Source organism: Peromyscus eremicus, chromosome 13 (assembly GCF_949786415.1).
Source record: "Peromyscus eremicus chromosome 13, PerEre_H2_v1, whole genome shotgun sequence".
In the NCBI taxonomy this organism is placed as follows: domain Eukaryota; kingdom Metazoa; phylum Chordata; class Mammalia; order Rodentia; family Cricetidae; genus Peromyscus; species Peromyscus eremicus.
The window spans coordinates 49474122-49546210 of record NC_081429.1 but is presented as its reverse complement, the minus strand read 5'-3'; the positions used below and the strand labels follow the sequence as shown (position 1 = coordinate 49546210).

The 72089-nt window shown below is 42.2% G+C and overlaps 1 long non-coding RNA gene across 1 annotated transcript; it reads right to left on the bottom strand.

The window, feature by feature from the left end:
• Window positions 1–21965: 21965 nt before the first annotated feature.
• LOC131923587 (uncharacterized) lies at window positions 21966–43788 on the bottom strand. Its single transcript, XR_009382649.1, has 2 exons — window positions 43522–43788; window positions 21966–22203 (listed from the first exon to the last, which is right to left on the bottom strand). It is a non-coding gene; the product is annotated as an uncharacterized LOC131923587 (long non-coding RNA).
• Between the last annotated feature and the right edge of the window lie 28301 nt (window positions 43789–72089).

The window sequence follows — 72089 nt, the reverse complement described above, 5'->3', positions numbered from 1 at the left end:
TTCCCATGTGTCATTGCTCAGAGATACAAACAATTGCAATTGTGGCCCATATAGACTGTAATTATTTCACAAACAGTGTTTCAGGGAGGTCAGGCCAAAATTTGAAAGTTATTACAGAAAACCAGGTTGGGCTTGGGGTGTAGTGATAACTCATTGCCCTGCTAATGGAAAGCATTGGTATGGGGATGGAGGAAGTTGTCTTGGCCTGGATGAAGGGCAAGCTGGCATCATTAGTAGCTGGCATCATTAGTAAGCATTCATGAAGAATATGTGAGGATAGTGCTAGAGGACCCATGAGCCAAGAAGAGGCCCTGATGTCAGTTCCTGGCAATGCATGATCATGATTCCATGTCCTATCTGGGCTTGAAACAAAATTAAGCAAAACGGAAGTGTGAAAATCAACCAAAGTTTTTGATTCCTAGTAATCTAAAGAAATAGCTGGTTAGACATGTCCTTACTCAGGCATAAACCCTTAAATAACAAAGCTCTTCAGGAAAAGCCTCCAGTGTGGACTCAGGGACTCTGTGGCACCTGCATTCCTAGAATGGATGTGTGCAGAAGCCAGCTTATCACATGCTCAAAATCCTTTGTGAAGAACTTAAGACCTCCTGGAAGGGGACATGACCATCTATGCTTATGTAAAAGAACTTGCAACCCCCATTCCCTTTTATCTATCCAACCAACCAGCTCATGTTCTCAATCAGCCAACCAACCAACCAACCAACCAACCAACCAACCAACCAGAGAGATCTTTTTAGATCTAACCTCCTTGCAGACTATACAATTAAGCATTTCCCCTTGACAAGAGTCTGGCATTGGTTTCTATGCATGTTGACCAACAAGCCCTTGCTCCATCTCATAAGCATTTGCTCCTTTGCAAAGGAAGGTAAGGGTACCTCATACATAATTCTCTGAAGGATACAGAGAGATGAACTTTGAGTCATGCAACTCAATGAAACCATATGACCATACCCTGTCTGTATCCAGATGTATTTGAATTCTTTTTAAAATTCTCCTAGAACTCTGGTTGTATGCACCAAGTAGTGACATTCTACAGCAAAAAGAAACAGGATATGAGACACCAAGTCTCTATCCTATGACTCTTTCCCCTACCACACTGGCTAGAATAGTGTCCTGTGACCATACCTAATCCAATCACTGAAGAGAGGAGAGACTCCTATGGTAAGCTCAGAATAATCATAACCATCTTGGGAGGCTGAAGCTGGGAAGGTGGAAATGCTATTTGATAGAACATGGTCCATTCATGAATGAAGCTGTGTAAAGAGATTTCTGAGAGCTTGTGAGAAAACCCCAAGTAAACAAGGAGAGTCTTATAACCTCTGTTCCTCCATAACATGGGTTGTTCTTGGAATGTGGTTTTGGGTCTATCCCAGGATTAATAATTGGAGTGGATTTTGCTTTAGATTACCCATCATCTTACCCATTCTTATTCAGAATGATGTTTCCAAGCACAAGTTGTCCTCTTGACTGTATACAGCTTGAACTAATACGACCTTGCCCTCGTGACTAGATAAGCCTAAACTCATGTGACCTTGCCCTTGTTCACTTTAACTTCAGTGAACTTTGCTCACATGACCTTGCTTAACCCTCAGAATGCTCTCAGAATATAAATTGTCTGATACCCTGAATAAAATTGGATATTGCACGAGACTTTAGCCCACCTCATTTTTAGGCCCTGCTCACCCAGGTTCATGCCTCCAAACAGAGCGGTACCACTACTTTCTTGACAGACACTGTCAACTTGATTTGAATGCAAGCAGGTCTCTGAATTTTATCAACAAGAATACCAAAGGGAAATCGCAACCTGTTGAAAACATTGCCTCTTCCACCAAATTGAAGCACTATGACTTGGAAGAGAATGCTACGTTGGAGAGATTCTACTCTGGGTTGCTTTGTCAAATGGCTCACTCTGTGCTGTGTCCTTGGGCAGTTCTCAGTGGATACAGGCTTCTCTGTGCTTCTGTCAAAGGAGATGAGTGTTATTTACCACCTCCTAGTGTGTAAGATGGTATGTAAGATGATTAAAAGGAGCTTCATGTCAGGTCCATGGATTCCTTTGATTAAATTATAAAGGACCAATTTTTATTTCAATGACACAAACTGTCAAATTGCTGAGCATAAATTAGCTTCAGCCTCTCCAAGTGGCTTGGGATTCATAAGGATTAAGTGTGGACTCCTCTCTGATGTGAGTCCCTCCTTTGGCCAGCTTTTCGGATGGCCTTGGGTTCTGATGCCTGCGCCCAGTCTACCGCTTTCTCAAAAGCTTGGTGGATCTAGGTTTTGAACAATAGGTCAAGGTTAAGGGTGAGGATGTGATAAGAGAAAGGGGAGGAGAAGAACAAAGATCTATTTTAGTTCTTTTCTCCAAATCACAAGCCCCGTTCAAGCAGCATTTTAACAAACTTAATGGTTAAATGCTTATATGGTGCATGAGGTGATAGTTAAATGCTTTTATGATGCACATATGGATGAGAGCTTTCAATATACTTAAGGTTTTGAGTTAATGCGCCCTGGTTTTCCAAACCACCTCTTTTGCCGGAGAGTCGTGTTCTATCCACACAGGACTAACAGTGCCTGGGCGGCCTGTGTGATGGGTAGTTTTAACTGTCAACGTGACACAATGTAGAGTCATCTGGGAAGAGAGTCTTAAGGGGAAATTGTCTAGATCAGGGTTGCCTGTGGGCATGTTTGTGGGGACTGTCTTGATTATAGCAATTGAGATGAGAAGACACAGTCGAAAGATGGCCATCACCGTTATCTTCAATTGTGTAAGAGTGTAGAAAGTGAGCTGAGCACAGAACACATGCCATTCTTCTCTCCCTACTCAACTACAGGTGTGACTATCTGCTTCCGGTTTCGTCCTTGACTTTCTAGCATTGATGGACTGCATCTTGGAATTGCCAGCCAGATATGTCCCTTGTCCCCTAAGGTTGCTTTTGTAAGAGCATTTTTATCAACAGAAACTAAGCTGTAATAGTCTGGTTAGTCTCTCGTACACACTAGTTCGCCCTCGGTGTTTTGGACATTCCAGATAAAGATACGAGGCTGTGAAAACTCAAGCGCATCGCTGCTGTATTTATCTTTTCTTATGCCCTATAGCAGATGAATGGCGTGGCCTCCGTTTAGAGATCTAGAAAGCAGAAGTTAAAAATACTTTTTCAAGATTTTAGAAATAATTTCAAGCAATGGCATCAGATGTGAGGCAATATGAAATAGAATAAAACCATAGACCCAGAATAAAACTCCACAGCTTAAGATAAAATAAAAGCCGGGGGAATTACCTAGCTCTCCATAAATTAAAAAAAAAAAAAAAAAAGCAGCATCTTTTTCTTCTTTCTCACCCTCTGTTTCCCCAAATTTTTCTTTGTTTGGACTGGGAGTGAATTTAGGGTCTCACACATTCTAGGCATGCACTCTGCCATGGAGCTATATCCCAAGCCTCTTTTCCCTTTGTTTTAAGATGGGACTGGAAGGGGGGAGGGTCTCAATAAATGTCCCAGGCAAGCTTTGAGCCTTGTGACATTCCATCCTCTGCCTTCTGAGTAGCTGGGGTTACAGGCCTGTGTCACCAGACCTGACTACACAGATGAACTGTCATGACGATGTCTTCAGTGAATTAACTGCAGAGTGACGTTTCTAGAAGAGGCTAAGGCAAGAGAGAATCGGCCTGAAATTTATTTGGGGTTTGGTTTGCATTCCTCTTCGAAATGCTTGTTGTTCGTGTATGAACTTCCCAGTTCGCTTCTGGATTTCTCGATCGCTCACACCCAGCTCCCTTGCTTTCTTCATTTGTGAACAGTGCTCTTTGGCTTGGGCTGATTCGGGTAGGAAATCTCTTCAACCATGAGGTGACAATAATGAAAATAAGAGGTTCTGGATGCATGGGGCATGCATTCGAATTTCACTCCTGCCCCTCCTGGGCGAGTAACTGAATTTTTCTTTACCTTAATACTCCCATTGTGACGGACAGGTAATGTCACCTTTCGGATGCTTTGTGGCCTCCTCTCCTTCAGACACTGTACCAAGTCCTGTTGACCCACCCCTGTTCCCCCACAGCCAGGCATCTGTCCTTCCTGCATCTGCTGAATTCTCCATCTTCTCTTGTCTTTCACACAGCCTCCCAGCAGATCTCTCTTATCCATTCTCTACCTCTTGAGATCCATTCTGTATTATGTGGGCAAAGAGAGCTTGCTAACACACACACTGGATTGTGTTTCCGAGAGTGAACTAAACGTCCTTCAGGTTCAACCCCCTTCATGGGGTTGTGAAGCCCTCTCAACCCAGCCCTTCTCTCCTGGCCACTCACTATCCCAGCTCCATCTGTGGTCTTCTTGCCACAGTGAACTCTCCTATTCAGGGAAGCAGGTAGGCTGGGTCCAAGACAGACTTCCCCTGGAGTTCTTTGGGCTTAGAACATCCCTCCTCCCTGGTTCTGTGCAGAACACTCTAGTCTTGGGTCCCATCTGAATTGCCACCTCTGTAGAAGAAGACTTGATTCTCCCCCAACCTCCAAAGCCTATGAGAAAGTTTTCCTCCCTTTGACCTTTCGTCCTTTGCATTAGGATGAGGGTTTTTTATATTTCAGTTCTTCATTTGCCCCTAGCTTCAAGATGGAGCAATCACATTTCTTTTTAAATCCTCAAGGAGCCTCATAGAAGTTTTTGAAAAATGTAGAATGAGGGCTAGTGTGATAATTCAGTTGGTAGAGTGCTTGGCTTGCCAATATGAGGACCTGAACTTTATCCCTCAGAACCCACATACAAATTCTGGACTTGGTGACATTCTGTAATCATAGCGCTGAGGAGGCAAAGGCAGGTGGATTCGTGGGGCTCATTGGCCAGCCAGACTAGTCTACTCAGTCAGTGTCAGGCCAATGAGAGACCCTGTCTCAAAACAAGAGATGGATAGCATCTAAAGAATAGTACCTGAGGGCTCCATACTACATGGATACATGGATACCTGTATATGTATGACCCTACTATTTGTACACTTATGAACATACATGCATGCACATACATAAAACACACACACACACACACACACACACACACACACACACACACACACAGAAAAAAAAAGTAAGTTAGGCAGTGGAGGGCCATGCATTTAATCTCAGCTTCTTGGGAGGTTGAAGCAGGAGGATGTGAGTTCAAAGTCATCATGGGCAACATGGCATGATGCTGACCCCTCCCAAAATAAAATGAAAATGCAATAAAAATATAAATGAATGCATATCTCTTGAGGTTGTTGTGTGGATTAAAGAAGGTAAAAATAAGAAGGCAATAGAGGTGTCACATTTATTCCATAAACGATAATTCTTGTGGGTATTATTGTTGCTACGCCTGCTACTATCACTGTCCATCCTGCTCTATCGCATGGTGCTGGTCTTTGATACCAGTCTGTGTTCTGACTGGAGAAACCTGCAGGGAAATGTCTCCAGGGCTTTCAACGTGTTTAGCTCTATAACTATGATGAACACGGCAGTTTGGTCGGGTCTCATGAATAACACGTCCCTGCCCCCACCTCTTTCATTCGTTAGTTCGAGTACCTCTTGCAACCTTTTACAAATAAGTGGGTTGATTCATTCTAGCACGCACTCTCACCGTTTGGATCTTTTCTGTGTAACCCCTTGCGTCCCTATTCAACAGAGGCTAGTAATTACCATAGCAACCGCAGCATGTGATGCCTTGCGCGCTCTGAGAAACAAAGCACTTGCTTTGGAAAAAAAAAAAATCACACACACACATTAATTTGTTACATGAAATTCTATTTCATGGTGTTTATATGAAGGGAATCGTGCCTCCGACGAGACCCACTTACCTTCTTCACGAGACTCAGAGCTCACTGTTGCCCTGGTCTCTCTCTACCCCCATGGCACTCTAATCCATACACACATTGACTCATTTTAAAAATGAAATTTTTGTGCAATTGGGGGAAAGATGGGGAGGATTTCGTTTCAGCTGGGAGGTGGAAAGGTCAGCAAGAGGGTGCACAGACCTATATAACAGTTGTTCCCGTCTGAGTGATGACCGTACTACCAAGGGGATTCATTAAAATGGAGCCTATTGCTGTTACAATGAATGAGGCTCTCCATAAATTCTGCTGAGAGCCTGTCAGTGGTTAAGCCCATATGTAATACTTAAATGCTGCGCCTTCATCTGCGGGCTGGTGTCTGGATTGCACCCCGTAGGTGCCTCCCACATATGCATACTGACTCCAGACTAATTAAGAACCCAGGGCCTGGAATCCATGCACACCCAACAATTGAGCTTTCCCAGACTCTCTCTCTCTCTCTCTCTCTCTCTGTGTGTGTGTGTGTGTGTGTGTGTGTGTGTGTGTGTGTGTGTGCCCAACAGGACATTAGGCTTTGGTATGTGACAAGATCATCTATTCCATAGCCACTTGTACCGGGTTCCAACCGTACTGGGAGCTGAAGGGGAAAGAAGAGAGTTTGCTTAGTGTAATTTGAAGTCACGTGGTATGGTGACCTCCCAACTTTCTCCACTTACGAGTCAGAAAAGGTAATATGTATGTGCCAGGGGTGTTCGGAGCATCAACAGCTCTTAGTGTGCATAGTTATCATCTAAGGGCAAGCAGCAGAAGGTAAAGCCCTCTGTCCTGCCCCCTAAGTCACTGGCAAACCTGGGAAGCCTGGGCAGAAACTACTTCCGTGAAACAGTTAATCTGTTGTTTACCTAGCCAATTGGAAGTCACTTTATGAGTTCTTGAGTTGAAACTCTGATGTAAGGGAAAAAAAATGCTTTGGTCTGAGACAAAAATAATACATTCCAGTCGAAGTCTGCAGGTCCACAAAACAATCTGGGTCTTTCCCCTCTGGCTCTGCAGGAATTCGCCTAGCAGGCTGAATTGGGAATTAGGGGGGTGGTGGTGGTGGTGGTGGTGGTGGTGGTGCTGGTGGTGGTGCTGGTGGTGGTGCTGGTGGTGGTGCTGGTGGTGCTGGTGCTGGTGGTGGTGGTGGTGGTGGTGGTGCTGGTGGTGCTGGTGCTGGTGGTGGTGGTGGTGGTGGTGGTGCTGGTGGTGGTGCTGGTGGTGGTGCTGGTGGTGGTAGGGGCGTTCTCCCTTAGAAAATGGAGCTGAGAAGGAATGGAGAGCTCAAGGCGTGAGTGGATTGGTGGGTATGGGCGGAAATACCCACGTTAGCTTTTACCGAACGTCCTGCGTTCATCTACTCTTTGAATGAGAGAATTTCTGGTTGTTGACTGGGATCTCCCAGCTTCGGCTGTGGAGGTCCTAACATAGGCGCTTGTGAGAACTACTACTGAAATGAGAACTTAATAATCCTTTATGGACACCGAAACTCCACTATACTGCTGATCTGCATGGTCAATGTGTTTAACCAGGTGCCTCTTTGTTCAGGACGAGGTCGCGTCCACAGTCTGCTCGCCCCCTCCAGCCGCCTTGCGGGAACCAGCCACTAGGGAGCGCTGTTGGCCCAGAGATGGCTTTTCGCGTTACCCCCCCCCCCCCCCCCCCCAGCTTTGGAAGCAAACGCGTTAGCTGAGAAGCAGGGAAGTCGGTGGCGTGAGGAAATTATTATGCACAGTTCATTTCCTTGTAATTTAACTCTCAGAGTAACAAAAGCATAATGTATAGCCTAGTTTTCTGGTCTGATTTACAACAATTTGAACTAAAAGATGATTTCTGCCTCGCCCCACCCCCTTCTAATCATTTCCGCTGATATCAGCAGCTGAGAATTTTGTATTTCATCCTACCACTGCACCTCTTGGAGCCACAGATCCCAGAAGAGAAAAAAAAAAAAATGTAAAACGGGGTCCCACAAGTCCAACCGGGCACACATTTCACTCTGTTTCCTTACAGCTGCCTGCTGGTCTTAGTAACTTTGTGTCTTTGGTAGGGCTGCTTGGCCCAAGAAGTCCAAACCTGACACAGCACGCCTGTCCCCAAAACCGTCTGTGGTGTGCGTTTTCAAAATCAGAGGCAAAAGGATGCCCCATCTAACCACCCTGCAAGGGAAGGCCTCTCCTTCGAGTTAGCCCTTCCCAGTGGATTCCAGCCGACTTTGTTCTCAGCTTCATCGGACTCTTAGAGCACTCATTCACTGGGATCCAGCAGCTTAGCATTTCCTGTGCTTGTCTTGTCTTGCTCAGCAATTACTTTCTCTCTCTCTCTCTCTCTCTCTCTCTCTCTCTCTCTCTCTCTCTCTCTCTCTCTCTCTGTCTCTGTTACCTTTTGCCGCAGGAAAAGGGAAAAAAAGTTGGTTTTTGTTTGTTTGTTTGTTTGTTTTTAGTGCCTACCTTGACTAGAGCGCCTTGCTAGGAGTTTTCGATGCCATTTCCTTTAATGAGTTCAAAACCTTGGCCTTAGAAGCAATTGATTCATTTTACAGGGGAGGGCATGGAAACTAAGGCACCTACACAAGGTTACTCTGGAATTAGAGGCAGGCTTCAGAAACAGAGATTTCTCTCTGTTTTATCCTTCGGAAGCCCACCTTGACAGCCAGCCGAGGAGAGTGTTTCGCCTGTCCACAGGTTCAGCAGCAGTGACAGACACACGTGTGGCATGCACGTGACAGGTACTTGAGAAGCTGTCTTGAAAAATATCTATGCCATCATACGAAAGTTGGCACTGCCCCCGTTTTAAAAATCAAGTAACTTTCTGCATATTAGTTCCAAGCCATCTTGGACAGGGCTCTTCCACCACACACTTGGTAGGCGCTGAAAGGATATCACGAATTGTAGCGTCATTCCTTTTGGGTCTATGCTGGTGTTTCCATATGTGTTTTCATTCAGGAGAGGGGGCTGCTGTCCTGGAGACTATGACACAATATGAAGCCAGAGTCCCTTTCTGGAGGAGTCGGTGTGGGGAATGTGGGAGGGACATCTGTTGGAAATAAGTGGAATGATTGGACTGTGGTAACCTGGGTTTCTGACTCCTAAACTCCAGAAGTCTTCTCTATGACATTCGTTAACTTCTCTCCCCTTTAGACTGTTTCATTTAGGTGGGTGTCAAAGGAAGCTGGTCAGGAAGAAGGGAGCAGCTCAGGGACTGGAGGCTCAGTAGATCTCAGAGCCCTTTGGACCTGCCATATACTTAATCATTGTGAGAGCTGAAAGTTGTCCATGGAGACTGAAGCATCGTGTGGGTTGACATAAAAGGAAAGAGGAAGTCACTCAGAGAGGCTCTCTAAACCCTTCTGGTGTGTTGATGAGGATTGGCACATGAGCCATCAAGGGGCATCTGCACAGAGATGGCTTTCATAAATTATGAGTACCTTCCAGTCTCTCAGGGCACCGAACCCCCTGCTGCAAAATCAGTCAAGGAATTTAACAAGATGAAGCCGTTGAGAAAAGTTGGTGAGCAAATGGTCTCTGAGGACTCTGAGAAACTTCGCAAACCAGGATGCTAACAACATCCATCTCCGGTTGACTCGGAACTCTTGGAAGCCAGGGAAACTGGGGCACAGAGGAATGTTGATTCCCAACCCCTGAGACCACATTACTAAAACATATGGAACCGATAAGGAAATTAGCCATGGTCCCTAAAGGGTGGTTTGAAGAGCTCTGAATTTCACCACCTCTGGGGATTAAAGCCACAATAAAGGAAATATCTTGCATATCTTGGTGATTTTACCTTCATCGCATTATTTTATAATTTCCCAGACTTACTAAAGAATAGTTGACAAATAATAGTCACAAATATGCAAGATATACTTTAGACATAGATGTATGTATACATTGTAAGTTGATCACCACACTCAAGCTAGTTAGCACATCCCTCACCTCATAGTTATCTTTTCCTCCCTGGTGTTAATGTTCAGGATCTAGTTTTCATTAATTACAGCTATCACACTGTACAATGCATTTCCAGAACTTTCTTTTGCTGCCTAACTTTTGCCTTTGACCTTTGACACCATCTTTCTATCTCCCCCGCCTTAGTCCTGGCATCATGACTCCACTCTCTGCTTCTGCCAGGTTGCTCTTTCACATTCCGAGTGTAAACAGGATCGTATAATATTAGTCTTTCTGTGTTTGCCTTATTTCACTTTACATAGTGCTTTCTAGTTTTAGCTGTGTGGTGGAGAATGACACATTATTTCCTTTTTGCTTGTTGTGTGCGTTCTCTCTCTCTGTGTCTCTGTCTCTGTCTCTGTCTCTCTCTCTCTCTCTCTCTCTCTCTCTCTCTCTCTCTCTCTCTCTCTCGTGTGTGTGTGTGTGTGTGTGTGTGTGTGTGTGTGTGTGTGTGTGTATGACATTTTCTTTATCCTTCATTTATCAGTATATACTTAGGTTGCTTCTGTGAACATTTTGGCTCTCAACACTTTATCATATTGATGGTTGGCAAATATTTTCTCCTGTTGCATAGGTTACCTCCTCATTTTGTTGATTGTTTTCTTTGTCATTCGGAAGCTTTTTATTTAGATGAAATTTAAATTGACACAAAAGTCCAGGGGTGTTTCTAAACGGTAACAATGGAATATCTGAGAAAGAGAAAGGAAAAAAATTAGTACACCGGCATCTGAAATTTCTAGGGATAAATTTAAACACAGAGTAAAATATTTGCTTGTTGGAAACCAACAGCCACTGATAATGAGAGAAATTGAGGAACACACAAACAAAGGAAAACTATCCCATGACCATGGATGGTACAATTAATATTGTTAAAATGCTCAGACCATCTAACTCAATCTATAGATTCAATGCCATTCTAATCACAATTCTAAAGCATTTTTCACGTAAACAAACAAACAAAAAACCCAGCCAAAATTCATATGGAACCACAAAAGATGCCACATAGCCAGAGGAATTTTGAGGAAAGAGAATAAAGAATATTGCAAAGCTTTAGTCAAAAGACCAATGTAGGTTTTTTCTCTCTTGCACAATCTAGATTTTCAAAATGAAAAAACCAAGAAAGTGGAAGAAGGATATTTGGAGAGAGGAGGGGGCTGGCAGGAAGGGAGGGGCATGATAACAGGAGAGGGTATGATTAAAGTATATACAGGAGTGGGGAGGGTGAATATGATTACATTATATTATACATGTGTATGAAATGTTTTTAATAACAGAAAAAAACCAGCACCATGACAGTATAAAAATCAGCACATAGACAGAGCGATGGGGTAGAACGGAGAACCCAGAAAGGAGTTCACAAATGAGGCACCAAACACACAAGCAAAAGGAGACTGGACCTTATCCTGGACCACATAGAAACTGATTCCAAATGAACTGAGAGCTGAACCGCAGAAGTGTAACTGGAACTACCCTAAGAATGAGGTGGGGCGACGAATCGTTGGCCATGATGCCGGAAGGACAGGCAGTAGAGCAGAAGGGACAGAAGGGATGGTGTCACACACATCCCGGGGTGGCAGGCTAAGGTTACCACAAAGGGGACTGCAGCCCAACTGGAAGGTGCATTTCAAAGACAACGATCACAACACTCTGCCAGCTTGGATGTGAAACTCTGGCTCCTGGCGCCATCATTTTCATGTGTGAAGCTCAGGATGGAGAAGGAAAAGTGCTGGGCTTTGAGGACACACCATCAAACAGGGTTACTTCCTGTCTCTCCCTCTTAGCCACCCTGTGGACTTGGGCCTCCACTGAACTTGTTCGAATCAATTGTCTCACATATAAAATAGGACTAATGAATAATAAATAGCCTTGGAGTTATTGTGAGGATTGAGTCAAATAAAGAATGAGCCACATGGCTCCAGAAACCAGCTGGGGGGTGAGGGATGAGCAAGAATGACATGCAGAGAACCCCTTGACATGACCCCCTTCGACCCACCTCTCTGAGGGAGAACCACATCACATCTAAGACACCATTGGCTTTGAAATGTGACATAATGGGGTGTATCTCCCATATATAAATATGGGAGATATATTATATATATGTATACAATTTTATATTCCATCAATTATAAAAAGGACTCTGATACCAAAGACACAAAAGTGAGAAAAAGAACTAAAGAAAAGCTGATCTTAAGTGGATGTGGTACGCCACCCTCCCCACCTTATCTGGATGTTAAAGGACTGTAAGGGGAAGTAGTTAGAGCGGTTTCAGGACATCTCAGTCTGGTAGACTGGAGGAAGAGATGGGTTTGGAAAGTTAGGGGAGATCAAGTGTGAGGTAGGAATGGCGTTGGAGTGATCGTGCTAAGGGCCCTTACGGTAAATCTGACTTCAAAGGAAGAAGGATTTAGAATGTGTAGTGGACCTGAGTGCTGGAGAAGGAAGCCTGGTTCGGAACAGCAGCTTGGTGTTCTGTGAACCCTTCTGCTCCAGTGGCTCCTCCAGCATCCTCAGGGCTTGAAGAGGAGCAGGACCACCCACCCAGGCCTCTGGGGGCAGCCGCCACTCAGGGAGGAAAGCACTGAGGTCCCTCTCCGTTTGTGCTAGGCTGGACCATGTGGATTTGGAGCTGGGTAGTTGACAGTATTGCAACTCCCATCCTCCTCGGGTCCCCAGCAGAGGACAGTAGGAGCAGCAGATTGACCAACGACCTGCGGGGCAGAGGGTAGAGTACAGGGTTCAGCAAGAGAGGCAACCAGCTAGGGCACAGGCAGGAGCCGCTGGCTGCTGCAGAGAAGCCCTGGCCATTGATGCCTGAGTGCAGAGGGGACACCTTCTAAGCCCCTGCCTCAACAGACAGGACATACGGATGAGGAGACGCGGGAAGTGAGTTGGTAATTCTCCGTATAAGTTGCTGAGGCCAAGGTATCATAGAACCCAGAGCGCTCAGGTTAATGGGATCTGATTTGTATTCACAAGCTACTGTGGCTGAGGGCCTTCAAGTAACCTTTCAAACAACCGCTGCAGGATAAATACTGGGTTTTGTTGACTTCCTTTCTTTCCCTGCTCTGCTCTGGAAGGCTTCGATTTGGGGACCTCACGCTGTTCCCAGTGGAATATTAAGTAAGACCCAGTCTACCCATCATCACACTTTGTCTTCTTTACTGAGCAAAGAGAGAGGCGTAAGGGTTAAAAACAACCCCGCACGCAAGCTGTTGGGTCAGCAAAAGCGCCCTTCCCGATGCTTTCCTTCCTCTCTGCGATGATCCACCGGGAATTCGAGTCCACAAAGTTCCAGACAACTCTTGTCCTGAGCAATGACATCTGCTTTTCCGTCTTGGGAGGGATGTTCCCTAAGTTTGTTTATCTTTCTGTTTTTGGGTCTTCCCTTGAAGGTCACTTTCCCAGTAGAATCTACCTGGCTGCCTTAGTCAACCTTCCTGTCCCCTTCTGGTCCTTGGCCTGTCCTCTGCTCCACTGCCTGAGTGCATTCATCACTGCAGACATCTCTTTGCTCATATTCACTTACTCTTTGCCACCTATGCAGGGGCAGAGATGTTTCCCATCCTGTGCACTCCCAGAGGAATGCCTGGCGTGTAATAGGACCTCAAATTCTGGAAGAAAAGTTATTAAAATGTCACACCTTTCATTAATATTTCTGCCATTTGACATTGCTTACATAGAAAGCATTATTTCATTTTCATAACGTCTTCCCTAACATGTTTTAAGAATTCTTTCTTGTGCCATGCATACAAGAAAAACAGAGAGAGAGAGAGCTGCAAAAAGGAAGAAGAAAATGCCTGGTAGAAAAGCCAACAAACACACACAAAGCCCACATGGCATCAAAACCGAAGGAAGAGAATTCAGTCCTTGAAAGCGAAGGCTCCATGCCATGTGATAATCGAACAATGACAATAATAACAGTAATAGCGGTAGCTGTTAAAGTCTACCACCTGCAGGCGAGGGCTTCATTTTCCAGACATGTAATTACTATCATAAAATTGTTTTTTGGGAATTCCTGTGACCTTATTAGGGAAGGGGGTGGGGAGCCACGGGGAAACGGACGCGAAGATGCATAATAACAGGAAGTGGGAGTGGTAAAAGGAAGAGAAGGAGGAGGAGAAAGAGGAAGAAAGAAGGGACCAGGCCAAGGTCCCTGGCTGGCTGCCCCACGCTTCCCCCTCCCTGGCAACTCAACCTCCACGGATTCTTTTCCCTCGGAATATCAAGTGTTTAAGATCACCAGCCACATCTCCCCAGGAGAATTAGTTGTCGACATGAAGGCTTTAAAAACATGGAGAAAGACATTTCCTCCTGATATTAGAAAACTGTGAGGATCTCAGGTCAATGATAGTTAGCAAAGTTCAGAATACCACAACGTGAAGGAAGCTTCCAGAACCTTCTGTCCTGGGAGAAAGAACTGTATCAAAGTGTTTGAGAATTCAGCCTCACGCTGCTGGTGGGGACATGTGTGGCGAATTCAGGACAGGCTGAATTTGGGAACTCAGCCTGCGCGGTTTGTGGTACACATGAGCTCACAGCCTCTCCAGCTCCCCTTCTTCTGGTACATTGTCCAAAGCCAAAAACATCCAGTTGGAGAAAGAGATCCAGACACAGCAACAAAATGCCACCCTGTCCGTGTTCGATCCAAATGAAACTGTAGCCTGGATTTGGAAACAGCGCTCATGAGTCCAGGATCAGGGAAAGAAAGGCAAAACGCTCAACTCCTGTTTATGAAGATTTTGTCCCCTGGGGGAGCAGAGTGACATAGATTAGAACCACCTCTCCTTTCTGAGAAAAGGTGCCAGGAGGAAGAGTTACCATGACTTGCTTCATACTGCACAGGTGGAGGAGTTTTTGCTAATTACTGCCTGGCAGCAGCCGTGATTTTAATACCATGGCAACCATCAACTCCTGGTTTATTCTGAGTTGATCAAATTATCCAGGTCACAAAGACATTAAAAACAAAGCAAAACAAAAATACCGACTCCATGGCTTCAGGGAGTTGCCTCTCGGTCAATGGAGTCTGAGGGGGTCTTCTGCTAACCGATCAGTTTCTTGGACTACCCTCTGAGGTTCCCGATCACACTTTGAAGGTTTGGCCTGGGAATCTGTATTAACAAAGGCACTCGGCTGACCACACTCTGAGACCCCACAGCAGGCTATCGCTGTTCGCTAATGCCTCCAAAGCAGCGTCTGCAGCTCTCCACTGGCTAATACTGTGGAGACACCAGACACACGTAGCCACAGAGTGTGAGAAGCACAGACAGTCCGAACTGAGACATACAGACTGCTGTTTGTGTAAAATCTACATATACGTATTAAACAGTATGCACATGAAAGCATTACATACACTAAAAACAGTGTGGCATATCTCATAAAATTTCATATTGATTGTATATTGAAAGGATAATATTTTGTTGTGTTGTGTTCCATAAAATATATCACTAATGTCAATTTTACTGTTTTTTTTTCCTTTATATTTTAATGTGGTAGATAGGAGATTTGAGTTGTTCTAGACACAGGATTTGGCTCATAGGAACTTTTCAGATAGAGTACTTCTGGTTTTATTCTCCTCCATTTCACTAGTACCTTAAAAAGAAATAAAGTCGTTAAGGCAAAGCCTGTTTATATGGCAGACACTGAAAGCAGGTGGCCTCCGATTCAATCAAAGCCTTAGAGACACCGGCCGCACCCATAAAATGTTGGTCCATGCAGTGTGTTCCCAAACTGTCACCAATATTTTAAACAAAAACAAAAGTTTCAGGGTTTTTTTTTTTTTTCTCTCTCAGCATCTATTGACAAATACAAAGATTCAAGATACAATCTTGGGAAGAAACTTCAGGGTGAAGCAACTGCTCCTTCAGAAACCCCCTCAGTGCAACACACACACACACACACACACACACACACACACACACACACACACACACGGCTAAAAGGTTTAAATGGTGTCCTTTAGAATTCAGTAATCTGAGATCTCACGGCTTCAACTATCCTTCCACTCTGTTGTCATTATTTGTTTTCAGCAAAGTTTTGTCAAGGTAGGAGGGGAAGACATATGCTATCGTGTAATTTAGACACATGGTGTGAGGGTTTCCATTTTAGTTCTTTTACAGACCTGGTAAGACTCACAAGACGGTTTAGTGCTGAGTGCTTCGATCGAGAATGGAAAAAAAAATCAAAATTGCCGATTGTCTGGTCTGGGAGAAGGACTAGAAGATTGTTTCCCAAAGCCACATTTAACAATTGTTGATTGTAAAGATGGCGCCACCTTTAATCCCAGCACTCGGGAGGCAGAGGCAGGAGAATCTCTGTGAGGTCAAGGCCAGCTTGATCTATAGAGCGAGTTCCAGGACAGCCAGGACTGTTACACAGAGAAACCCTGAAACAAACAAACAAACAAACAAACAAAAACAGCAACAACAAAAAAGAATTGTAACCTTTCTTCTGAGAGGCTGCGTAGGAGGACTGTAAACTCCTGGCCAGCATCAACTACAGAAGGAGATTCTGTCTGAAAAACAAAGACCGAGAAGGTAATTTCAAACTTCCTTAGGCCCTTGGCTTTAGTCTCAGCCAGAAGACCTTTGGGTGGGGTTATCCTGACTGGTTTACTCAGGCACAGCTGACAGGTAAGGTCTACACCCTGGGAAAGATCCTCTGTGTCAGACCTCTCTAGTGAGGGTGTCACTGTCAATCCTAGGGACTCTGCCCACCACTCAAAGAAGTGAGTTGCTTGATTTTCACTAATGGTTTTATATTCCACATTCATAAACCAGGAGCTGTGGCCCTACAGCTTATGTCACTCCTGTTGATAAGCCATTGGACAAACCAAGTCATGTGTCTGTGAGACCAAACTCTAAAGTATCCGATGTCCTATGAGGGTCTTGGTGTTTGGATGAGTTTTGGGGTTCTGTCTCCCACTGCAAAAGGTTACAGAGGTGAGACCTCACCCCTGTCTGGCCCCATCAAATGTACAATGCAGAGGGAGGGACATTATCAAGGGGAAGCAGTGAGAGCTAGCCCCTGGGGGGCAGAGAAAGAGTCCGAAGGGCTGGTGATGATGTCACCTGGCTACTCCTGGGGAAGACTGGCTTTCTTCTCTTCAGCCTGATAAACATTGTAGGCCTTCCTGTTTTTTAAGTCCAGCTCTAGAACTTTCCAATTGATTCTGGGACTGACCCAGTGAATTTCTTCCTCTTTACCTCTGGGGTAATAATAAATGTCCTTTGTGCTGACAATTTGGTGATGGGTATGTTCTGTACCAATTATGAGGCCCTTTGACTGGGAATCTTTTCAGGTTTTCAGGCTGATGGACAATATATTCACGTAAGAAAAGTCATACATTCTTTAAAAAAATTAATTCTTTGATAATTTCATAGAATTTATTTTGATCATATTAGTCCAACTCTTCCCCTAACTCCTCCCAGATCTGCTATTTCCTAGCTATCCCTCCATATCTTGTCCTTTTTTTAAAATTTAATAGCACACTGACTCCAATCTAGGCTATCTGTATACACTGGAGCATGGTCAACCTACCAGGAGCCATACCCTTAAAGAAAATTGTCTCCTCACCCTCTTCAGAAGCCACCAGGTGTCCACATCTTCCAGGGATGGAGGTTCATGAGGCCCTTCCCACTTCCCACCAGAATGTTGACAGCCTTGATCTGGTGTGGGCAATAACAGCTGCTATGAGTTCATGGATGTGGTAATCATGTTATATCTGGAAGACACTGTTTTGCTCAGGTCCTCCTCAACCTCTGGCTGTTAAATCTTTCTGCTTCCTTTTTCAAGATGGTCTCCAAGTTTTAGGGAGAGGTGTTATAGGATGTCCAATTTGTAGTTGAACACTTCTCAGTCTCTTATTCTCTTCACTTTTACTGTGGGAGTCTGCTAGAGTCCAGCTCTGACCTGTTGAAGGGTTCTTGAGTGGAGGAGAAAGGAATGAGGAAATGATAGATAGAAGGACAGAAAGAAAGGATAAGAAAGACAGAGACACAAGATAAGCTTCGGGAGGGCCCTGGGTCAATACCCAGTCGCCCTGTCCTTTAGTCTCATGAGCTTTTTATAGAATGCCAAGGGGAGAGGCAAAAGACCTCCCCCTTTCAAGATCAAAGCACACTGTACAGCCAAGTGTAGACACTTCAAACATCTGGTAACCACGCCCATGGCCAAATCATCCCATTATGCAGCCCTGCTGGGTAAAGCAAGCTCAGATTCTTTGACCTTAAATAAGGTCTCCCTAGGAAGCCTTTGTGGTCACCACATTTTACTAGTTGTGAGTTCCTACATTAACTGCCATCTACTGCCTAGAGTAACTTTTCTGATGAAGTCTGAGAGGCGTAGTAAAGTGTGGGTAGAGAGAGAAATCTAGAGGACATTTTTAAACACTATTTCCATTTCCCTAATAGTAGTAGGTTCACTCCTGGGGCCTGTGGGCTCCCTGGTTTCTTGGCCAGAGTTGCCGTACCAGGCATGGTTTTCCTCCCATGGAGTGAGAGCACCTTAAATACAAGCAGAAAGTGATTGGTTACTCTATAACTCTGGTGCCATTGCACACATGGGCATACTTTGTCACCTACATCATTTTCACATTTCACACAGTTCACACTTGGATAGGCTGTTGATGACTTCCCCCTCGCTCGGCACCAGCACTTTCTTGTACTCTTAGACCTAACTAGCAGGGAGAAAGCTTCTAGGTGAGTACCAACTTGATCTCTTCATGTTCTATGACAAACATGTGTCGTGTCCCCAGCCACAGGGTCTTACCGTCAAGTTCCGTTGGGCAACCGAGAGCAATAGCAATAGCCTATACTGTTTTTGGAGTCTCTGGGACACTCTGATTAACAAGGGAAATGGAGACAGATGGGATGGTAGGGTAGAGGAGGGGTTTGTGGGAAGGATGAAGCTCTAAGAATGTTTGAAAAAAGCCTTAGGAAAACCTATTTCATACACATATATGTATGTGTGTGTTTATATAGATTATAAAAAAGTTTAATTGGAGTTACCATTGAACATGAAGCTGTCAGCTGCCAAACATTTTAAGGATATTTTGACAACCATGTATGGATAAGTGCAGGGTGGGAATAGAGTCTAATTAGAAATCCTTTGAATCTATCACTTTAGGGTGATGGATATTTGTGCTGGGGAAGAATTCTATTTGGTTTATCTTTGATAGCAGATGAAAGAAGGTTAAAATACTAAATCCAGAGTGTTAATATCAGTTACATTCAGGGATCTCAAACAATAATGGGGAGAAGAGACGAGCAGAGTAATAGCTCCCACGTGCAGTTTAAAATTCTTGATCACATGCTTGCAGTCCAAACAGAACGAAAGTAACATCACCATGTTGTGGAAGGGATAGCCCGCAGAAGAAACCCATTCATGGAATCCAGTGGACCCAGTAACTTTGTAGAAACAACAGAAAGAGTTGTGGTTACCTCTCCACTCGGAAAGGAACTGAAATTATAAGCTAGAACAGTTGCTTCTTTTTAATGTTTCTTTTTATTACACATCCAAGTGCCACGTGTTTCCTCATTTTAAAGAATACAATATGCCAGTTGTCCAAACATCGCCACTAATTCCGGATCACTTTTCAAATCGTCTTCCCCTGAAACCTCTTACCCACCAGCAGTCACCCCACCTCTCTTTTGCACCCTGCAGCCTCTTGCAGCCACGAGCCTACTTCCTGTTTGCATGGATTTTTCTTGTTCTGGACACTCACGCTAATGGCAATAATGAGTTAATGGTTTATCTATGTTGTATCATGTATCAATACTTTATTGCCTTTGTGTGGAGGAATAATATTTCTTTGTGTAGTTTTACCACATTTTATGTTCTGTTCACCAGTTGATGGCATTTGAGTTGTTCCTGTTGTTTTTTTTTTTTTTTTTACGCTATTATGAATAATAGTGCTATGAACATTTGTAGACAAGTTTTTGTATGAGTGTTCCCTTGGGTATATATGTAGAAGGGAAATTGCTGGGCCATCTGGTAACTCTATGTTTAACCATTTGAGGACAGAGATGCCATTTTACCTTCCCACCAGTAGTGAATGAAGGCTCCAGTCGGGACTCAATCTCGCCACACTTTTAAGATTTAATAGTCACCTTAGCAGGTATTTTAAAGGGTCCCTCCTTGTGTTTTTAAGTTACCTTTCTTTAATGACAATGATGCTGACCACCTGTTTATGTAGGTTTTGGCCACTTGTGTGTCTTTTTCATGTACATGTCTGTTCTGATGCATCGCACACAATAGTGAGATGATTTTTTTTCCCTTAGGACTTACTCCAAAGCCATCTCCACAAGATGCCATATTGATAGCTGTTTGGGGTATAATTCACACCATGTAAATCAGAAGCCTCTGAGGTTTCCAAGGTTTTAAGGAACCATGGTGATGTTGCTTTCATTCTCTTTGGACTGCAAGTGTGTGATTGAGAAATTTAAACTGCACGTGGGAGCTATTACTCTGCTCATCTCTTCTCCCCATTATTGTTTGAGATCCCTGAATGTAATTGATATTAACACTCTGGATTTAGTATTTTAACCTCCTTTCATCTGCTATCAAAGATAAACCAAATAGAGTTCTTCACAAAACTTAATTAATTTAACTTTATTTGAACTTATTCCCAAACGAAACTTGGTATTTCCAAATTAGTAATATATAAGCAAACTTCGTGTGATTTTTTTAAAAACATAGCTGTGAAACAAAGGGTTTGGGGTAAATTGTCTCAAGTCCCGTCCCCCCCCCCCCCCCCCCCCCCCCCCCCGTTCTGCTTTAGCACGCTGAAATTCTGACATAGCCAGCTGGGGCTGAACGGAGATGTGGACCCAGGAATGTTAACTTAAGCCCCCTTCCCTACTCAAGATGCCATTCTTCTCTGATGAAGCAACATTTGCAAAATGAGTCTTAAGGGGGTTCCTGGGAGGCTGAAAACTCTGGAAACATCAGACATAGGTCGTGGAAGGAAAGGTTCAGAAGCGAGAGCGTGTACTTAAGAGAGTGGTCACAGTAATTACTCTGTGAGTGAACTGTACTTACAGATAAAAGTCACGATCACCAAACACAAAACAGATGGTGCCCAGGCAATCGGGGGAATTAGTCCTTGGAAACCAATGGGATTTGCACCGAGACATTCTGAGCACTCCAAAATGTTAACGGAAACTTCAACATTAGATTAAAAAGAAGTATGTGGAAAATATTATCCATTTGTAATCTGTTTTCATCTGGTTATTAGAAAAGGATCGGGTAAATCCTGAAAATAGAACCAGGAGGAACTAGAAGTTAAGATAGTGCTGAGTTGGAGGCGAAATGGGTTTCAGAACCATGGAAAACTGTGTCAGCCTTAAAAGCACAATTGGCTTTTTTTTTTTTTTTTTTTTAAAAAAAAAAACACATTTCAGCCTGTCTGCTGGAGTTACTTGAGAGAAGGACTGGGTGAGAATGAGTAGCTTGAACTCAACATCTAGAGGGTGTGTTTTGTGCTTAGCACTTTCTTCGGACCCCTGGGTCATTTGAACCCTGAACTGGAGGAGCCTAAACTGTTACAGTTTGTGGGTTAGTGTTGAAATACAAATCATAAGAATCACATGTTAGAGGAAGTCATACTATACTCATCAGTCTGGGCCAGAAAAATCAAGCCAGGATATGATATTCTGGATATGGATTTAAAGGATAAGTGGAATTCACTCCAGGGAAGCAAACAGAAGACAGTTCCTGAGAAGGACTTGGGCAAGTGAAGATTTCATGTTGGCTAAGGGCGAGTGTGTTCGGAGAGCAGAACATGGTTGCCATGGTTAGTCTTGGGTGTCAAGTTGACTAGACCTGGCATCAAGAAGCAGACAGGTAGGCCATTGGGTATACTTGTAATGGATTTTCTTGATTAGTTTAGTGAAGCTAGAGGACCTACCTACTGTGGATGGCACCATTTCCTGGGCAAGGGATCCTGGATTATATAAGGCAGAGAAAGTGAGCTAGGCGCTAATGTGCATGCATTGATACATCACTCTCTGCTCTTGACTGTGGGTGTAATGTAACTTGCTTCTTTTGAGTTTCTGCCATTTTGACTTCCTTGCAACAATGGAATAATAACCTGCAACCGTGAGCCAAACAAACTCTCTCTCCCTTAAGTGGCTTTTGTTAGAGTATTTTTTTAAAATCACAGCTACAGAAACAAAATGAAGAAAATTGTGTTTTTTTGCCAGAGAAGACCACAGAGCTTATTGCCTCAAGTGGGGTAGGATCATACTGGACCCTGAATGTTAAATGTGAAAGCCATCTCTCCCCTTTCTCTTTTAAGACAGGGTCTCGGTCCATAAATCCAGGCTGGCCTCTCTCCGGTGGTCCCACAGCAGCCCCTGGAGTGTTGTAATTACAGATGTACACCATCTCACTCAGCTGCTCTTGCTATTAATGCCTGGAATAGAAATCACAAGGAACCGTTGGCTGAAAGCTCTCTCTAAAAACAGGAACACAAACTGTAGAAATGAAGGTGTTACTTGGGGAAAATCAAGCTTCCCAATATTTTTAAAATGTGATTTCAAACCTGTCCTTTGTCTGATCCTTTGGTATATTTATGTTATCACAATTGGTTTGGAAGAATTATAGAACCGAAAAACATAAGCAACTGAAGCAAAACTTAAAAGCCACCAATTCATTCATAACACCAGTTATGCCATAGGAAATGTCATAGGGGTCATGTCATAGTGGTCAAAGAAACACTAAGATCTCATAGCTGAGAAGGGCTGGAGCCCTTTCCTTTACACGAGCTTCCCCTACAACAACAACAACAACAACAACAAAAATACACTGCTTAAACTTCAATTCTTGTTTGTAAAAATCCTAATCTTATAATCTTTCAAACATTCAAACTAGGCCAGGATGTATTTTATTTCCTTCTAGAATATTTGTTGGTAAAATATTATTACATGTCAGGGAATCTAGGACCATGTAACTCAAAGTATGGTTCATCAATCATCTCTATCAAAGTGTTCCCGATCCCAGCTCAGAAATACCATATTAGATTTTCTGGGGTCAGGGCCAAAGAACCTGAGTATTAATGAGGAATCTGGGTGATGCTATATGCTACAGTTGGAGGTTTGCTGCTGTAAGGCAAAACAGGATTCATGTAGAACGTTTTCTTTTGTTTTTGAGTCTCAGGGAGATCATACAGAAAATGCAGCAAAAAACAGTTTAATTAACCACTAGCTCCTCATGTACGCAGACCAAAGAACAAGGTATCCTGTATTTTTACTGTTAATATGTGGTATTCATGAATCCAATTGAAATCCTATTGGGAAAACATACAAATGTGGATCATGTTTGACTCTCAAAGCTGCAAGCCAACAAGGACATATGTCTGAAGGGTGTGTGTGTGTGTGTGTGTGTGTGTGTGTGTGTGTGTGTGTGTGATGGCACAGAACATAGTGAAGAAACTGAGTTGCTAATCCATGATTCTGTCCCTTGCCTTAAGATTGAGACTCAGATGTTTTCACAGGCGAGAATTACTGAAGTTTCAAGACATACGTGTTGTTTCAGGAAGGTAATAAACAATTTAAATGATTTTGTAGATCTAATATAACTATCTAGATGTGAAAATTGGATAAGAACAGTACAAGAAAATAAAGTGACCAAGACAACTCCATGTACGAAATAGATACAAAACATCACGATAATTAATTAAATCCCCAAAATCCATTATAATCAAGAAACATTTATTCCAGAAATCAAAGGATAGTTTACCATCAGAAGCTGACCTCATTCTACCAGCACAATGGGGGGCACACCTTTAACTCCAGCACTCGGGAGGGAGGGCCAGGTGGATCTCAGTGAGTCTGAAGCCAGCTTGGTCTACACAGTGAGTTCTAGGACACCCAGGGATTTGTAGAAAGATCCCATCTTAAAAATAAATAAATAAATACAAATTTTAAAAAACTATAAAAGGTCACCTCATTGATGGACTGAGGAGAAAAAGCATTATCTGACTAGCATTGGAAAAACCAGCTGTGTAGAATTCAATAGAGTGATAAACAGCAGGTTACAGCATCAATTCAGGTCCGAGAAATAAATCTGTATTGTTCACATATTCATGTGTGTGTGTAAAATGTATGGATATAAAATGCATGAGTCAAATTTACAATATACTTTTTTAGTGAGCAAGAGCTAAACAAAAGCATCCTTAATTTAATAAAAGTCATGTGCCTAAAATTAATAAGTGTGTTAGCAAAAAAATTGGATTTTTTCTTAAATAGCATCAGATATAAAATAAAAATATTTATTATCATCTATACTGGTTAACCCATTGCTGGGTTTCTTGGCCAATTATATAAAACAAGAAAAAAGAAAGTTTTAGAAAAAAGTGAGATAAAATTCTGATGTTTTACTGATAGTATGATTGTCTCTATTGATAACTCAATCAACTTTGAATTCAACCTAACTGAATCAAATCATTAGACATTTCCAGAGTTCAATAATCTGATAGACAAAATTACCATGCAAAAGTAATATTGTTTTCTTTACCAGTAACAACAAAGTAGAAAATCCTACTAAAAATTAAATAGTGTTCACAATTCCATTCAAATTTTCAAAGTAAATTTTATCAGAATATAGCCATTAAGCAAATGAAAAAATGAAATTTAAAAACAAACATAAGAGATTAATTCACATAAATATAAAGAAGATGATTAAGCTGGGTACTGGTGGTGGTGGTGACTCATACTTTTTAGCCTAGCAGGGAAGCAGAGGCAGGCAGATCTTTGTGAGTTCGAGACCAGCCTGGTCTACAAAGTATGTTCAAGGACAGCCAAGGCTACACAGAGAAACCCTATCTCAAAACACCAAAAATAAATAAATAAAATAAAAAGATGATTAAATAATAGTTTATGACGATTAAATAATCAGAGAACTTTAAAAAAGTAAATAAGTAATGCTTTATAACAACCATAAAGATAGGAGTTGAATATGAGAAAATTGACATGAGAAGATCATTACTTGGGGAGCTAGGAGCTGGTGTAGGCACCCTGAACAGTAACTTGTAACAGTAACTATCCTACAGTCTAGTGATCCAAATCTAGCCTTAATCTTTTTAAAAGTAGGCTTAATTCACTCTATTTGTCTTTCATAAAATCCTGTCTGTAGCCATGGCTGGAGCCCGGGTCCTTTGTGTGTAGATTCTGATGTCAGTTTTTACAAGATTGTTGGTGAATTCTTGATAAGGCAACTTGGTGAATACCATCTCTTTGCAGAGGTCAGGGGTCAGGTAGTGGTAGGTCTTGGAGATAACATCAAAAGTAGCCTTGGAAAAGATGTTCACAGTGGCAATGCAGCCAGCCCCCTGGCAGAAGTGTGGCAGCCATCGGCAACAGTACTGGCCATTGGCAGCAGCTTCTTAGGCACAGGCACTGAGATAACGCCAGTGATTCTTGGCATGGCGATGAAGTACACCGGGACAGAGCCATGAAGCCTTCAAGGGGAGTGGTGGAGCCCGCCCATCTGGTCCCCTAGTTGCCTCTCCACACGGGAGCAATAAATGATCCATGATGGTGGCTCCTCAGGGAGTTGTGGTCTACTTGTTAGATCACTGAATAGCTAGACAAGTAGGACTATTATAGACCCGGGTAGAAAGAAAATGCTTTAAGCCTGGTTTACGGGGCAGTGTGACTCTGCTTCTACATTGGCATGAGCTTAGACATAGCATTCTTAAGGCATGACCCCTCCTCCCCATAGAAAAATCCATAATCCTAGGTTCCTTGATGGGAAGGAGAAAACAAAAGTGCCTCTGAGGAGTTGATCTTCATGTTTTGACCTGGCATCCCATCTTGGCATCATTCTGAGCTTTGTGTCCATGAGCCCAGTGGCCTCAAGACCACATCCAGACCATGACTTCCTTGGAAGCCACTGTTGAAGCTTCTGCAGAAACCTTAGTGTCTCCCAAGCTGGAGTCCCTGGTCTGCTCTCTCCTGCTACAAAAAGCATCAGCTTCCATTTAATGTTTTACTAGAGAAGACTAGGAGAATCTACTCTTAAAGACTCTTCACAAAGATACACAAAGCAACTGTGCAGGAATGTTCAGAGATGCAATCTGCTGTGAGACACTGGCGATCACTCAGGGGCCCTCAGTAGTACAGGACATAAATAAAATGTCAAAGCATGCTCTGGACACTTCAAAATGTAGAAACACACACACACACACACACACACACACACACACACACACACACACATACTTGTATCAATATGTATTGATACTCAAACACAGTCTTGAGTAAGAAATAACTTGGAATGGAATTAAACTTTATTTTATAAATAAGAACGCATTTACATAGAAGACAACATTGAAATTTTGCAAGAATAATTATATCCATAGGACATATATCAGATATATTTATAGACTGTCGGGGAAGGAAAGAAAATGCAGATGAGGAGGCAATAAAATAATAGAATAAAAGCTGATAAAGGGCCTTTGACCAACTATAATATTCTGAGAACAGAAGAGCAGAATAGTTCTGTGGCTCCCAAGCTTTAAAAAACATAACAAAACACAGTAAGAAACTTTTAGCCAAAATTTAAAACATTGGGATTAGCAGTTTTCATAAAATGCACTCTCGCTATTTAAATCCCTCATCCTGTGTGTCTGCATTTACAGAATTTCTCCCCTTTTGTGGATGTTTCTTAGCTCAGAAAGCTATATTTATGGGCGTTTGGAGGAATTGAAGGTTGAGAGGGTTTTGCTCTGCTATTGCTCAGAATGTAATATCCGACTAGGCTATCTGTGTGGCTATCAGCAACATTAGTCCTCCGGTGAATCAGAATTCTACAGGCTGTGGCTTAGCATTTAAATGTAATAGGATCGTATTGAATAGTGCTGAGGAGATGCCAAAGCTATTTATTTTTCAGGATACAGCTCAGACTGCTATCATATCAACCAAGCATTTCTTTTTTTATTCCCAATGGCTTAACACAGTGCCAGGCACACATTAAGGCTTTTTTTTTTTTTTAATACCTAGTTGAGAGAATGAACAAAAACCAACAGAAAACAAAGCAATTAGCTCCCTTACCCCAAACAAAATTTGTAAATGAGTAATATCTTGACAAAAGTTTCACTAATAAAAACATTCAATGATTATAAGTGGAAAATTTGAAAAGGTTGTCTAAGGCGGAAACTGTCTCTCAGATGAAGAGAATGGATTTGGTAAAAAGGTTTCTTGCTTAGCCCTTTACGGGGTCCATCTGTCCCCTTGTCTAATGGCTGGAGATGTGCCAGACAATGGCTTAGGTTTAAAGATTGGAATTGTCAGACTTACAGAGAGACCTAGCCCAAAGAGAAGATGGCTGGAGACCAAGGGAAGAATGGTAAAGAGACTGGACAAAAAGAATCTCTCTAAAGCTGTTAAGCAAGAGGGAAACATGAGCGAAGTTCGGGGCCGGCACAGGCAGTCTGCCTCTGCTGGGGGCTGCTGGAGCTGCTCCCCACACCAGAAGACCAGACGGAAGCCAGGCCAACACAACTGGAGGGTTTGGAGCAAATCTGTGAGTTACGGGTGTTTCTGATGTAATTCCTTTAATCCTCACAACCTTATGAGGTGCCCGAGGCAGCAACTCCAGTCTCTATTTCAGATGGGCTAGCTTAAGTCTCAGAGGGCATATATGTCTTGTGAAGTTCAGGTCAATGGTAGAAGTAAAAGATGAACCCACATTCTTTAACTCTAAAGCTTCAGCCGTTTCTGGAATATCAGGGTCTTTCCCTCAACCTGCACTGAGGTAAGGCCAGGCTAAGGGGAAAATGCACATTTTTAATCACCACCAGAGGAAGACAGGAATTCAAAAGGGCTGGCCTCAGGTTTCAGGAGCCTGGTAACGTTCAGAAGCAAATGATGTCATAGAAGTATTTATTTCTTGTATGGCATTGATACTGAGTCTATTCCATGTACCTAGAGCTAGCTATTGTTTATAATTAACTTGTGCATATCATCAACAACTATTTATAGTGCTGGTAATATAGAAGATTCTCTGGATTACCAGGTCAGGGGTAGGGCCAGGATTCAAAGAAAGACTGCTCTCCGAAGAAGTTAGAGAAGCAACTTAGAAGAACAAGTAGGTGATAGCGGGCAATACAAGAAATGAGGTAGAGAGAAAAGGGCCACGGGAACTCAGAGACGAGAGTGATAACTGCAGTGTGCGAATGAACACCCCACTGGAGACAGTGAGCTTTAAGAAAGAATGTGAGATGGAGGAAGGTTTAGATGGTTTGGAAAGTATGCTGAGAGTCCTGGATGTGGATCCAGAAAACGGTCAAGAGGTTTGGAAGGTCGAAACTGTCCTTACCAAGATTGTCCTGTTTTCTCTATTGACTTCTTTTTGTGGTGCAAAACCGTCTGTATTAATTGGAAAAACATTAGAATATTCTTCCTCCGCTTGATGACTTGATTACACATAGTGTCGGAAACAAACAAAAATAGAACCCCTTGTCTTCTCTTAAGTTAGGTAGCAAAGATATTTGTGGTGTGGGAAGATGGCCCAGTCAGTAAAGTGCTTGCCATGAAAGCATGAGGACCCAAGTTCAGTTCCCAGCACTTATGTTAAAAATTGAGCACAGCAGCATGTGGCTGTAAGCCAAATGCAGGGGTCTCAGAGACAGGAGGATCCCTGGTACTTTCTGGTCAGCCAATCTTGCTAAATTGTTATGCTCCAGGTTCGGTGGAAGACCCTGTCTCAAGAAATAAGGTACAGAAGGGTACAGAAGACACCCAACATTAACCTCTAGGCTCTGCATATACATGTGTGCACATGCACACATACACACACATACATTATATGTATATATATATGTGTGTGTATATATATATATATATATATATATATATATATATATGCTGTGGGATGTTCTCTATGGCAAATGTGTTGCTGATTGGTCAATAAATAAAACACTGATTGGCCATTGGCTAGGCAGGAAGTGTAGGCGGGACAAGGAGGAGAATAAAGCTGGGAAGTGGAAGGCTGAGTCAGAGAGACACTGACAGCCGCCATGATGACAAACAGCATGTGAAGATGCCGGTAAGCCACGAGCCATGTGGCAAGGTATAGATTAATGGAAATGGATTAATTTAAGCTGTAAGAACAGTTAGCAAGAAGCCTGCCATGGCCATACAGTTTGTAACCAATATAAGTCTCTGTGTTTACTTGGTCGGGTTTGAGCGGCTGTGGGACTGGCAGGTGAGAGAGATTTGTCCTGACTGTGGGCCAGGCAGGAAAACTCTAGCTACATATATATATATCAAAATGTGTTAAATGAACGTGAATTTTTGGATCTTCTCTTTATGTAAACTGTAGAAGTCTTCATAAAAACCATATTGCTTATGTTAATATATGGCGAAACTCTTCTAAAGGATGTTAAAATGGTTGCTTTTCCTCCCTTTAAAATATAATACAATAAATGTTAGCATGGTTAAGATGTCTTTAGGCTTCTTATCAACTTTAACCAAAAACACACTACTGCTGTGTGTGTTGCTTTCTTTGTTCAAAGTTTGGTGTAACGGGCCTTATTTACCTATAGAAAAACGTGCCGGTTCTGTGAAGCTGTGACTCTTGGTGCAGTCATGTGTCCTTTATTACACTCCAGTTACAGAACAGCTCGATCATCCCAAAATGTGTCATCCTCTCGTGTCCTTTGTATCCAGTCACTCTCCCCATCTCATCCCCCTAGGAAGCATTAAACCATTGTGTGTTCCTAGTCTCTTTCCCAGACTATCATGTAAAAGGAATAATATTGCATGTAACCTTTCAAGGCTGATTTCTTCCACTTAGCATAATGCATTCGGAATCCATTTATGTTGTTGTGGGGTTTGTGGGTTGCCCTTCTTACTGCTGTACAGTGTTTCTTCCTTTGATAGGTAGGGGTTTTCTTTGTTCTGCTTTTCTAGATGAGGTCTCACTATGTAGCCTAGGCTGACCTTGAGATTGTGATCTTCCTATCCAAGCCTCAGGACTGCTGGATGAAGTCAGGCACCACATCTGGCTGATTGATGGATTTGCCACATTTCTTTGTCCATCCACCAGTTCACAGACTATAGGGTTGTTTCCAACTTTGGGTAATGGTGACTCAACATTCACAAACAAATTTTTGGGTGAACATAACTTTTTTGGTGATGTGGGTGGGTATAATCAGGAATTTAAATAGCAGATAATTTAGATATTTGAGGACAGAAGGGGGGCATTTTAGTTAGAGCCATAATCTGGGCAATTTTTTTTTTCTTTTGCCCATTTGTCTGCAAAGGTCATAGATCCAAGGGGCTAGAAATCTACAAGAACAAGATCTTGTGTCCTCTTCAGACTTCTCTGTGTGGCTAGTCTCCAGCCCTCCTGGGGTACTCTACCTCAGTCCTTATCTCCAGCTCATGGTTACATTGGGGGCTGAGTTGTTTGTCAATCTAAGGCTAACTGGCTGTGAGTCCACTTGCTCTGGTATCTCGAACAATCAATAAGCTTGGATCTTTTCTTTATGTAAACCATAGAAATCAATCAATAAGCTTGACTTGTTTCTTATTTTTGTTTCTAAATAAAATTATCTTTTAAAAATATAAATAATTTACAGTTATTTATGGCAATTTGGGAAATTTATAGTTAAGAACATCCATCACCAAGTAAACTAAAGCCTTTTTCGTTTGATCTTTTGCTGGCCTTGTTTTTGTGTAATTGTGATCACATTCTCTATGCTATTTTGCATCTCAATTTTCACTAATATTCTATCATAACCATATTCTTCTTATAAAACTCCTCATAAAACTATTTATTACAATAGAAAATATAGCCATTATGTTACTCGATACTCTACCACACAGCTCTAACATAATTTACTTAGGCATTTCTTGATTATTGAGAAATTGTTTTGTTTCTGTTTTATCACCAATATAAGTAATACTGTGGGTGAACATCTTTCTTCATAAAACATTTTTATTGCATTTTTTTATTTTTTTCAAGTTCCCAGTAACAAAATCACATTGAAAACGTAAAAAAAAAAATTATAAAATTGCAAAGAGTAACATCTTGAATGACCCTAGGGGACAGTTTATTTAATTTTCTCTGTGTCCCCTCCCATTTGGATGCCCACCATCTGCTGATTTCTGTATGGGGGGAAAAAGGGATCGTATGAAATGTAGCTTGAAGTCTGGAGTCTGAGTATTGAATTCACTGTGATAAATATCAGCTGCAGATTTTACCTAGCACATTGCTTGTCTGGGGGATAAATCGAAGCAGCTGGGACCTGAGAATGAGCCAGGCTTCCTAGCACCATGAGGTGGCTTCATTTCACCCACACACTGAGCCTTCATAGTGTCACCCCCACATTATAAAAAAGGGAAGTTGTGGCACAGTGACGAATTGACTTGTCCAGGGCTACTTCTAGCTTCTGAAGAGGCAGATCTGAGATTTACACCCAGTATGAGTATACAACACTTCTGTCCCCATAGCATCCCCAGGACCGTTCCTCTCTTGGACCTTAGCTCTATGGAGCAGGAAAGATGAAAGATCTGTAGACTGAAGGCCTCACATACTGAGATAGGTCAGCACTGATTCCACTATGGGAGTTTTTCTCCATAAGGCAAATTAAGTGAGCAGAATGTCTGGGGGCTTCCAACTATACGAAGTGTTTTTAAAACACACTCACGTGTAGGAAAATGACAAATTCTAAAGTACAGACACAAAGATAAGGGACATCTGCAATCCTAAAGACAGAAGGCCTGAAGGGACTTTGTCATTTCCAAGTGGTATCTCAGACAAAAGAGTTTTTATGGGTCTGGGAAGTGTGCAATGAGCTGCCCATTTTTACCTTCCTTTTAGAGATTCATTAAGTAAACGAAGTAATTTAAAGCCCCAAGAAGTCCCGCGGTGAAGCAACCTGTTTAGATATATCTGATCCAGAATTTTCCGTACTTATTTAGATCCAGAACATTTTTCTCACATGAGCCCTATTTACATCTCACACGCCTGGGAAAATGTTGGACCACGCTTAATGCTAGCTTGGGCAGCAACTCTCAGGCCGCTCCTAAGAGCAGGAGCCAGACACCATTAGTCCATGGGTTTCCAGGGATTGAGTGTGGAGGCGCAAGGCTGTGGCGCCTCTGCGTTCTCTCTTTCATCATGTCTCACCAGCGGGATAAAACAGCGCAGTGAAACATGACCATTCCCACCAAACAGGCAAATTCTCACATTCTGACTCATTTCCTTTACACTTTTGAAAACTCTGGAGGCCAAAGGGAGGCGTGCTTACAAAGCAGAGGAGGGTTTCTTCTTCAGTTTTTGGACCATGCCTGGCTCAAGCGTGTCACGTTACAGGGAACACCTGCTGTCGGTTCTGCAGCCCAGGCTTCCTCGGCCAACTGGCCCAGCTGGTCCTCGCTTCCAGCACATGAGCTGTTTCAGGAAAGGGGAATGAAAACTTTGATTCACCTCCGCCCGCGCCACCCCCCCCCCCCCAACTGTCTTCTCTCCTCCTCCAACCTCTTCTGGTTATTATGAGGATAGAGGCGGTGATTGAATTAAGAAAGCTGCTGAAAGCAGGAACGGAACACACAAGAAAAGGAACCAGAACTTCACACAGCAGCTTCTCCTTTGCACACCACTCTGGAACAAAGAGTCTAGGAGCCGTGCTTAAGTGGTACCTGGTGATTATAGCATTAGCAGGGCATCGCTCTTCAGTGCCTGTCACTCAGGGCCACTGCAAAATCGTCTGAACCAAGGGAGCTGCAGAGAGGCTGGGGACCATCCACAGCCCTGTAATTATGAGACTAATTCCAAAAAGGTCAGAACTCCTTAATCAAACGCTAATCAAAGCGTTTTGTAAATGATGCTGTTTCTATTCAGAGTGGGAGGAAGGGCAGTCACGAGGCCAAGGGTCCCAGAGTGCATTTTGAAAGTATGGGCAGAGCAAATAGCTTTGCTCAGAAAATTTAGTCGTTGGAGTGTTTATTTTTTATTTTTGAAGTGCAAGTCGACATCACTTTCTACGATGTCTTTTTATGTTGTGGAACCAGGTTAAGGGAAGGCAGCCAAAGCTGAAGATATTTAACTCCTTTGTTTTTTTTCTAGAAGTGTGCCTGAATAACAATAATTAAATTTGTAGAGTCTGTGTCTGCTGATGAAACGCTGTGGTCTGCATGATTTTTTTCTGTTCTTGCATTAAGTTTGGAAGGACAGGCTCAGTCCATTGCTGAGGTAAACAAGCTGAGACCAGGGGTTCAGTGGCTTTCATTTGACTCTTGGTAGCAGAGAGAAGACTCAATTTTGATAAAAAATGCAATGCTCTTTGAACACATAATAGCTCCTATTACCGTAAATCTAGGTCTCCAGAGCCACCCTGACCTCTCTGCCAATAATCAGGACTTTGCTATCCTGCTTCCTGACAACTCACTCTGATTTTAAATTGTCATTATAAACCCTTTAGTTATAAATAAGTGAATCAAGCAGATAGCAACAAGAAAAATCCCCTGTATCTTTTCAAATTTCGGTGACTTTAGACACTCATTTAAACACATGTGTATACACACAGAGTTATATATATATATATATATATATATATATATATATATATATATATACACACACACACACAAATGCACACACACTCACACACATGCACAAAATTCTTTCCATCTAGTCTTATTGATCAATTAAGTCTCATTATATTTTTTGTATGGATTTGTAACAACTTTGGTGTGTGTGTGTGTGTGTGTGTGTGTGTGTGTGTGTGTGTGTGTATCTTTAAAGCCTTGCCCATCAGCTGAAATCAAGACAATTGTAAATTTCTAGAAGATCTCATTGCACAACTGGGCAAGGTCACCCTTCTGGGTGAAGTGGATTTCTCTGTGGTTCTGTATTGTGTGCACCAGGCTGCAATCTCCAGGTAGAGCGCATTGACTACAGCCTCCTCTTCCAAACCTCATTTTCTCCCCTACCTGGGGTGTGAGCTCCCCAAAGTGTGATTAATCCATCTATTGATTGCCTCCTGCCATAGTGAGGGTGAGATATGGCTAGCAATCGGTGCCAGGCTGCCTATGTGACTGGACTGCTAAGCCATGGGATGAGGAAAGACAAGTGCTAGCCTGTGCCTTCCAACCCTGCACACACAGAGGGGGCACAATAGCCTCGTTTCCCGCATGCTTTGCAAAATGATCCTGCTCATCAAAATGCAGCTGATTCTTTTTCAAATGAATTATAATGTATACTCCCTGCTATCTCAATTGGCTTCACAAAGGTCTAATAAAAGTTTATGGATAAAGGGAAAGAAGATGAAAAAAAAAAAAAGAATAACAAGACAGAAATCTCCTGGAAATAGAACCAAACAAGAATGTGCTGCTTTGATTAAAGCAGTCTGGGTAGATGTAATGGATGACCGAAAGCTTGCCAGCAAAAAGGATTAGAATACTAAGAAGGCATTTACCTAATATTCAGAGGCGCTGTGGATGGGAAAGGTAAGGTGAAGATAAGCCTAGGGAGTAGGCAAAGACTCCAGAGAGAAAAGCACTTCCACCTGTAAATAAACAGGGTTAATTGAGAAGTCTGGAGGCTCAACTCAATGCCAGGCAAGTTTTGACCAGTAGACAGAGAATTTAGCTGTCAATATTGGTACGGCTTTCATTTCCTTTTCTACTCCAGCCCAGGAGAAACTCAAGCATATATGCCTAGCATAGCAGACGCCATGTTTTCTTTCATTCTACCCCTTTTGTCTGGAAGAAACTTACATCCGGTCACACCATTCCTCTTGTGTCAGGAGCTCCCACCATGAGGGAGCAGAAGGTACCTGAGATCACAGAGCAACTTCTGTGTCTTGTAAAAATCTCAGTGCATCCAGATAGGGGGAAGAAAATGAAAAGTTGGCCAATAGTCTAATGCCCAGTGACTTTTCTACAGGGAGAGGGAAAGCGCCATTTTTTTTGTTTTGTTTTGCTTTTTTTTTTTTTTTTTTTTCGAGACAGGGTTTCTCTGTGTAGCTTTGTGCCTTTCCTGGATCTCTCTCTGTAGACCAGGCTGGCCTCGAACTCACAAAGATCCACCTGCCTCTGCCTCCCAAGTGCTGGGATTAAAGGCGTGTGCCACCACCGCCCAGCGAAAGCACCATTTTTTAAAGGCTGTTCAGACTCTCTACCTAGTAGCTCTCACGTATTTGACCCATGGGAAAGGGTGATGGGAAGCAGGAAGACCAACCAGGAGAGAACGGTCCTAATCCACGTGTTTGCAATGGGGATGAAACAGGATATAAAGGGAGGACATGAAGTGACGCATAGGTACAAGCCATGACCCTTGATAAATTATCTAGAGAAGAAACCTCTTGTTATGAACGGGTTTCACCAAGAGCCTAGCATCGCATACACTCAACACAACAACAGCAAAAATGTTAAAGGAGCATTGGCTCTTCCCAGCAGGTGATGGGAAGTTCAGCAACTCTAAGACCAGAAAGTGGAGAGCAATCCCAGAATACAGAGGAGAAGCTGTGTAGAATCCAAGAGGAAAATGGAGCCCCGAGCCGCATGGGAAGAAGCTACTACACCAGCCTGACTCAAATGAAGCTACGCGGGGAGCATTGAACCACCAGCCAACGAAGGCAAAGTCGCCTGTGTGTGGTAACGAGCAAGCTATCTTCCACAAAGCGTGTTTTGCTATTTTGTTTTGGCATCAAAATCAAATTGGGATAAAGAAGAATGTGGTTTGGAAATAGGCTAAAAATTAATAAATGAAGTGCCCTGGAGAAACGCCAGTGTTTCCACATACGGAGTATAATCTGCGATAGAAATATTATTTCGTATTGTCTTTATTAATAAATATAAAAAGGTTTGCTTATTGATGCAAATTGCAGATGCTTTTAAATTGGGCTGCATTGTCAACACTCCATTGATCACAATGTCCCCAAAGAGGTTAGAAATGAGGGGCAGGAAATGATAAAACAAGGCTAAATTTGGCTACATGAGAAGTACATCTGGGAAAAAATAATTCAAAAAGCAGATATTCATTGGGCCAAAAAAAAAAAAAATCTGGACTACACTGATGCCAAAGGAGACCCAGGTGCGAAGCCGGATGGTAAATTAGGTGCAAGTTTAAAATACAAGAGGGTAGCCCAAAGCCACTCAGTCCTGGCCTGCCTCATCTGATAAAGAAACCCCATCCAATCCTAGGAAAAGACCAGGTCCGCCTCAGCTTTTGCCTAGTTGCAGGCTATTCACAAAGGAGATTCAATCTGTTTATTGTCTGGGGCTGAAACAAACAAACAAAAAATCATTTACCAGAGTTGTGAGCCGTGACTATTAACTCAAGTTCATGACCATTACTTTTCACAGAAAGAACGGAGCCACGGTGATTTGCATATAGGAACTTCATTCATTCATATCTTAAGATGTGCCCCTGCTGGGCCTTCATTACTCTTTCATTCAACACCCTTCCAGGTAAGTGACTAGCTGGTCACGTGGCCAGTTTCTGTTTTCCATGTTAAGCAGCTGGGGCAGGGTTGCCAAAGAGAGTCACGAAGTCCAGTCACTGGGCTCTTTGCTGCTTTGTTCAATACGAGGGCATCTTCCTTCTAAATGATTTAGGGTTTTGAGAGACATTGAAGGAAACTGGACAATTGTCAGTAATGCCACCACAGGATCAAGGGGACATTAACAGGTAACTCATGAGTCAGGTGAAGTATGCAGCTTAAGGAACCAATGTTGAAAAAATCACTGATTACATAATATCCTCCAATAATGTTAATGGTAAAATTTAGAACCTTGTTGGGTACCCCCTTACGTTTCCTTCCTAATACTCTTATGAAGTAGTGACAATCATAAATATTTCAATGCTAAGATCTCTTAAGGTTTCTATCCAATCTATCTAAAAAACTTGCCAAAAAGGGAGACAGGAAATGGAAGCAAATACTATCACTACCCAGAAATTATTTTATCACTCCTTCAGTTTGCTTTTATGACTTATCAATCACACTCAGAGGATGTAAATGCTTCTAGAACATGATTTTAGCCAACTGTCATGGCTCAGCTTTAAACAAACCTGCTGGCCGTGTGAGTGTGTGCTTGGGCAGAGCTGAGGGCCATTACTGATTCGAATGCTCAGAAGCTCTTCCCAAACTATGATTGTCTTTTGACCTTGACTAGAGTCTGTGTTCCGGTGGGGTCTTTGTTTGCTGGCAGACTCATTTCAATCGTATTGTCCGAGTGACAACTCATTATTGCAAATCAAGTAAGGGATAGTTTGTGATTTGAGTTTTAGTGAAGGCTAGTAAATTTTATAGTGTATATAATTTGGAACATGTCTGCGTTTCAGCCCATATGTGGAAATCTGCCCGGGTGCTTATTATTATGCTTATCTGCAAATGACCAGATGGCCTTCCCCAAATGTAGAGAACCATTTAGTGCCATTTTAAACCATTAAGGCTATTAACTCTGACTTGAGATAATCCTGTGCCCAAAGGGAACTAGTTTTGCTGTCCCTCAAAGTCATCAAATGTAATTAAATGCCATATTGAGGAGTAGGCATTAATGGATTAAGGAGCCAGCTTGTCAACCAGTTATGAGTCAACTAAGCAGAGGGAGAATATTGGAATAGAAGAAAAAGAGGCATTAGGTATGGTACTGGCTAAGCAGCTATAACAAAAGATACCAAGAATATGATAAAAAAAAAACAGTTCATTTTCCAACCAGTTAAAAATGACACCAAAGTAAACAAACAAGAGCAATCAAAAACAGTGGCGGATAAGGTGCCCAGTACAGACAGCTCTGCTCCTTAAGATTAGCTAGGGACCACTATTTCTTCTATCATGTTGTTCTGACATCTGTTGTGGTATCCTTATGCACCTGGTTGAACCTGCCTTCACTGCCTATCTACATTCTAGTTAGCCAAAAGGAAAACTGAGAAAGTGAAACACAGCAAATGTGTTTTAAGGAACTGAGGGTAAATTTGTGCACCTCACTTCTGTTTTCAATTTTCTGCAAAACTTAATCATTTGATTATTAATTGCAAGGGAAGCTGGCAAATGCTGACTCCAAGTGTGCCCTTCTGTGCAGCAACAGTTTAGCAGTCCTACCTCTAAAAACAAGAACGAAGGAATGGATAAGTCTCCCCCACTGTTTTCTGTGTCCACAGATATAAGAGCCAGAGATGATGACTGGACAGCTACCATTATAAGGAGCAGAGAGTGCTGAAGAAAACCACAGAGAGAAGGCAATGACTAATTCCCCATGAGTGGAACCTTAGCGTTTACTCCCTCCTGGAAACGGGAAGCTTCCTTATACACATGGAATCATTTGATCTCCTTGTTAATGCTAAGTCTAGAATGAGTATAAGTCCTTCAAGAAGATTCCTAGACAGAATTAAATATGAAAGAAGTGGTGAGGGGAAATGTCTGTGAGAGCAAAGGGACAGAAAGAGAAGAGAGTGAGCGAGACTGAGAGGAGAGATCTGAGGAAGGAGGGTTGATGGCAGGCCCGTCAGGAAGTTAGCTCCGATGCCAGGTTTGCGGATCACAGAAGACACCCATCTTCGATGTCTCGCGTTAGACCCTAGTCATCCACACCTTCCAGGTCTCGGTCATCAGCTGAGTGACAACATGTGGAGCCCATGTGACATGTGGCCTCAGTGTGAGGAAGGTGATCAATTCAGAGTGCGGTTAATTACCTTCTCTGCAGTTGGAAATGTGACAGACACATTTCCATGTCTGTCACAGAACTGCCTCTTCTCCCTCTGTCCCTCTGTCCTTCCCGCTCTCCCTCTTTCTACTCCCCCATCTCCATCCCTCCCCACCTTCCTCCCTTCTTCCCTTCCTCATAAGAAAGTGAAGGTGTATGCCCACATACGGTAGCTGGGAAATGGCTGAGATGACATTGAGTGTGTAACCTATCTTTAAAGTAACCAATACCCGCTAGTCCCCCATCCCACCAGCACAGCGTCTCTAAAGGTTCACATGGAAATGACAAGATGAGCGTTAGTACATATGATGCTCCTGCTGAAGAGCCTTAAACTCTGGGCTGCCTACTAGTTCAAGAGTCAGGACTCTGAAAGTGACTGTAATAAGGCCTGAAAGAGGATCTAGTCTTTCATACAGGACACTTGTGGCTCCTTCCTGGAGTAGGTTTTTGTTTGTTTGTTTGTTTGTTTGTTTTTCAAGACAGCGTTTCTCTGTGTAGCTTTGCGCCTTTCCTGGATCTTGCTCTGTAGACCAGGCTGGCCTTGAACTCACAAAGATCCGCCTGCCTCTGCCTCCCAAATGCTGGGATTAAAGGCGTGCGCCACCACCACCAGGCCTAGAGTAGTTTTGAGAGACAAAACCATAGCCATAAGGCCAGGCCCAAGCCTTGGATCACACTTTTACCCTTTCTAGGTTTTCTTCCACCAAAAACCTCTCCCAAAATGAATTTCCTGCCCTTTAGACGCTGAAGTCAGCGAAAGATTCTGTCAGAAGTAAAGGTGGGTTCTTTTATTCAGAGACAATTTGGGCATAACTCATGGCTCCTGTGCTGTGTGTGAGCTGGATAAAGCATTCTTAGGGGTCAGACGCAGAACCTAGAGTACTGGTTTGGAGGAAAGAGTTGCAGACTGGATTCAGCTTCTCATTGATCTTACCACAGAGCACAATCATACACTGATAGCCTTGTGACCTGCCAATTCCAGAAGTCTTTAGAAGCCCCTGGACTCACTATGGGAACTGAGGGACACACATGTTTCCCCACAGCACTCAGGACCCAAACCTCCGATGTGTCTAGGCAACTGCTTTCCTTTCCCCCGTGCTATGCTCTGTGCGGCCTTCTTCCTGACCTGCACGGCTTCCCCAGACCTGATATGAAGCTTTTCAATCCTGATTGAATCTTTACTTGTTCAGCTAAGGGCTAATCCACTGGTCCTCAACCTTCCTAATGCTGTGACTGTCTAATGTAGTCCCTCATGTGGTGGTGGCCCCAAACCATAAATCCATTCTGTTGCTGCTTTGTAATCGTAATTTTGCTACTGTGATGAATCGTAATGTAAATATCTGATATGCAGGATATCTGATATGCTACCCCCAAAGGGGTTGTGACACATAGGTTGAGAACAGCTAGAATCCTTGATATTTACTCATATACCCATGAGAATGTTTGAAATATCTTTACTTAGTAGAACTGAACTGAACAGTGGCCAGGCAGTGGAGTTGTGATGAACACAATTTAGACTTTTTTTTTTTTTTTTTTTGAGACAGGGTTTCTCTGTGTAGTTTGGTGCCTGTCCTGGATCTTGCTCTATAGACCAGGCTGGCCTTGAACTCACAGAGATCTGCCTGGCTCTGCCTCCCTAGTGCTGGGTTTTTTGTTGTAGCTCAATCTCATGAAGAATCTTCCTTCACTGAAGTTTGTTTGTGGGAAGAAGGGACATGTCACATGCCTGAGCAAGTCATGATAGGTTCCTATGATGAAGAAATGTAAGCTGGACACATGAGAAGGAAGGTCACCCAGGGAGAGGGAACAGCATGTGTAAAGGCCCAGTGGCCCACAAAGCTGTGTGCATTCAGAGAACAGGAATGGCTGATGCTCAAAGAGAGAAAGGAGAGAAGGTTGAAGAAGCAGAGAGAAGGACAAGGGCTTGAAGGGAAAACAGAAGGAACTTTATCGCGAAGCTGCTTTGCAGATATTGAAAAGCTTTAAGCTCTGGAAGGTTACAACAGGTCTGTGTCTTTAGGAAAAAAATGGCTTTCTGTTTCTGTCTTTTGAGGTTTGATTTTTAGTTACTTGGGTCTTCTAGTCCTACTAAAATTGTCAGAGGGATGAATGGATCATCATGCTGCATTAAGTATTAGGGAACTCCAGAAGTAGGAGCCAAACTGAGTTTAAAGGAAGATTCTCTGCCCTGTAATATCTCAACTTTTTTCTTTTTGAACAAGTTTCTCTATGTTCTGGAACTTGCTATATAGCAAAGTTGGTCTTGAACTCAGAAATCCTCCTGCCTCTGCTTCCCAGGTGCTGAGATTAAAGGCATGTGATACCATGCCCAATGATATCTCCACTTTGATAGCTGCTTTTCCAGAGTCTATGGTCTCACTAAGCCTAGAAAACATCAAATCCACTGCTGAATGCTACAAACTAGTTCATTCATTCAGTTTTATGAGCACCTTGCCCAGAATGCATGTCACTATACCAAGAACACTTTACCTTGCATAAATGTTCATTGTCTTCAAAGTAACTCATACATGGTAGCTTATATAAATATTATGATGTCATTAGGAATTAATACTATGCATTTTCTCTCGGTAGGTACAGACTTAGAAAAATGAGTTAGATGACATACTCTGGGTCACAAACTTGTAAAAGGATAAGCAGAGACTCAAAAGCAAGCTAGCTCCGTTCTATCACTTTTGAATCTGCCTATGAAATGAATTGTTAATACTTGTGCATATTCTGCTTTATGCTGCTCTGGGCTTAAGGTTTTCTATACATACTTTGGGATCTAGTTTTCCCTCCACTGCCCCCCCACCCCCCGGGATAGGCTTTCACTATGTAGCCTCGTGTGGCCTAGAACTCACAATATAGAGGAATATACATATATAGTTTAAATGGAATTTTCTCATCTGGGCTGATAATGCTCCCTCAAGAATCAAAGACCATCTAACAAAAATATCAACACCAGGTATGGGAAGCCCTCTTCTGAGCTATTGGCCAGGGTTATCCATGAGACTCCAAAAACATCACAGGATATAGCTGTCGTCTTTGGTTACCTACTAGAGTTGGATACAAGTCCTTATTGCTGAAGACACATTGTACTTCAGACACAGGACCCAAGGGTCCCTGATGTGGAACTGACCTAAAAGCCTCCTCTCTGAGTACGAGCTTTCCTGGCACCAGAAGGGGCCATGCGAGCTTCCAAAGGAAGGAAGCAGTCAACAGTCTTTCCCAGCTCTGACACCTATGGACCATAACAACAGTCAGCATGACACAAAAACCCAAGAGTGCAGTAGTGGCACTCTTAGCTTGATGGTAGAGGAATATACATATATAGTTTAAATGGAATTCAACAGATCTCTAATTGGACTTAAGACTGGACCAACAAGAAGGAAATCACGCCTGGCATTGGAAACTGACCCACCCACCCGGAGGTACTGAAGTTATGGAACTAGGAGGAGAACTTACAACTGTCATTTTAACTAAACCAGCATAAACCTAACCCTAACCACATTCTAAATATTTGTCCTTCTACCTACAGATAAGCATAGTCCTCATCCAGCATCAGGGAAACTTCTCTTTACAACAGACAAAGACCGTTACAGAAAAACCACGAACAATCAGAACGCAGAGCTGTAGAGCCCTGTCCTAACTGATACCTCTACAAGAACACTTCTGAACCTCAGACTCAGGGAACATTGTAGACGAGGGGGTGGAAAGACTGTAAGAGAAAGAGGATCAGAAAGTCTGCTATCAGATTGTTCCTCCTAGGACTATCAGAAGCTACCCCTATAACGTCTCAGCAACATGCCTGCCTAAACATGAGCTGAAAATTGGCAGCAGTAGACATCTAAAGTAGACAGACAGGGGGAAGGAAGCCTGAGAGGCCTCACTCCTACACGTAGAACTTCTCCAAGGAAGAGCTCACCCATTGGTTATCCATTGCCAAATGGTCAGCCCTGAAAACGTGCGTATGAGTAACATGATACAGACTAAACATGGTATATTTTATATTTAGAAATACATGTGTGTACATACATACATACATATATGCATGTAAAAACAATTCGTGAAAAAAGAAGTCATGAGCTTGACCCTCTCATATATCACTCTTTGCACTTTTTCAAGCTCATGATGTAAATATAATCTCAAAAAAATAAGAGAAATAATTAAAAATAAAACAATAAAACTAAACTAAGAAATTAAAAAATACTTCAGACAACAATGTATATTGAGGGATTAGGAAAACAAGGCAAAAGCTAAAGTTCTACCCAGCCAGCCACAGATTCTCACATAATAACTGAACTCAGTCTGCAAACTGAGTTCCGAGCTTCCAGACAGGCAGAATGGAAGAGGGGAAGATGTGTCGTGGTGTCTATGAAGAACAGACATGCTGTATTTCAGAGGAGGCAAGCTCTTCCTCGGCACTTAGATTTGAATACATTTGCTCCTGTAAGCCCAATACTCTGAGGCTCTTTATTGATGTAGTGTGGAAATTCTTTGTCATTCCTCCCAAGAAGACAGAAGTGGAGTGCATGCCCCTAATAAAGATGGAGAGCAAAAAAATTATCCTTTTTTGATCTCTCGTCAGTTTGTACCTATTTTCAGAAATAGATGTCTTGTTATATGTTTATTTTCAAAGATAAATCTCCTTAGAGACTGTTTTGACAAAAGAAACCTGAAGTCCCTCCACTCCTTGGGGAAAAAAAATCTATGGAAACTTCTCTTATTTTTCAATGCTAGCTTTGACTGGGTCCCTCCTTAGGTGAGTTCGTAAGGCAAAACTCTTTGCTCTCGAATTACCCACTGTATCCCAGAAGTTTAAGGTTACCCATTTTATTAAGAAAATCTCATAAGGTCTGGGGACAACTTTTTATCCTCTAACAGGTGGTTACTGCCACAATAAGGAACACATTGAATTTCACTCTGTTACCTACATCCAGCTGGACAAAGTCAATTCACTGTCAATAAAAGGATGGATGGACCCTAGCAGCCAGTGATAACTACAGTAAAAACAGGCCCCCACTTCCTGTTCTTGCTGTTTCCTCTCAGAATTCAGACTACCCATGCCTTACCTCCCTGACTCCCTCGGCTGAGAGGGCCCAGTCTCCCTCAAAGCTCTCCATCTTTCCAGCTTCCTCATTTGCTGACAATGTTCTCAGTGGGAAGGTCTTCTCTGAGTCCTTCTGGATGACTGTGACAATGGCACTTGATGATTTAATTATGCAGCCACCAGGCTGCCTAGGTGGCAGCTGGCTAGGACCAGGATGCAATCTGGGATTCTGGAACAGAGCCAAGTTAACTGGGGTTGAACCATGACCTTGGCTTCCTGGGTGGGATGAACTCTCAGTTGCTGGCACTAACTGGCCACATTTGTGACAAGGCTATTATGTGCCCTAATAATAGTGGGAGTTTGTATTTATAGAGGACCGGCTGCACCAGGCTCTTGTTGGACATCTTTATAGGAAGTTTTTCCTAGGAGCCAACTTACAATTTAGTCTCAGCTCCCCATGAAGAACGCATGTCCACTCTTACGTGGAGGGAGATGGCAGATAAATCAATGAATATAGAAAAGCTGTGTTACTCTTTCCTCTAGCTAGCCTGAATCTCCTGATTTTTACCTCAAGAATCTAATTTACAAGTTATTGAGCTTGGTAGTAGTGGTGCCGCTCTTTCTTGGTAATATTTCTTTTCAGCAGTGGTGTTTGAACCCAGGGCTATTCTAGGTAGGAGACCTGTCATTGAAATACACTCCTAGTGTCTTTTATAATGTCAGAGAATACCACTCGTGTGTGTGTGTGTGTGTGTGTGTGTGTGTGTGTGTGTGTGTGTGTACATACCCACACACGTAAGTGCTTTTGCATGTAGAAGCCAAAGAACAGTCTCAACATTTTTCCTTGGGAACTGCCTTTCTTATTTTTCTAGGCAGAGTCTCTTACTCGCCTGAAGATGACCAGGTAAGCTTGGCTCTCTGGCCAGAAAGCACCAGAGATCTTCCCCAGGGCTGGCATTAGAAGAGAGCACCACCACACCTGGCTTCGTAGGTGGACTCCTGGGATCAAACCTCGTGCTTTCAAGGCTAGCACCTTGCAGACTGAGCCATCTCCACGGCCCCTGAGAATCCCACCTTGGTGGTGAATAATGCCTTGCCCAGGAAGGAGAAAGTTCTGGGTTTTTGCTTTCTATTGCCATAATAAAGACCATGACATCAAAAGCAAACCGAGGAGGAAGGGGAATATTTCACCTTATAACTTTCAATCACAGTCCATCGTCAAGAGAAGTCAAGGCTCCTCTGTTGTCTCTGTGTCTTTTGTCCTGTGAAGATCCTAATCCTTAGATTTAATTATACCTACAACCACATAATTCCAAATAAGGTCACATTCTTCTAGGTAGACATATCTTGGGGCATCTCAATCATTCATATATATATATATGATATGATATATATATGTCATGATATATTGGACTTTGAAGGCAACCACTTTTCCTTTGCTTCTCATTCCATACTTGACTATGTAACAAGCCTTAGTTTCTCCATAAGGGGGCAATTCTTAACAATATCTTGGGTTGGTGGCACTGCTTCATAAGATTGTTTTAAACATATAACATGATTAGATTAACATACTCCTTGACTCACTGAAAGTTCTCAATAAAAAGTAGTTACAATATATATAAAAAGAATTCTGGAAGAATCAGCCAATGTAAGAATAGTTGTCATTCACTAGAGGGGCAATTATTATAAGTTGCTTTAAAATTCTTTTAAAGTTATTTGCACATTTTATAAAAATCTGTGACCACATATATATATATATACATATATATGTATATATATATATGTATATACACACACACACACATTGTATAATATATATATATATTGCCTTTTTAAATTTGGAAAAGAAACAATAAAACCATTCTTGTCTGGGAAGGAAAAAATCCTGTGTAGATTTTGCATGCCCTTTTAGCTATGCATACATATGAAAACCCACACATTAGAGATTAAATTAGCTATGCAATTAATTAAAAAAACTCTACTAACCCTGGGAGCTCCTTTTCAACTCTTTTACCTTCAGATTTTCCGTGTGAAAAAAAATTTTGCTGGTCTCACTGCTACATTCAGTGCCAAAGTCATGATATGCTGAGGAACATTTACATCACAGTGCTTGCTGAAGGTCCACAGTATAGGAGGCGATGCATGGAAATGTCTCCAAAGATGGTCTCTGACTGTGGGAAGATTGCTGTTTGTGGGGGAGTCCATGAAAAACAAGGAACCTCTGTCAGAAGCGAGGCTTGGAGGAGGAAAGAAAGAGGGGAGAGCAACACACAAGCCAAGAGGTCAGGTCGGACATGAACTTTTCCAGTCTATTACTGTCATCTCTGAATGCATACTTTTAGGGTTAGTCATCCCTCTGAGAAAGGAAACACCTCGTCTGAAAAGAGTTGTCTAACCATTTTTATGTGAAGAGTAATATGTGGTAAATGAAGAAAAGACTTAAAATATCAGTAAACAAAACTGAAAATTCAAAACAAAAATCTCACCACTCAGTGTTAATTGTATATTGATATATATATATATGTATATATATATATATATATATACATATATACACACATGCACACAGATGGTTGCATGTGAGTGTGCTTAAACCTACACAAACACGCATGCCTGTGCCAGAGCACATAGCACCGGTGTGCAAAATTGAATAATGTGTCTAACCTTGGGGACCAGACTGAAAAAGAGATGACCTCTCTGGGCAGATACATGCTTTGGCAAATAGAAAGTCCTTTTATGCAAACAAGGAAAAGGGCACCAGTTCCTTTGACATGGAACATTCTTTTGCCAGGACCCTGATACCCCTGTCAGAGGACAATGGGACAAGTGCATGCAATGGCCCCATAATGAAGATGCATTGCCCTTGTGATTCCAGTGTTTTACTGTTTCATATTTGATACATTTGAAACAATGTGTACACTCTATTTAGCCAATCCCGGAGATTAGAGCAGAAATATTGCCAACGCAGTGCATCTCTATTGTCTCAGAACTGGCTTTTCTCTCAGAAGGGGAACCACTGTTTTAAACTCCGTTTATTATCATTCTGACATAGATAGGAAGCCTTTTGTCACTTGTTTTAAAATGCACATTACTTTGTTGCCTAGTTTTTAGCGAAGCAAACATCTTTTATACCATAAAATTTTATTCTATAATGTTGTATAAACTACAAAGTATTCCACTCTTTATTTGAACTATAATTTAACGAAGTCCGTTATTATGTTAAATTAGTTAAATACTAATTATGTTAAATTAACGTAATCTAACAAATTAAAGGGGCAGACTCTTATTTCCAATGTTGCAACAAAATCTTCACGATTGTCTTTAAGTTCCTTCTAAATTAAGTCATAGATAACATCTTGATTATTTTCTTAAGAGGAATCCCCAGGCATAGAATTAGTGTGTCAATGGAGGGCTGATTATAAGGCTGTTGTGTCTATGAACAAGACTGACAGACTGTTAAGAGGAGGAAGAAGCTGCCTAATAGACACATGATCACTGGACCGAAGAAGTTCATTCAGGGCCGACAGAAAATGAAACACTCTCCTGATCTGCTGTTGTAAGAGAAGTGGGCTGTGCAGCATACCTCATGGGGTACACTCTCTGGTCTAGCTCGAGGAGTTCAAGATATTCATAAGAGTGTGAAATTGGTGAGTAGGAAGTATCACAAAACCAGTACATGGAAGTTCATTCAGGGCCGACAGAAAATGAAACACTCTCCTGATCTGCTGTTTTAAGAGAAGTGGGCTGTGCAGCATACCTCATGGGGTACACTCTCTGGTCTAGCTCGAGGAGTTCAAGATATTCGTAAGAGTGTGAAATTGGTGAGTAGGAAGTATCACAAAACCAGTACATGGAAATTTCACAATTAAATTGTGTGTGTGTGTGAGCTATGGTCAACATATCTTTCTGTGCTGTAGTTTAAATGAAGACTATCCCCCTAAAAAAGGCTCTAAAGAGAAAGGGGTTAGAATACACAGATTAGATGCTGTCTATCCACTCTCTCTGAGTACAGAGGTTAAAGCCACAAACTTCAGCCTCATGACCAAAAAGAGAAGACCCATGATCCCTTTTTAAGACCAGAGGAACAGAGTGAGAAGGGAAGAAAAGGATCCTGGCTCCTGGGTAGAGGACAGTTTACTGAGTCGTTGCCTAATCTGACCTTGACAGGTATGTAACCAATAAAAATGTTGTTTATATGTTAGTATACTTTCTGCTTTAATAGACAGTTTAAAAGTATTTCTCAAGAAGCCTTTCTATTTTCAACTGATTGGATTATTTGAACACTGTGCCTAAAATCTTTATGATAGAAACGAGCATGCCTTCCTTTCCATCATGTCTGGAGCAAAAAATTAAATTTGTGTGTTAAGTAGATTGTCAGTAATGCATTTCCAAAGGTCATAGTGTCTGGACTTAAACAAAATTATGTTTTTATATAAGGAAATATTTTCTCTTGTCTACAAGCATGCCGGCAGTTTCTTTCTGCTTCTGTCTGCAGTATTGGCCTGTTTTGTCATGTGATGAAACTGTGTCTGATCAGGGCCACCACACAGAAAGAGCACTTATCACTCACGGTGTCTCAGGCTAGAAGGAAAAGTCCATCCTTTTAACAACCCACCCAGGAAGCTTCTGATGTTTATCAGGGGACTGGGCTGAAGTTGAGTGAGGTCACCTAACAAGCAGAAGTCACAACCAGATCAGTGGCTCAGTGGCATTCACCTACCATCTATCTGTAACCAGCATCCAGGGTCAAATTAAGGGGCACAGTGGTGGGAACATCAGCCAGACCCTCACACAGAGGTTTGGAGTGGGCCCTTTCTTTTTCTTGGCAGAAGGGAAGCCATGTTATGCATGGCTCCATCCTTAGATTCCATCTTTAGATATCTTTGAGAGTTATTTTTCCATTGATTTCTCTAAATTTGTTGTTTTTTTTAACCATGGATTTAGTTCTACCATATCAATATAACAGATTTTTATTTTAGAAAAAAATGGCAACCAACTTTACAAAACTTAAAAGGTAAATCCTTACCTTACCACTGATATTTATTTATAATCACGACCCACATGAGCAAGAACTAAACACATTTATTCTTGAGCTCTGGGTTGGAGCTTTATAAAAAGTTTTCAGTTACGGGACCCACTACGAAATCAAGTTTATGAACAGTCCAAGTTATATCATGGTAGCTTTGTCTGGTGCATATTTTACTGACTTTGAATTTACTAAGAATGCTTGAATATCTCTCATGTATTAGGCACTATGCCAACTGTCAAAAGGACAAAAGTAGATGAGACATCATCCCTTACTGTGAGAAATGAGAAGGTCATTTACACATGGGAGGGGGGACAGAGACAGAGATAGAGAGAGGGAGAGAGACAGGGACTACTACACATTGAGGTTTCTGAGCTCTGACTACCTATTCAAATCATTCAGGGAACTCTAAAACAGCACTGTGACTGGATTCCACCTCTACTATAAAAGTTTTTACTTAATTGTTTTAGCAGGAGTCCAGTCAGTCTTCCAAGCACTCCAAGTGATTCTAAAAGGTGCTCAGGAGTCACAATCATGGAATTAAGTCACCCGTGGGCATGCACAGAGTTCTTGAAAGTCTCTGCAGGAGCAATCCCTGAGCTAGATTAGGAAAGGCTGATGGGAGGTGCCAGGCATTCCAGGAAAAAGCTGGGGTAGGGCTAGTGGAGGACACAGAAGAGCATTGAAGAAGGTGACAATATACTGGCACACAATCTTGAGGGTGACTTTAGGGAGTAGCCTAAACACTGTGTGCATCAGGAAGATGAGGCTGAACAGGTAAAATGGGCAGTTGTGTACTGTGGGGGCCAGGATTTTTGTGTTCCGTACTGAGGAGGTAATGCTCTGTTTTCCAGGTAACAAATTCTCATCAGCAGTTTCAAACAGACCCAGCTGTGCTCTGTCTATCTGTCTGTCTGTCTATCTGTTTGTCTGTCTCTTTGTGTCTCTGTCTCTGTTTCTCTGTGTCTCTGTCTCTGACTCTGTCTCTCTGTCTCTCTCACTGTCTTTGTCTCTGTCTCTCTCTGTCTCTCTCTGTCTCTCTCTGTCTCTGTCTGTCTCTCTCTCTCTCTCTCTGTGTGTGTGTGTGTGTGTGTGTGTGTGTGTGTGTGTGTGTGTAAGGGGTGATGCTTAGAAAGGAAAGTCCCAGAAGTAAGTGGATCTGAAGAGAAATGGAGGCCCAAGAATGAGTTCTTACAGCCCTTCCAGTCCACACTTATTCAAGAAGATAAAGACCAACAACAAATATATTTTCAGCTATTGTGTGTTTCCTCAAGATTGCCAGCCAGGAGCTACAGCATCATCTATTCAAACAACGAGTAAGCGGTGAGGAGCCTGCAGTCAAGTAAGACAAGGGGGAGAGTCAAAGTGGGTGAGACGGAAGAAGTGTCCTCCTGGCTGGCTGTTCTCCTGGCTCACAGACTGGGGTTAGGGTCAACAGTGGAGGGCTTTCCAGAAATGTTGTTCAGGAGGGTTTGGATACATGTAACCTGAGGATCTTCCTAAATTGTTAGGGAGTTAGAAATGTTCAAGATGTTAAAAATAATTCTTATAGTTCCTACCTGGAAGTCAGCCCACAGCCTCCACCACTGCGTCTTCGAAAGCAGGATTCTTGGTTGAAAAGACTGTTAGAAACATTCTAGGATGGAATTCTTTCTTTTGGCTTTATTGAATCTTTAAAAATGAACAAACATTGAATAAATTCATCATGTAGAACATGCTGTTTTGACAGATGCACGTGTTGTAGGATGGCTAAGTTGAGGTTCTAAGGACATGCATTTCCCCATGCAATGTAGCACTTCACCGTCAGCTGCAGTCAGCGTTCTGCGGATTAGATGTCTCACCTTGTGCTGGAGTAAAACTTTGTATCCCCTGAGCAGCTCCTCCACCCCTTCCCCAATCCCCCGGTAACCACTCTGCTTCTCTCTGTAAGTCAAACCTCCTTACATTCTAAATGGAGGTGAGATCATGTATTTGTCTTTTTGATATTATGGGCATTTTTTACATTCAGATGATTTTTACTTTGATAAATGGGACATATCATATAATAAACATGTATTAACTAAAGTAATCACAGACATAATTATAAGGTCCTCCTTAATTTAGATTAATGACCATTGCAAGTGTCCACTTAACAGTACTTGGATATTGTCTCAGCTATTTGGAACATTCTGTGGCATAACATGAATAATACTCCTCGAGTGAATTAAAGCAGGCATGAGCCCTCTTAGCTTCAAGTATTGTAGAACTTATCTTGATTAATAAGGATGTGGATGACAGATTTATCATGATTTACTAACAAATATAAATTTTAAAATCTACTTTCAAAGAACTGTGTGTATGCAAAATCATTGTTCATAGTAAGAAATAATTTTTGACATTAAATTAAATTAGTGGAAGATTGGGAGAAATATGGATTCAATCAGCAATTTCTTGCCTTGAAAAAAAAAAACAAGTTCTAAAAGCAGATGAGGTGTTTTAATTATTTCATTTCACATGTGGAAAGAATAACTCTGAAGGAAATAACTTAGGATTCCTTCCAAGTTGGAATTACAAATTATCCCAGGACCCTGGAGAGAGACAACAGAAAACAAGATTTGAGGCGGTTCTTCGGGCCAGCCTTTCCATCAATATTGAAAGCTACCTCGAGGATCTAATTTTTTCCTTGTGCTGTTTCCCAGAGAAGAGAGAAGTTTAATCTTCTTCCTCCTAGGCCTGTGATTTGTGTGGTTTGGGTTGGATGGCTGGTTTCCCGGGCCTAGAGTGTGTGAGCCGCTCTGCTCAGCCTCTCCAGCTGAGTCTGTGGAATGAACTCGCGCCTGACTCTCCAGTCTGGAGGGCTTTGGAGTTAACCTTTCCCCACTAAACTTGTAGCCTGCACCAGAGACAGGTCATGCCAACTGACCTTTTACTGGGCCACTGCTTATCACATCCCCACATTCAAGAAAAAGGAAGTGGCTGCCCCTGCAGAGCTCAGAGCCCACTGGACTCACATGTCAGAGACATGATTCTCACATTGTTCCTATCTCAAAGCTTTTCTTGTGACCTGCTCTGACTTTCAGGGGCTTAATGGAGAGCAGAACTACGTGGGGGTGAGTAGGTGGGAGTGGGGGATATAGGGCCTGGAACAGGAGGGTTCCAAGAGAGGGAAGAGAATGTTGTCCCAAACTTGTCTAATTTGCCATTTCTTTAATTCTTCCCACATCGGCTCCCTTCCACCCCATACTGGGCAATTTCATAGCTTTAAGGAATTCTTTGATGTATATCCTTAAGTGTAGATGCAGAGATGAAGGGCAACCTTGACAATCTCTCAGAAATAAAGACATACAACTGACGAACCCTGGAAGACGAATCTAAAAATCACACCATTCATATTAGATGCTGCTAAGAAAAAAATAACATGAAAGCAAGCATATTAACAACATGTCTACACATCATTCTCCTCCATTAAGGGCAGTGAAAGACACATACTATTTTACAAGCAGGACTACTTACCCCCTGGGAATCATATAGCTATGGGGGGAACAAAAACAGACTAGACAAAGATTTAGTGTTTGCCTGAAGATTCATCTAATTTCTATCATTTACACTGATTAACAAGAGAGCTATCTATCTATCTGTCTATCTATTATCTACCTATCATCTATCAATCTATCTATCTATCTATCTATCTATCTATCTATCTATCTATCACCTATCTGTCATCTATCTATCTATCTATCTATCTATCTATCTATCTATCTATCTATCTATTTATCTGTCTGTCTGTCTGTCTGTCTATCTATCTATCATAATTATTTATTTACTTGTCTATTTTGGTGGTGGTTTTTCTAAATGTCTACCACTCAAGGGATGTTTTGTCTCATTTGCACTGATGGCTCCTTCCTCTGCGTTTCTAGCTTGGAACCTGAGCAGTCTCCTCAGGCATTTAAGCTGCCATGGGGGAGTCCCAGGCAGCTTGGAACATTATGCAGTCACAGAATGATAGGCCTGGAGCTAAGGTGCCTCCCAGAATACCCATAAACTGTTCCCCCTCCCTGTCTCTCTGCCTGAGGAACATCTTCTTTTGGCATCTACGGAGACACCTTCTACCCTCTGGTGCAATGCAGCTTCCGTGGCAATTGATGCCAGGAACATTCTGCTAAGAAATAAGAGGAATAGGAAAGGCAAGCACCTGTATCATACTTTAAAACACTAATTGACCTTGTCGAGATCATTAGTGCAGACTGGGAGACCTTGACTGTCTCTTTCGGGTTAGATGGAAAACATAACTGATTTTGGAGAAAATATACCAATAAAAGAGTTTTCTGTAGCAAATGAGAAGCCTCAGGCTAGCTTAAAGGCAAAAGCTTCTTACTCAGAAATCACAGAGCTGAGGGACATAAGTTTGTTTTAAATATGGAAGAAAAAAATACAATTATGAGGTCCTGTCTTGGAAACTCAAAAGATGACACCATCCTCAAATCCATCTTTAAATCGGGATTATAATTATTCTCTGTCTATGGTAGTTCAGCAATGCAGTCATTTAACAACTATTTATTGAGCACTTGTTACTTTGTACACTATTAGATTCTCTGTGAAAAAATGAGTCAACTATGATGGTTGCCTTCAAGGAGCTTATCTTTTTCATAGAGAAGTATCAAACTTATAAATAAATAAGCTACAGAACAGAGAGTCCAATGGTGTCCATAAGTTAGTTAGAAAATTTAGGCTAAATTAAGAGGAGGTCATGCTTAGAAATTACTTTGAAATCATTGTCTCAAAATCATTTTCCTGGAACTCTTGAGCAAACTCACCAATGTTTTTTTTTTTTCTTTTAGAAGACCTAATCTGTAATTTTTAAATATAGTTCATGATGACTAGGGTAAATTATAATTTGACACAAATCTTCTCATGATAGAACGGGCACATTGGTCTTTGATTGTGAGGTGACGGCCATCAATGGGGTTAAACCGATTACTTTGTCAGTGGTCAGTGTCCAGGATGGAGAGAAAACGTTACGTTGTTTTCAGTGATAACTTGGCGTCTTCGTTTACAAGGCCAATCTAGACCCCTTGTCTGCCAGCCATAGGTGTAAGTTGGCCAAGGATGTACACGACATGGGAGCCTGGCAGAATAAGGGATGGCACTGGAGAAGGTACCCATTGCATGCAGTGACTGAAACGTCCTGGAGTGGTGCCAACCACCTGAAATCGCATGGCCGTTTTAGCAGACTGAAACTTAAGAAAGGGAGGAGTGAGGGCTTTGGATTCGGGAAAACTGAATGTGTCAGTTGACAGATGCAGCTAAAGGACAGACCTGTGAAAACTGACCAGGTAGACACCATTGTTTCCTATGAGCTGAGTGAGTCCAAGCCAACCAGATGGGAGGTGACACTAAAAGCAAGTTCTCACTCCTGACAGAAGGACATGAGGAAATCAATGTCCTTATCATAGTCTAAGACGGTCAGAAACCACCTTTGGATGTTTTATGACATACTTTCAAGAAGCCCATTGGCAAACCTTAGATCACCAAGGTAAGATGTTGAAAGACAGCCTGTGCAAGGAAACTTGAATGAATATAGCACACAGAGTCTACAGAAGAGACTTGGTGTGCGGAGGACAGAAGGGACAGAAGGATTATTATTTCTGTAAGGAAACAATTGCCATGTGGGAAGAAAATAAGACATTCTGGGTAGTCAAAGTTGGAAAACAATTAAAAAGAGCCACAGGGAGACAGCTTTTAGTTCAACGTAGGGAAGCATCTTTAACAATGAGAGCCACAGGAGAGAAGAGCTTGCTGTACTGAGATATTATAAACCCTTTCCATCTGAGACTTCTCAGGGAGCCAGCATATGAGCATATTTAGTAGGAGGTGTTGGTGTGAAATCGCTGGTCAATATGAAAATAACACCAAAGACTATTAATATCCTTTATAAGCCTCTGTCCTCTGGGCTTACGCACAGGGCTAGCAGAATTTCCCCCTGTCCACATTCATCTAAATACCTACATTCAACCACAGTGTTGCTCTAAACAATGAGAAAGGGACTTCTTTGTCAAAATGTGCATAATAAAATACATGGCTCACATGTAGACACTCAGCAAGCATGTGCTAAGTGAGTGAACTTGCCTTGTAATCTCAAACAAATAAAAACAAAACCCAAAGCATTATGAATGATGTAGCCATGGAATATATGAGCTAAATTCCAGTAGCCTCAGATTTTTTCCATTCCACAGATAGGAGCAAAACTCAGAAAGAAAATCTAAGTATTCTAGATACATCTCTTTCTACTATTTTTTTTTCTAACTTGATATGGCCTCCCATTCCTGCTTCAGAAATCCAGTCTTAACCCCCAAATTCCAAATAACCCTTCCTTCCTGAAAAGAATTCTGGGAATTCACTTCTCAGCTCATCAGCACGAAGGCCTTTTAGTCAGTGTGCCACTTCCCCTGCCTGGGCTTCCCCTGTAACTGAGGCACAAAACCTTTAACAAGGAGAGCTGGCTCCCAGCAGTCAGCAGGAAGAAGAACGCTAAGGAGCACTAAGTCAGATTTGAGCTCTCCCACCATACTTCCTAGTGTGGTGGGACCTGGATAACTGGTGGACTCTATAGCTGCTCTTAGGAAAACGAGGGACATGAGGAGCTGTAATTACAACTTCGCTTATTTGCTTTTATGATGAAACAAAAAAGCACATAATATTTTTTGAGCGAGAGAGAGAGAGAGAGAGAGAGAGAGAGAGAGAAAGAGAGAGAAGAAGAAGAAGAAGAAGAAGAAGAAGAAGAAGAAGAAGAAGAAGAGGAGGAGGAGGAGGAGGAGGAAGAGGAGGAGGAGGAGGAGGAGGAAGGAGGAGGAGGAGGAGGAGAAAATCTGCAGAAACTCCATTTAACAACATAAGTTTAACAAAGACTCAATACTAGGAGCCAAAGTTAAAGGAGGTGGTGAGTCTCCCAGCGCAGGGGCTGGGAACTGAACTCGGGTCCTTTGCAAACAAACTTAGGAGGGGAGTCACCTCCCCAGGTCCCAGTAAGGTTAACTCTTGAAGGTCAGGCTACTTCTTTCCTTTGAACAGGAATCAGAATGGATTTTTACAGCTCTTCCCGCTTCTGTGGGCGAAGCAGTCCATCTGCTGAGTGGTGGATGCTGGAAGCCTCTTTTTAGATGCTGGGGCCTCAGATGCCTATCTGTGTGATGCCACAGTCTGCTTTTTAGCCCTTCTCTGTTTGGGAGTTGTTCCTTTACTTCAGAGCCTTCTGCTCTCCAGACTTTCCAGGCTCCCTCCCCTCCTCCTCCTCCTTTTATTTTCTTTTTACATATTGGGCTAACCCCCTCACCGGATTTGAACCAATCCTGTCCCTTCTCTACCTTTGACCCAAGAGATTCAGATGTATGTTTTACATTTCCAGCTCATTTGTTGCTAGCTTAACTAATTTATTTTTGTAACCCCCTCTCTCTGACATTCTAAATGTCTCCATGTGTCTCTAGATTTCCTCTACCTCCCTTCACCTAGCTCCTGGTATCAAGGAGGATATTGCACTCCATGCTTCGCAATTAGTGCAAGTTTTTACTCTATTAATACCAGCCCCATCCTTGGATCTTCCCGGGGTTTTCTGCAAACAGGAGAGAGAATTGAAGCTGCAGGGCATTTCACAAACAGACCCTGTAAATTCAAAGCATTAACGCGGCAGCACATAGGATCTTAACAGCCCTTGTCCCTGGCCACAGGGGAATAAAGACTGTAAGCAGAACTGGTTCTTTCCAGGCACACAGAAGCCCCGAGGTAGACAAGTCCGTGCCAGGTCTGGTGAGCACAGAGATTTAGTTTTTGGTTTCATGATAAGCCCTGCTTCATGTTCTCAGCTGCCTTATCCTAATGACGCTAATGCCACCGCCTTCGGAAGGAGGAAGACATGCGCTGAAGTGAAAACATCAAGTGTAGAGGAGACTGTGTCAGCCCTCCCAGCTGGAGGGGTGGGGGTGGGGGAGCTGGCAAAGTATGCTGTTGACCTGGATGCTTAAATCTAATAACACAGCCCAATGCCTGGAGCTCGCAACAGAGAGAAAAGTAGAAAATTATGTGAGGCTCTGGACACTGGAGATGGGGGGTGCAAGGGGGATGCTGACTGCAGCATTCTCCAGGCAGGTGGTCCATAGTCTGTGCTAAAGGCTCTCTTTGATCATGATCTTTTGATGACTGGCTTTTAGGAGCCAAGGCCACCTGTGAAGTCACTGACAGAGAACAAATAGCTGAAGAAGTAGAGAGGAAAATGTGTTTCAGCGAAAGTGGAATCATATCCAGCAACTCCACCAGGCCCCACTCCCCTGGGGACATAGTTCCTGCTCGGCCATATGGACCTCATGGAGACACTGCCAATACAGGACGCAAAAACATGTCGCTGCTGAGGGCTGAGGCAGCTGCCTTCTGAGGCTGGATTGAGTTTCAGAACTATGCCCTCCCAAAATGGAATGGCGGCTTTAGACCTTTGAGAACCATTTCCATTAACTTAACCTCCTCAACCTCTTGGCAGCCTACCCAAGACCCCCAAAGTCAAGGATGCAACTGTGAGGGGGCAGATGCTGGTATATTTTTAAAGTGGCCTTTAATTTGACTCCCCCTCTCTTCCTTCCTTCCTTCCTTCCTTCCTTCCTTCCTTCCTTCTTTCCTTCCTTCCTTTTTCCTTTTTTTCTTTCCCAATGCAGGAATTGAACCCAGGTCCCTGTACATTCTAAGAAAGCACTTTCAACTGAGATACCCTTAACCCCTATTTGAGTCTTTTATTCCTAATCCCCAGTTGAGGGTTTAGTTTCAAGTTCTTAAAACAAGAACATCAAGGAGGCCAAGAAAAGAGTTCTGGCTGGTAGCTGGGCATGGTGGCTCATGATGTAACCCCAGCAATTCAGGGCTAAAGCAGGATTTATTCTAAGTTTGAGGTCAGTCTGGCCTACATGGTGAGACCCCCTCTCTCAAAAGAAAAAGGTAGTTCTGGCTGTAGACCCTGCTCTCTTAGGAAGGGGCTGAGGGAGTAAGGAAAAGGGGAGGGCCGATGAGCACTTCCTTGAATTCCTTGCTGTTTTATAGGACTGTCCACTGAGTCAATCAACCACCCTTGAGGTGTTTAACTGTGTTCACTTGCAAGAGATCATCCCAGCTGGGCTAGCTGACTGATCCCATCCCCTCCTAGAGGATCTGGGAGAGTCATGAGACCTTCATCATGAGACCTCACCTAAGTAGCTAGCCACTGTCTGCCATCATTTCCAACTGTGCCCTAACTGCTTGAGGCCTTGGGGAATGGCCAGAGCACATAGGCAAAGGAGCCTAGGAGAGGAAGACTCTATGTCAATGGGAAAACCTCATTTCTGTAGGGTAAAGATTTCCTGTACAGCCTCTGGAGAGGCACTCACTGCACATTACATCCTGCAGTAAGTCCCATAAACTTATTGGTTGAATCCTGCCTCGGTTTGTCTTTAAGACCAGAGGAGGAAGGGTAGACATTGCTTATGTCTCCCCCTGGGGAGGAATTTTAGCAACAATTTCTCACTGTTGTGAGTTATTTTTGTCTCACTGTGGCCAAATAATGGATAAGATGCAACCTAGTGGAGGGAAGGGATCATTTTGGATCATGGTCTGAGGATGCAGTCCATCACGGTAGAGAAAGTACGGTGACGGATGTGAGATGGTTGTCTGAAGCCAGGAAGCACAGAGATGAGTAATCACACCTGAGTTCTTTTTCCTTCTTATTCAGTCCAGGACCCAGGCCACAGAGTGGGGCTCCCCACATCCTCGGTGAGTCTTCTCACTCCAGCTAAGCTTTTTTGGAAAGTCCTTCATAGACATACCTGGACTTACAGTTCCTGGGTGGTTCTAAACCCCTTCAAGTTGACAATGGAGATTAATGACCACAGACTCCAAGGCTCTATACCTTTTAAAATTGTTGTTGTTGTTGTTGGTGGTGGTGGTGGTGGTGGTGGTGTGGCAATTTTGGAAACTCTGTCAAAGAAACTAATGCCAGTATGTCTCCTTTTCTTTTTCCTTATAGTTGAAATTGCTTCAAAATATTGTCTGAGTTTGTGAACTGTTATTACCAAAACGACAGAGAGAAAAACTGCTGCGTGTAGATTTTAGGAGTCATAGTTGTAATTCTGGCTCCAGCATCAACTGGTAGATGGAGCAATCTACCCCATTTCCAGTTGTGAGAAAGTGTCTTGAAATGACATGTCCCCAGTTCATACTTATGGAGAAACAGGCATGACGTACCCAGGATGCTTGATGGTGAAGGATCCATACTCATAGAACATTGACAATTATAATCCTTTTTAATTTCTAATGTTCTTCTTACTATATTTCCTTAGCTCTCCTGCCACTACATTTAAAAAAGAAAAACAAAAACCTCTTTTCCATAGAAACTGGAGGGTTAAAATTCCCAGGCAATGGTTAGACTTTTTCTGTCAGTCCTTTTGGACTCTGGCCAGAGGTACTCTTTCTGAGGAAAGTGCAATCCCCAGAATATTGGTATCCTGGAAAGAATCCACAAATGGCTGTCACATTAGTTCGATTTTCCCGGCAACCATAAACAGGAGCAGTGCCCTAGTACCAGAAGCTGCGGTGTTGGGAGCCAAACCATTCACCCTCTATTTTCCCCTCATAGACATGCTCACTCTACCTGAATCTTTTAATGACAAATCTTGGGCTTCACTAGCATTGAGATTAGTCAGCTATTTTCAAGGAACTCTTGTGGCCAATTCAGCCAATATTAATGATACTTCTGTTGCAACTGACATTAATTCTGCTTTTACTTCATACAAAACACTGTTCAAACAACTTTTATGCATTAATTTGTATCATCTTTATAACAATTTGTCTATAAGAATCTATGTGTGTTCATGTTTGTGTAAGGGCATATATATAAGTATGTTTTGTGTATGTGTGTGTGTGTGTGTGTGTGTGTGAGTGTGTGTGTTCCAGAGAACAAATTCATAATAGGAACTACCCGTCTTTTCCAGTCACATTTATGGGAATTGGTCCACTTTTGCCTACGCAGCTTGTCATTTGTTTTTTTCTGAGATGTCATCATCAAAATTAATCCTATCAATTTCTGCTAACTCCCCTGACCTCCCAAGTTGATCTATAATTTGTGCTTTTGGACCACTGTTCTTGCCAGTTTATAAGCGCTTGCTAGTTCAAGTTTAAAGAACACTTGGAGAGTAGGCAGAGTGCCTTGGTCGGGTTCTCTACGTGCTCCTTGGCCTGATAACAAAAAAGTTCGCATGTGTCCTGTGTCAGAGTGCAGACAGGATGACTAGTCATTATATTACCCATTGTAGAATTGTTAGATACAGACGCCATTGCTGGGAATGGTAATTTTACCAACTGTATAAGGAAACCGTGCTGGCTCTGCATGTGACTTGGATTGAAGTATATCATGATCACATGGAATCCACAATCTCCAATGTAATTTCCCTTGAAGAACTGAGAGGACTTGAGAAGTTACACTCCCTGATCAAACCCTGACCTCCCAACCATCTGCCTTTGTCTATTAGACACATATTCCATAGTGGTCTGGAAATGCATGCTTTGAGATTCCACAAATAACTGCAGGGTTTACAAGGGAAATCCTATGCCTGAATGCTTCTATTTCTACAAAGCTCCAAATTGTATCATTTATAAAATAGTCTGAGACTGCTAACTATCTAAAACTCAAGTAATCACCATTATTACCTCTATCTGAATGTAACTTTGTGGTTTCCAGAAAATTCCATCCACTTGTGTTTGACATTGATCCTTTCCTTCGGCTCATGCACATCTTCCCAGGGGACTGGGGATGTTTCATTGGCCCCATTGACACTGGGCTGGGTCATGTGACCAATGGAACTTGCACTTCAGGGAGTGATGTGTTACTTTATATCTCAGTCTTTTACAGCCACGGGGAGCTCCCACTTGCTCTTTTGCGTTGCAACTGACAGTTACAAGAACATAAACAGCCACTGTACCTTCAGCCTGGCCCACACCTAAGCAGACTTGAACCCAAACAGTGTCATGATCAAAGGAGTCACCACTGGTCTAAAAACCCATGAGGGAGATATAGTTGTTGTTACAAACATTTGAGGATTATTTATTGTATAATAATGTTAGAGCAAAACCAAGCACAGATATTAACAAGTTTATATTAGCTTTCTCAAGTTTATATTAACAAGTTTCTCTAAACAGCTGTGTAAATAGGTGTGGGACGAATCATTGTTCCCATTCTATAGAACAAGCGATTGGTGCTTTAAGAGGGTTTGAGGTTCATATACCATCATGAGATTAGTGATTTGGGGACGCTGTCATCCAACCTGGATATCCTGATGCCAAGATGCATGCTCTTTCTGTTTCCTAAGAAACCTCAAGAATGCTTCTCTCTATGGAGAGACTCCAGCCCATCCGTAGTCATTTCTTCCCAGTCATCCAGCTAACTAAGCAATAGCTAATAGCCACACGGTTATGAGGTAAGATGGTTCCTTGATATAAAAATGAAGATTCAATTTGTGTAAAATTTTATAGGAAAGCATGCCTTAGAAATGTTATAAATTATTGAGTATTTCCCATCTCAACTGATTCTCACAGTGCACTGCATTTTTCTTCATTTTCTTTTGTGGTGGTTGTTAAAAATGGAAGGATTAGTTTTTCAAATGCTTCCTGGAAAACTCCATTTCTAGTCTATTTCTTAAATCTATTTGCTGGACAATGCATCTCCCTGCTGGGTGCTAGACAGAATTACAAGGGGTTTGTGGACAATAACAGCTGCAGTGGTCTCTTAGCAGAGTCCAGACTGGGTACCAACTGGCCCGAGTTCAAATGTCCTACTGACCATGTTGAATAGTGACCCATGCAGTGAGGGTGTGAACACAATACCGTTTCCTCAAGTTGTGCCATTATTATTATAGTTACTAACATGAATTAAGCACTTAGTGTGCCCTGATGCTCAATGCACCTTAATAACAGACTACCCTCCAACACACACATGTGATTTAACTTGGCAGGAACCCTGCTTCCTTTCTCTTTCTCTTTCTTCTCTGTGTCTACTGACTCTGACTTCAGCTTTGAAGGTGGAGATGGAGGATGCTGTGTCAGATGACTTCTGGAACAGAATCAAAGGAGAAAGCCAACGCGTACACGTGTAGGTGATGGTGAGTTGGAGGGAAAGTCAGAAGCTGTTTGGAAAACAGCATCAGAAATCTGAGGGAACTGAAGTGATTGGATCCAGGTGAAAGGAGAGGCAATCAGGGATGTGTCTCAAATCTGAGCAGCAGGCAAGAAGGCCAGTCAAATGGAAAGAGTAAAGCAAATTACGTGAAGTAGGCATGATGGGTAACACCGAGGTTCAAACCAACAATCCTGACTGTGGAGCAAGGAACGTAAGTCCTGAGCGTTCTCTTTTTCTCCATTAGGACTTCTGACCAGGACACTACGCTGACAACCCAAAATAATTTTTTTTCCTTAAATTCAATTAATTGTTTACTGAACTCTTGACCCAGACCAAGCTTAGTGCTAAGACACATGTGCACAAAAAGGCCAAAGTTATGAGATGGTTGGTTAATTGCTGGTTTGGATGTAACAATGTGATGGAGAGCATTTTCACTGAAGCCAAATAATGAAGCAGTAAAAAGGGTTGTGGGGGAAAATAACATGAACTGTCTGGTTTGCAAGGATAAAACCCAAATTTATAAAGGACTGGGTTCTGAACAGGAGAAAATGGGTTTCAAATGATTTTTAGATGTTAGAGAGCATTAATAGAATTGTTACCTCCTGTTTTGGATGCTATCCAGAGTTTCAGGTGGGTCAGAATTACCTGAAAACATGACATTAAAGCCCAAGCTACTGGACTTCATCTTCAGATTCAACTCGAGTTCAAGTTAGAGTCAATATGTCTGTCATCAGGCCTGAGAGTTTCCATTTCTCACAAGTTCTATGTTATGTTGAAGACCTGTGATCACATTTTTAGAGACAGTAGCTTGCTTTACATTGTGTTTCCTGTGTTTATGAGAACCACCCAGACCATAGACGCACAGATGGGTCTATCATCCTTTATCTCTTCTCCAGAGCCCTGTCTTTTTGGGTCCCTCTACTTTCCTCTCCCTTTTGGGAGTTGAGGCCTGGGTCTAGCAGCACCACTGAAGTCAGGTGATCCCAATGATAGCGAGGAAGAGTGTTCTAGATCTTTCCTCTAGTTATTGACACGAAGCACATTTAGAGTGGCATCTAGAAACATGTATTGCTCCAGAATGCTCCACCTGATACTAGTGATTAAGTAAGCAGGAACACTTTATAGTTTGGTCCATGAGGTGATGAAGACTGGCCATTAGCTGTGCACAGTGACACAGAGAGGAGTTTGGTTTATTCTGCCACTTAGAGCAGGGAAAAGATATGGACCCAAAGCCAGGCCTTTTCAACTTTCCTATGCCTCGTGACAGAAGTCAAAGCTCTCTAAACAATGGAGTCATCTGTAAAATACAGTATTGTCCATAAACGAAAGCTGGTAATGCACTGATCTTTGGCTCCTACCATGTGCCGCGTGGTTGCTGGGAGTGAACTAAGATGTAGCCCCTGCAGTCCAGACAAGGAAGACATGGAATCTAATGGGGATAATGAAATCTGATGGGGACATCCCACCCAGCGCACATGGCTCTTATGCGATGGGAAGAAATAATGTAGAAATGCTGGAATTCCCACAGCAGGCATGTGGGAATTTACTTGGTCCTTGTCTTTACGATTAGAAAGGAGAGAAATCTGCTAAGGGTCGTGGAGAGACAAAAAAGTGGCAACCAAAGATAAACAACCTAAAATGAAGTGCAGACAGGACAGATGAGCAGTTAAGAAGGGAGGAGTCGGCCGGGCGGTGGTGGTGCAAGCCTTTAATCTCAGCACTCGAAGGCAGAGCCAGGCAGATCTCTGTGAGTTCGAGGCCAGCCTGGTCTACAGGGCGAGATCCAGGACAGGTACTAAAACTACACAGAAAAACCCTGTCTTGAAAAACAAAACAAAAAAAAAAAAAGAAAAAAAGAAAAAGAAAAAGAAAAAGAAAAAGAAGGGAGGAATTGGCTTTCTAGAATGCTGGAAGCCAAAGTTTTAACCAGTTTGAGAAGGGTGTGGTCAACAGTTCCAAATGCTTCAGAAAGCTCGAAGACAGTGAGCTGAGGGAAAACGTGTAGGGGCCTGAGGTAGGTAGATGAGGAAAACGAGTCAGTCTTACGGGCAGGATGTCAGAGATACATAGTCCAGGTAAGGCGTCTGCAGATGGCAGATCAAATGCTCTTGTCTTCCCAGAGGTCCAAACTGTATTATTGCCAATTAGAGAGTCCCTGTACGTGTCTTCAGACTCGCAACTGACTCTAATGCCAGCAGGGCCATCCTGGTGGACCACAGGAGCAAAATGACATTGTTTCAGAGGTGGTCCTTTCAGGTCAGGGTGGCACCGTTTAGTGCCCATTAGGTGGCCTGACATTCTGCATGATGGGACTCTGAGGCCTGGGCGGTGTGTATGCTATAAACTGTTATATCATTAATAATAAATAGTGCTCTGCAGGAAACCTGCACTGCAGATGTGAAGTCTGCAGCACCACGGAGCTCTATGGCGGAGGTGGGGGGGGTGGGGAGTGGGGGGATGGGGAGTGGGGGGTGGGGGGGAGTGGGGGGTGGGGGGGAGTGGGGGGTGGGGGGGATGGGGAGGTGGGAGGGTGGGGGGGTGGAGGGGGGTAAGCATAGAGGTGGTGGAGGTGGTGAGTGTGCCTTCAGGGGCAGGGCAAGGGATCCATCCAGCGTATGCTGTTTCCGAATGCATCTCTTAAAATACTGGGGAAACATCTGTCTCTAGCCCGGCTCTTATAATTCTATGGAGCTGCTTCGCAAAGCTGAGGACTGAAAAAAGTCTGACGCCAACAAAATGTAGATTATCTGCCTGAATAGAAACAAGGGCAGCAGCAGGTCCAGGGAGGCAGGGAAGGGCCCCCGCTGCACATGGTGACATTACCTTAATGAATTTGGTGAGGGAGCTACTCACTTCAGAATCCTCCCTTTTGATCCCTGAAGAAGGTGTTTACTGTAACCAGGAGAAGGTTTACTGGGTAGAGGGAGACAGAAGGAGGAAGGGAGAAGGCTTGTATCTGGTTCAAACCAGCCTCTCTGCTTCCTCTAGTGTCTACCCCCTCCTCCTAGGTCCTTTCCTCTCCTGATTCTCTCCACCTCCTCAGAACAGGAAACTTAATTTTAACTAAAGCCTTTGAGGTTTCAGTGTGGGTGTGGGAGGACTAGGCAGGAAAGTGATAAAGTCAGAGATGCCTGGCTATAAAAGTGAATTATGCTTTCAAACAGAATGAAAGTGGCCAGGTCATAGTCCCCGGCACTGTTGAAAAAATACATTGAGCCTGTTAAGAAAAAAAGCAAGGCTCCACCCTCTACGGCTCCTTGCTTTTAGGGAGTTCTGGGCATTGTCAGGCAGAGCTCTGTGAAGAGACTGGTTTTCAATTTCCTTCTCCTCATCACCAGTTGCTCTTCCCATAGCATTCCAGGGAAAGGCAGAATGTTCTTTCCATTGGAGGGAAGAAGCAAGTTTCCTTACTCTGCTACACTCCATGAAAGTATGTGAGTGTGTACATGCATGCGTGTGTGTGTGTGTGTGTGTGTGTGTGTGTGTGTGTGTGTGTGTGTTTTGTCTCACTTTTTGAGACAGGATTTCTCGTGTACCCCTGGCTTTTCTGGAACTCACTCTGTAGACCAGGCTGGCCTCGAACTCCCTGAGATCTGCCTGCTTCTGCCTCCACAGTGCTGGGATTAAAGGTGTACGCCACCACCATCCGGCTACATGTAGTTCTTTTATACTGTAAGTAACCGCAGTTAAAAACAATAAGTCAAGCTTGCTCTATTGGTTAAATTATTAAGGCCACTCTACGTAGTTAAAAGGGAGATTTGTTTAGTGGCGTAACTTACAAATGAAGGGATAGGTAGATTGCGGGTTCTGTGAAAGACGCAGCACAGTCCGGCGGTGTTCTCTGGAGAACTCTCCTCAGTCTACCTCTAGCGTCCAGCGTCCAAGAAGGAAGAGAAGCGGTGCAATGGGATCTCGGGTCTTCAGGGTCCTCTCTCAGCCCCGCCTTGTAGGTGTGACAGTTACCGAAGTCTCAATGGGGGTTGGAACTTCCAGACCAAAGCTGGAATGGCTACCCACTTCATTGCTCAATTACTTTTTCCCTCCTCTTTCTTTTCCCTCCCGTTCTCTCTCTCACTGTCTTCAGTGAACTTAAAGCAGCAGTTTTCAACCTGTGGGTCGAGACTCCTTTAGGGGTAAGTGACCCTGTCACAGGGGTCACCTAAGACGGTTGGAAAGCACAGATATTTACATTAGAGATTCCTAACAGCAGGAAAATTACAGTTATGAAGTAGCAAGGAAAATCGTTTTATGGTTGGGGGTCACCACAACATGAGGAGTTGTATCAGAGGGTCACAGCATTAGGAAGGTTGAGAGCCACTGCTAAAGGATGTGGTTTTGGCAACGGCTCTTTGTCACCAAACTCTGTGCATCACGCAGTGCAACTTTAGCCATTTATCCTAAATCTTTGCAAGGTTTGTGCCTGCGTCCCTACAACAAAGGAAGATTTAATAAGAGAAAAGCCCATCGATTTATTGGATATAAGTTTTACATGACACAAGTATCTTTAGAAATGAAAACCCAAGAGAGGAGGACAACTGTACATTTGTATGCTGGGGTTTATGGGAGAGGGATAGACCATCATCGTAGAGAAGAATCATTGGTAAAGGAGAGTCTGAACCACTATAAGGCATGAAGGGAGAGATGAGCAAGGGCTGCGTGTTCACACATCTCTATGACTTTGTGTCTTCTTTCCCTCAGATGCAGGGGGGAGACACTTCCTCACCAGCCTGCTTCCAGGAAGGAGAGCAGCAACCTGCTTTGGCTATTTGCTTAAATGCCAAGATGCTATACTTTGGGACAGAGTATTTGAACCATGTCACCACTTATGTCCTCTTCTGTACTGCCACTCACAGTATCAACGATCCATGCAAGGACTTGATAGACAGTAGAAAGGGTGGAGCTTGCAGGTGGCATCCTTCCCTCTAACTCACAGGAGGTGAGGGCCTGGGGTCCTGTGCTACTGATGGGAACTCCCCATGAGCTCAGAACCAGCTGCTAACTGTTGCCATGATCAGAGAGGCCTCATCTATTTTCTTCCCCCCAAGAAGCCCTCTTCAGAGAAGCACTGGGGAATGCTAAGAAGTTGCTTTAAGAAGACAGATTCTTCCTATCCTCAAAAGATTTTGGTAAAGAGCACAGGAGTCTGTGTAGGTCCAAGACAAACAAACAAACAAACAAATAACAACAAAAGAACACATACATTCTGCTCTTGGAGTGAGCAGGGAGCAGGTGATAGAGAGAACCAGGGTGGAGGAAAGTCAAAGAAGGCAACAGACAGAGCCAGTCATGACCAGTACAACCTGCACCATGTGTGCCCTCATTTTAGATGAAACCCCCAGAACACAGGCACTTTGAAGTTCCTAAGCAAATTAACCTCGACATTTCAGTCTCTTCCCCAAGAAAAAAGGTTCAACTCCACTTTCCCAGGAACACCCACACCTTTAAAGATTTCACTCAGATCAGTTCAGTAACAGATCCGGACAGGAGGAACACACATATTTGTTGATAGTATGTTGACCATAAATCCATAAAATAAATCTCAACTTGGAGAATGTTTTCATCCAGGGAACTAGAAAAAAAATTAAACTATTCATAGAAAGCTCTATGGTAAGGCCAATGGCCTCATTTGAATGCCCCTGTCCTACTATTGAATTTGTAGGCTTTTAAACATTACTGAAATTTTCAAATATATACAAACTAAGTGGAATCGAATATTGAACCTCTCTGGACCCATCACCCATCTCTAATAGTGAATATTCTGTGGTTTTCTGTTTTCTATAGTTCCACTACCTCACTTGGATATGACTTACCATCTCAGATATAGTGTATGCACTGAAATGCATATATCTTACTTGTGCACACACAATGATGTCTATCTGTATTATAAAATGAAATGTCATTACCTCTCCAAAAAGTTCCCTCATGTACTACTCAGTCATTGTAGACACTATATATTTTTTTTACTCTTTTAAGAACCTCTTATATGTACACCCCTACAGTTATTTCTTATGCTTTTCATTTTGCCTAATGTCTGCGAGATTTATTCATGTTCTCATGCATATAAGTAATGCTTTACCTCCCCAACCCGTTTTGGCTGGTAGTATTTCATTGTATGAAAACACCACAGTTTGCTTATTGATTCTTTTGTTGACAGACATTTGGGCTGTTTCCAGTCATCAACTATTGTGAAGGAAGAAAGCAGTAAACACCCCTGAACCCATCCTTTGGCAGCCATTTGTATCCATTTCAGTTGCATAAATAATGAGGGATGGAATGGCGGCGTCAAGGCCGTAACTTGAGCAGAAACTGCATGCCGCTGAAAAGACACGCTGTCCTCCTCTTTGCCATTTCAAAGCTCGTTTTCAGGAAGCTTAACTTTTAGCATGCTTGCTTGGGCTTATTTTTTCGAATGGCTTGAGTTTCTCTTCTTTTGCAGTGGATGCCCATCTTTTTCACACACCGTTGTTAAGAGCTTTCTGGTTTCCTCATGTGGTTGTTTTGATGTGTTTATGAGAAAAAAATCAATTGACAGTGTAAGTGTGGACTTACATCTGTTCTCTGCCTTCTGTCCTATTGATCGGTTTGTCTATCCCTATGCTGATACCTCTCTGCATTGATTACTATAGCTTTGTAGGGAGTCTTGAAGGCAGATTATATAGGTAGGTCTATGAACTTGTTCTTATTTTAACAAGGAGATTGATAAGACATTCTACTTATTTCCATTTCTACACAGAATTTGGAATCAGCTTTTAATTTCTTTTACAAACCTGGATTCTGAATTTGTGGTCACATTAAATTGTGAATTAATCAGAGAAGTACAAGTATCTTGAAAACACTGAATTTTCTAATCTATGAATTGGTACAACTGTTTATTTAGGTTTTATTTAATTTCTGTCCATCATATTTTTCAGTACCAAGATGTGGCTCACCTTTTATTATGTATATTTATATTAAGTATAAATAATAAGCAGTTATTATTTATATTGAGTATTATTTATATTGACATTATCTTATTGTTAATAGAATGAATATAATTCATTTTTTTCTTTTTTATGAACATTTTATACATATATACAATGTATCTTGATCATATTCCTCTTCCATTCTTTCCCTCCAGCTCCCTCAACATCTCAGCATTTATAAACAGTGACCTTTTATTTTAGCATAACTTATAGGAAAGCAATTTGTTCTTATATATTAATCTTATACTGCGAGAAGAGAGAACTTATTTCTGATATTGGCAATTTGTATTATCCTGCCCTGCTTCAGTTCTATTATATGATTATCAATTGTATCAAAAGTTTCATTAAACTTTTTGGGGCTTTAAAATTATTTGTCCTTTCTGTTTTACTGTTATCTGGTCTTTATTAGTTCTCTCTTGTAACAATTCTTTTCGATTGTCTTTCCTGATGGATCAAGATCATTGCAACCAGAACCTGTGTCTTAACATAGACACTTGAGATCTTCCCTATGCCTCTAAGCACTGATTTAGCTATGTAACACAATTTTCATGCTGTATTTTATTGTCCTTTACATTAAAAAATTCATGGTTCTTTTGTAATTCTTTCTTTGATCCATGGGTTATATGGAATTTTCTTATTTCATTTCTGAATGTTGGGGCTTTTCTAGACAGTTTATTGAGTTCCAGTTTAGTCTTCATGGAAGTCAGTGAAAGATCTCATAAAATGCAATGCTTTGAAGCATACTGAGACCTTTATATAAATCTACCCATGGACTATTCTGATGGATGCTCCATAAGTTCTGGAAATAAACTTCCGTCGTAAAGTTGTTGGGGTTGAGCTCTATACAGGAGATGAAGACAAATAGTTAATTAGCACTCAAACTTTAACATACTTACTGTTTGTTCCTACCAGTTGCTGAGGAAAGAATGTTACAAATCTTTAATTATGAATTTATGCTGTCTATTTCTCCCTTCAGTTTGTGTACTCTGTTACATATGTTTTGAAATAAAATCAAGCCCATAGAAATTTAAATTACAGTATTTTCCTGATAAATAGATGTTTTCATTATTAAGAAATATGCTTTTCCCCAATAATGCTCCTTTTTCTGATGTTTACTTTGTGTATTTTATAATAAAGCTACTTCATCTGTTGTATTGGTATTTGGTTTTGTTGGTATTGCATGATTTAACTGTGTTTAATCATTTTACGAACAATATTTTGGTAGTTTTTGATAAACTGCATCCTCTGTGGATAGTTTAGGTGGTATTGAGGTAGATCTTTTTGAGTATCATTCTGTTGATATGAGGCTTTCATTGCATTCTGATCTACTCATATTTAGTGTAAGTGTGGATGTGGCTGACTTACCTCTGCCATGGTGTCTTAATTTTCTATTTTACCTGTTGTAATATTTTTTTCTTATCATTTTTGGGGAAGGTAAGGGAGACTAACAGACATGTGGTACTCTATTTTGTTTCCTTTATTGACTTTATCTATTTCCCTTTGTATTGTTTTTGAGGGTTGCTTTATGCATTATGGTATGTGAGGTTTAATAATTTACCCAGAATTAGTAGTACATTACTTAATAAAAAATTCAGTTACCTTGAAACATTATGGACATATTATTCCTTTAATTTTTTGTGTGAGTATCTCATCATGTTAACTCTACTCGTGTCCTAAAACTACACACTTCATCTTTTTATTAATTATAGCAAGCCATACATTTTTATCAGTAAAGAATTAACTTACAGTCAGTTCTCACTACTCATGGTTTCTAGATTTGAAAATTCACTTTCTCACTTAAATTTATTTGAAACTCAGACATCAGTGTTCGTCACTCTCTCACGGTCATGTGCCGAGAGGGGAAGACGGTAAAAAAGAAAACGAAAGAATTATCTGATATGTATATTCCGAGCTGGGGTCAAACAAGGTACCTTTGTGTTCCATATCTTACATTGTGCTCTAATGCCCTCTGCATTGTTCTTAGTTATGTTTCACTGGTGTTTGCATCAGCCTATTGAGAGCACATATTTTACCTTCCTCTTGGTGATTTTGCACCCCTGGTACTGTGTACAGGTATAAGACTAAAGCAACATGCTTCTAGTCCTGCTCAAGCACAAGGCTGTGGAAAAATACATATGTCTAATAAATTCCCTTCAGGCATGAGTTACAAAGTGCTATTGACTACAATGCAACATCACATATATTAATTAACTTATCTTTACATAGCAGCTGGCATAAAACAGTGTTGTATATTGATTGCTTGATGAAAATGTGATGAGAGACTTACAAGATCTTAGTGCTGCCTTCCCTTAGGAGTGATAATTCAGTATGTGCTAGTTCAGTGTTTACAGATACTTTACAGGATGGAACTGCCATGGATAACAAGGATGGGCTATGTTATACACACTCATGTGCATAAACAAGTTTAGTAGACTTGTTCTATTTCTGGACATATATTCTATTTCTAGGCATATATTCTATTTCTGGGCATCTCCATTGTCTCATGAAGAGGAGAGCATTATTTTCCCTTTAGCCATAAGAATATTGGTCAGGACATCTTTTCACACATGTTTGCTGCCAATGAATACACGTAACTGTGTTCATCTTAAAATGTCTTAGTTTCTTTTTCAGTTTTAAAAGACATATTCAGTAGGCGTTGAATTCCAGGGCATTAGATTTTACTTTTCAGCACTTTAAGGTGTTGTACCATTGCCCCCCATCTTCCATTGCTTCTCCAGGAAAGTTAGAAGTGATTCTATCATTGTTTTCCTGTACCTCGGATGTCGTTTTTCTTTGCCTGATTTCAAGATTGTCTCTTGATCTATGCTTGTATGGTTTCTGTCAGCTGTGGCTTTCTGCCACTTAAGCTTCTTAGTTTCTCCTAACATGGACAGAGCTTTCAAACAGAACAGGAAATCTGGCAACTCTCCTCTTTTCTGGTTTCCCTTTGTGGCAAACACCCCTTCTGTTCTTTCTCCCTTTCAGCCAAGTTCCTGACTCTTCAAGTTATTGCCTGTGTGTGTACATGTGTAAGTATTGTTTCCAAGATTTTATATCTGCTTCCTGTGGAGTAGCTCGACAAAGCCACTTTATTGGGACTCATTTTACTTGTTTATGACTGAAAAATGAAGCATGTAATTGAAATTAGAGCAGTGTACCACAAGCACATGAATGCTTCCTGCTCACCTCATGATCTCCATGCCCAGGATGAACTAATTGCTAGTTAGAACTCCAGTAGCCTGACTAATTTAGATTTAACGAAAGAAACTTCCATCTTAAAGAAGAGATTGCCAACTCAGAAATAAGATGTAACAAGCTCATTTCCTCTTGTTTTTTTTTCCCTTTCAGATAAGATCTTGCTATGTAGCCCACACTATGATCAGAAAACTAAGGAACATGCTGAACATGCTGTGGTTGCTTCACTTGACAACAACATTGACTAACAT